At 41.6% G+C, this 60,948-nt stretch overlaps 1 long non-coding RNA gene across 1 annotated transcript; it reads right to left on the bottom strand.

Moving 5' to 3' along the window:
• Positions 1 to 4,606: 4,606 nt before the first annotated feature.
• On the bottom strand, positions 4,607 to 28,937 carry LOC136287631 (uncharacterized). The gene is made up of 4 exons (XR_010720218.1): positions 28,849 to 28,937; positions 19,150 to 19,308; positions 5,441 to 5,569; positions 4,607 to 4,719 (listed from the first exon to the last, which is right to left on the bottom strand). It is a non-coding gene; the product is annotated as an uncharacterized lncRNA (long non-coding RNA).
• Between the last annotated feature and the right edge of the window lie 32,011 nt (positions 28,938 to 60,948).

The following is a 60,948-nucleotide window of genomic DNA, read 5'->3' as shown; positions in this document are numbered from 1 at the left end:
GGCTTGGTTGATAGGAGCCAACATGTTTTATTATTGCACAGATAAGAGTCAGAAAATAGCCGCGCTTGGTCGGAGCGGTTGTGCAAGCCCACGGAGGGGCCGTCCCTGGAATGGTTACCAGCGAGCGGTGTGAGCTCAGCGCAATATTGTTTGCAGGCCAGACCGGGGGTGACCCGAGGCTAGCGGGCTCATGGAGCGGGGATCCGGCTTCTCCGAGGGGCCGTGCCTGCCAGGAGAGCGGAGTGTGGCCCTGGGGATGCTGCAGCCCCGTGGGGGAGGCTGAAGGCCCCGGCAGGGGCAGCGCGGAAAGAAGAGATCTTGCTTTGCCATGTACCTCGCGTGGTACTCGCAGCCCTGGGTGTTTGGAGGAGGTGCACATCTCCCCGAGGCGGGGCAGTGCCCGCTTTTCCTGCAGGTAGGGAGGCCGAGGGTCCGGAGCGGCACCGGGGTTCTCCCGTGAGCATCCCCGGGCGCCCCGGAGGTTGCGCGCCCGCGGAGGTTGCGCGCCCACCGTGTTTGCGCAGTTTACAGGAACACAACCGGACTGCAAAACAGATGCTCCGCAACAGCGGGCCACCTGTTTTTCACATCATGCTCCATCTCAAAGCCAGTTTTCTTCATTATATCCATCCCGACAGATACCATGAAATACATCACTCATTTAGATATGGGAGCCGGCCTCTGGAGGACGACTTGCGCGGAGCACTTTGATGTTGAGAGACAGATTTCAAAAGATAGAAAGCGCCTTCGATGTTTCTAATTACCCCGCGCCCGGGGCCTGCCACTGATTACGGCGGCGGTGCCGAGGCAACGCCGAGGCGGGCGGCATCGGGGGCACGGCCCGGTTCGGCCCGGCTGCGCGGGGAGGGCCGATCCGCCTCCTCCATCCGCCGGCCGGGGAGAACGACACGGGTGCATCAGCAGAGCTCCCCTAAAGCCAGCAGAGAGCCGCGGCCATCAGCCCATGCTGGCGTGAGAAGAGGGCAGACGCCTTTGCCGCAGTCCCAGCGCCTCCCCGCCGCGGGAGGAGGTTTGGGAGCCGGCGAGATCTGCTCCCGCAGCCAAGGCCCTTTTGCGAGAGGCTGCGCTGAAAGCATTACAGCCCTTGCTAACACTTCTGCTCACATGCGAGCCTTTTATCTCGGCAGCGCTGTTGGAAAAGCTGAATCACCGCGGAGAAAGTGAGGGCTGAGGGGTATTTTTCATAAGCAACAAGCTGCTCTTTATTTAATCCTCACAGCCCCTATTTCTATCAATATTCCTAAAACTGAGAGATCAAACACGGAAAAATTAAAACCGTCCTACCACACTAAATAAGATTAAGATCGTGGCAATACATTGGCTGCTCCTTGGGGAAATAATTCTGTTGCTGCAGGAGCCATGGCCATCCTGGAGGTAAAGCTTGTGTTTTAGGAATGGCTGATGGGAAAGACAATTGGGAGTTGGCCCCCAAACCCAACCGGGAGCCACCTCAAATGCCCATGCTCCCTGTGCCCTTCTGCACCCAGCCCAACTGCCTGTGCATCACTGCTCTATGGAGTCGATGAAATTTGCTACCCTGAGCTCCATTGTGCCTGTTTTACTCTCACCAGCAGGCATCTTCAAGTAAGTCCCACTGTTGGTCTCAAGGGATTTTGACTCCAGGCCCCAAAAAAGAAATCCCACACTTTTAAGCATAGATAGAGTCAAGATCTCACTTAAAAATCCACAAATGGAAGCTTGCAGCTGGAATAATTCAGAGTTTCTGCTGAGGAAGTTTGTTTTTCCAGAACTGTCCTCTGCTCACATGATTCCCCTTTGACACTTAAGGAATTAATTTTATTTTAAATTTTAGATTACATCATAACCTTTTGAATTCCTGGCAACCTGTTCTGGCTGCTTATGTGGAAGAAGGGCTTTCTTGGAAAGTCCATCCTCAGACATGAGGTCAGAAGTCTCTTGAAAAAAAATCTATGGACTGCATGCCTTTTCACTGAGGGGTCTTCCATGGCCAACCTCTCTGTCATTCCCTGCTTTGCCAAGGACTTGTCTGCTTTCAGGACAGGGTGGAAAGCCTCTCTTTCCTCAAGGATGTGGGGCCAGCAGTGGACCCTTCTACGTGTACATTTTGTAGCCTTTTTTAAGTCTTCTTACAATCACCGCAGTGTTTTTTACTTTGAACAGGATCTCTTTTTCCGATGTTCTTTCTTTTCTCTGAGGAAACCCACTCCCTTGTATATTTGAAGCAAGCTGAGATGCAGGCAATTGTATTAGTTCTGGCTGGAGCAAAAATGCCTAATGAAATACTGGATGTGTGGTATGAGTCCAAAATAAATGGTCACTAGCAGAGCCAGCAAAACCCTACAAACTCAGACAGCCTGCAAAAAAGAAAACTTGGATTTTACCTGCAGTGGTCTGCATTTTTCTAAAGGGAAAAATGAACTTTGGAGTTTAGAGAGCTTGGGAAGAGACGCTGGGGCACTGAGCCTCTTTCATTACATTTGTGAATTGTGATGATTCTTGCGTTTTTCGTGAATACAGCATCTGTAAGTGGGAGAAAGTGTTTTATCTCCTAACCTGTTATTCTCAAAGCACAGCAGTTTGGGTTTTATGTGCCAGATGTCAGTTTGTCCTGATTCTTCAGGCAGCTGGGATTAAAGCTTCCCTGTATCAGAGAGGTGTTATAAGGATAACTCCGTTAATGTATGTGGAAATCTGGTACTGCAGCGATAAAGACCCTGTAAATATTTACACAGACAGACGAGCTCATGGAAATTTTACATTATTAGCTTAACTTCATCACAAGGAAGTAGTTGAGAAAGTCAGCAGTATATTACCTTCACTTTTTTTTTTTAATTAAACATTGACAACACATCTGGTGCTGCTTCAAGCCACTAGATCCAGAGGGTCACTCTTTTAAATATTTTATAATCTGCAGGGAAATATCAAGTCTCAGGCAAAAGAAAAAAAGAAACATAGCTGCTATAAGAATAAATCTTGCCAGTCAGACCTTTTACACTTTTAAGAGTTAATAAAATAGTGAATAAAGAACAACCAGAGAAAATAATTTATTTGGACATTCAAAAGCCTTTTGATAAACACCCATACAAGAAACCGTTAAAGAAACTTGGTAACCACAAAGTGAGAGGTAAAGTCCTGTCATGGATTAAAATCTGGTTATAAATGGGTGTGGAATAAATGGCCAATTCTAGTTGGGAAAGGGATTAATAATGAGGTGCCCTAGAGAGCGAGACTCAGACCAATATTGTTTAATGCTTTATTAATAACTTGGGGGTGAATACTGAAGTGGCAAAAATGGATGTAAATAGAAAAATACTTAGCTAAGGTCAGGAGCAACTCCAGAAGAATTTAATAAAATGGCAGGACCATATGTAGAAGTATGAGGGCAGCTTGGGAAGTCCCTTCAAAACCTACAGCAGCTCTCTTGCTCCTTCTGGCGCATGGGCGTGTCTCAAAAAAGTTGGGGGTAGGTAGTCAGAGGACAAGGAGACATTTCCAAGCATCTCAACTACTTTTTGACTCTTCCCAGTTGCTGTTCAGCTCCCCTAGTTAGTTATCCCAGGAGGAAAGAGTGAGCTCCCACATGGCCCCTCTACCAGTCTCTGAGTAGTACCTCCACGAGCTCCTCCAGTAATTGTTTTAAAAAAAAAAACATTGTGAGTTTCCATGGCTGATCATTCCCTAAGGACATGCCAACAACTCCAGAGGTCACCTCTCACAGATATTTTTAAAATTATGGGTTTGGTCTGACAAGCATGACATGGTAACAAACCTTAAGTTCACTTAGTCTGAGGATGTAAGCTCCTGAGTGGTGCCTGGCACAGGGAAAAACAAAACCTGCCAGCAGAGCTGGGGTGCAAATATCTATGTGAACAGAGCGGTCACATTATCGAGTGCATAAAATAAGGGGTAAAGGCACAAGCCTGGACAACTGGGTGAGTTGCTTGGAGGAGTTCTTTACTCTGTGGTCTCTTCGTCCCACTGATTTCACTTTTGCTGTGTGGCTGTGTCTTAACTGAGCTGTGCTGACGTGAACTGTAGCACCCTGAGCTGGCACAGGCCTGGGCTTTACACTGTGTTCGAGCCTGGCACACAGACCCATGTACTCACCAGCACTCTGCAGACCATCCATGGCACCTCCTGTAATTCCAGTGCTGCCTGTCCTCAGTCCCAACTGCTCTGTCTCCACAGTGCCACCCAAACACAGCACAGGCTTTTGAAGGTAATGACATTCATGGAAATTCAAATGGCTGGTTTTCACAGAGATTTAGTATTGCTTTGTTTTTACCCAGTGGGTCATTTCCACGGATACTATTCTGGAAAAGAAAGCAACTCATAAAGGAAGATTTTTAAAAATCCTCTTGATATGGCTTACAAAGTATTTTGAAGTACCACCGACAAAAGAAATTGTTTTGAAATCTCCTCTTTCATTTGATGATTTATTTTACATTTGAAATGCCCTGTGTCCCCAGCATTGGAACCCCAGAGGAGTAGGTGAGGCTCTATACCCAAGGGGAACTGGAAGGCACCACACCCCAGTGGTGCACGCGGGAAGTGACTTACCTCTGATGCTGTAGCAGCCAGGAGACAGCCTAAGGCTCTCCCCTCTCAGTGAATCACACTGCCTTGCCTTATCCCCGCATTTGTGGCTCAATCCAAGCTCTCCATGTCTTGTAGGCACTCTTGGGATTCTTACCTTTACTTCTTTTGTTTCATAGTCTGAAATGGAAAACCACACACACATGCACACAACATCTGGTCAGCCTAATAAAGAATAACCTAATACTATAATGCAGGGGGTGGGCTCCTAGTGTGAGTGGGCTTCATTTGTGGAGCTTTATGCATTAACATCAAAGGAGGACCTGCTCAGAGGTGAAGAAGCATCTTCAGAAGTGCTGGTCTAATCACTCAGCATGTGGAACCAGGGGTTCTGCTGAGGATCACACTGGAAAGGAGCGATTTTACAGGCCAGGCATGGGTGCTGTCTGTGCTCCTAGGCCTCTGGCTCCTAAGCCACAATTCTCTGTGGCCATGGCTCACACATTTGTTATGGGAGACAAAATGTTCAGGCAGCATCGTAGTTATATTTGCAGTATTTATGATACTACACAAGTATAGTGTGCAGTCATGCAAACATGAAGGTCACTAAATGTCTTGGGATTTATGGGTTAAATTTGGTACATTTCACGATTAGCACCACCACTTTTCTTCATGCAAAGATAAGATCTGGGAGCTTGTTCTGGGAATCGGGATAGGCCAGAGTCTAGGGCAACCTGTGGACCTGGGCAGCTGCAGAATTAAAGCAAGAAAGACTAAAATTCAAGTGTGTGACTTCAGACCACTGAGGCAGAGCCCTAGCATTCCTTGGAAGTGGCTGCCCTCTGCCTGCCTTGCTGCCCCGATGTAGGGGGAGGCATGGCTGCCTCCACTGTGTCTTTACCTCTCATCTTTTCAGGCTTTGCTTGAGGTCTTCTTGTCTTTTCCATCTTCACCTCTGAGCCTGCTTCTCCCAGCACACCCCCTTTTTCCTTCTTGGAGCCCCTCCAGCCATCCCTTCTGATTCTTCCTCCTGTCAACAGAGAAAATGGCAATTTCTCAGCCTTCTCCTCCTGTGCCCTTTGGCAGACTGCAATGACTGCATGCGGTGACTGAGCCACTTCTAGCAGGGCAGTGCTGGTTCTTCTCCTCCTTACTCCCAGAACAATAAGCAAAGGCTGGAATTTTGTTAATCCAGCTATAATTAATCACCACCAATGTTTTTATTTTAATTCATCTGTTTACGTATCATTGAAGAGGTTTAGGAGTTGTCAGCCTTTATGCATGAATATAGAAGATACAGATATTTTGCCAGGCCATAAAATCCTCTGCAGCAGTAGTAGTTTTTTAGGGGGCTTAAACAATTTTGGATTAAAATCAGCACAGAAATGGAAGGGTCAGACTGGAGAGGTACAGAAGGAGGCTGGCTGAATCTTAGTTGTTCCAGCAGCACAGAACAATGGTAAAGAAGCAGTAGCAGAGTATTTTGTACCCAGGAGATGATTTCTTGCTATTTACTAGTTCACAAAGTTATAGCAAAGAAGAAGCCCTAGATCTCTAATTTATTTCTGTGCTTTGGTATCTACCTCCAAGGATGCTGGTAGGCGGGATAATGGCAGTAGTGGTTTCTAGAGATGGGAGCGCAGTACTTTCTATGAGAGAAAAGGAAAGATGTCAGGTCCCTTTACAGCCTTTCCTTTGAATAGACAAGATGTTTGAATTGTTTCTCAGAGTCACTTAAAAAAAAGGCATGTGAAAATGTCAGAGAATTTCCTCTTTCCCTTTCCCACCCAAATACAAAATCAAATAAAAGCAAACACATGGGACACAAACACAAGAGCACCCCCTCTGCACGTATTCGCTGTGATACACAGGCTGTTTCCAGATGTATGGCTTAGATTTCATCCAACTACTGCTTAAAGCTCAGCCTGAGAGTACACATGGACCAAGTCAGAAACTTCTGGGGAAACTCACCTCACTCAGCAGTGAGGCTCCTGCCTTTGGATATGATATTGGTCACCGCATCTACTTTGTGACCCTTTTGCCACCTCTCCATCCTAATTAGACCATTTTCAAGCCTGCTAAAGTATGAAGTCCCCGGTGTGTATTTCAAAATAGGAAATAAGTTATTTGGGGTTTTTTTTGTCTTTTTCCTGAATATTTTTAAATTAACTATTGGCATAGTTTAAGGTTCTTACAGCCCTATTAGCATGAGCAGTGAAGTACGCTCAGATAAACACTGCATCATGTTAAACAAGCTCACAAACAGTTTGGGATTTCCATACATCATGTGGATGAATATCCCACAAAACTGCTTTTACAAATGGAATATTTGTGTGTGTGGTTGTACCCTGGATGGGAATTTCTCAGGCATAAGTATGCCTTCAGTAATAGTGAGTATATGGGTAAAAGGGATCACCTACGCACACCTGATGCCCGAGGCTGTAGTTATTGCTGCCTAACTTGCTGCTTAGTATTTTTGGACCTGATTCCAATCCTGCTGGTTAGGATTGTCCTGCAGTCCAGGAGACCTACATATCTGAAGCTCAGAGGGATCAGAGTTATCCCTTGTCTGTCATCTGGCAGGAGGCTACATGATAGATTTTCCTCCACCACGAATATTCATAATGGGCTGAGTATTACAAACTACTACAGAAATTATTCTGTACTGCAGTGCTTTTTATCAGCTGTTGCACAAAAGCATTCAGTCAGTCCCTGATTCAAATATGGATTAAAGAAACAGACACACAGCGTACACATTTCCAGAATCTGGGGCAGGTTTAACAATGCAGAAGGTGGATTTAAAGCCCATTTTGCTGGTGTCGACTTTAGGACAGTTAATGCACTGACTCACACATGGGGGAAGATGCCCAGTGGGTCTCTGTCAGGCCAGCCAATCCCTGAATTGACTGCAGAGTCAGGGTGCTCACATCTGCCTGGCTCAGGACATGTCCACAAGAGCGCCCTCCAACCTTGGCTGGTGGAGACAGACCTGCCAACAGGGACTGGGCACCCCTGGGTCAAGGGTTAAAGGGATTTCTGTGGATTCTTCAGGTTATAGGCTGTTATTCAGGAGAAAAATAAAACAACACCCCTCCCCCAAACTTTTAAAAATTGTTTTAATCCTCAAATCCAGGTGAATTCTGGAGCCATCTTTCAATCTAGTAAACCACACCAAACTCAACTGCTTTGACAGAAATGCCAAGAATTTTATATTTGTTGAGCACCCCAATGGGTTGAAAATATTCCTGAGAGATTATTGGCCTCTCAGCTACTACTCCAATTCACAGAAATTAAACCTTCCATCATCTGGTTTTTATATTTGGGAAAGTCAGCTATACTTCCTATCACATATTTTGTTGCTTCAATGCACTGAGCCTTCTGTGAATTTCAAAACACATAACTCAGCTCTCAAGCATTTCTTTTGTAAATATTGATAATGGTTTCAAGTTCTTTATTAAATAACTTTTTAATGAGTTTGAGGACAAAGAACTATTTTTTCACAGTCTCACAAAGATAAGAATCATAACATATCTTTCTGTACCATGGAACACATGGTTCTCAATACCTCATTGTACAGCATAGGCTTTCCTCACTTTAAAAAAGTTTACTTAACAAAAAAAGCCCCACAATTATGAGAAATAAAACCTAAGCAGGTCATACCAAAATGTCCAAAGTTACACGCAAATGCTATGTGACAGCTTTGCAGGAAAGTGTGTGCTGACATTGGAGCAGCCCTAGAAAGCTCTATTTAGTCCAACAGCAAGAAGAGCTAGAAAATGCCACCATCTTAATGCCACCACTGCTTAATAAGGTTCAATGTATAGACCTCTCCTTGCTCAGCATTATTTATTGCCTGTGCTTTTGCCAGAAAGGATCCCTGTGTACATGCTTAAGATCGAAGACAATAAAATATTATGATGAGGTTCACCAGGGGAAGTTTCCAGGGGGAGGTTTTTTATCAGTTTACAAGCATGGTCAAAGTCCTGCAGGAGAGCTCCTCTTTGGAGCTGGCTGTAAACAATTTACATGGGAAGGTAATAGGAAGCCTTTAGGGTGCCTTGGAAAATATTAAGTTATAGAAGTTCTGACCTCTGTCTTCTACACCTGGCCCAGAGGACCGATGTTCACTAGCAAGCATGTAACTCTCTAGGAAACTGCACACTGTCAGTGAAAGAAGGGTTATTTTTTAAAATACATTTCAATTAAAAGTTGGACTGGGTAGCAGTATACTAAATCAAATATGTTGTACAACTAATTTTCTCTATAAAAAGCCAAATGTTTACCTTTGAACTTAAAAATGTTGCCTTCAGGCAAATCGTGTTCCAGCCAGCTGTAGTTTAAATGCCTGCTGCAGGTTCTGTAGCTTGCTTCTTCATTCAACGCTCAAAATCATTCATGTTTGCTAAGTAGAATTAAAAGCCAGCTAAGAACAGATTACTGGTCCCCTGATATTAGCCTTTCTTCTCACACATTCCCTTGAAGACTTTTGGGTCTAATAATAACATTTTCCTGTGCCAGACCTATTGACAGCATGAAACCTTAATGACGATCCACTTCAAATCTAAGTACCTGGTTTTATTTACATGTTTATTCGAGGGAATTTGCTTGAATCACATGGCTGAGACTGAAAACAGAGGTTAAGAGACAAACAAGAAAGTTTAGGTGATTTTAGATGGTTCTTTAGCCCAGCCTGTTACTGGACATGTCAAAGTTCTGATTTCTCAATAGGCTAAGAGAAATATCTCAGGCTCTCCAATCTCCAGTCTCTGATCAACTGTTCTTGTTAAATTTAGATACAATGACATGGGTTGACACTGGTGGCTGGGGGTTTTGGGTTTCTTTTCTTTTCTTTTCTTTTCTTTTCTTTTCTTTTCTTTTCTTTTCTTTTCTTTTCTTTTCTTTTCTTTTCTTTTCTTTTCTTTTCTTTTCTTTTCTTTTCTTTTCTTTTCTTTTCTTTTCTTTTCTTTTCTTTTCTTTTCTTTTCTTTTCTTTTCTTTTCTTTTCTTCTTTTTTTTTTTTCCCTGCAGTCAGGATGAAAACAAAGCCATAGGGTATCTGTATTGAACATGAAACCAAACAATAAGGACTGGGAGAGGAGCTGTTGTTGATTACCAGCTAGCAGGTTCTTATTTGCATCTATTATTTTAATGATGTTGAGATGTGCCTTAAGCGTTTAGGATGTGTTAGGGCACCAAGAGCATTCCAAGGGTATCTTTTCAGCCGTTTCCAGTTAAGAAGTCTGTATTACTGAGTTGTGAATCAGAAGAACCATTCAATCTTCCATCTTTGTCATTGTGCCAACACACAGGAAATGACCTCTCCCTAAAAGCTGAGCACCTGCAACTCTCATTAAGGTCGGCCTAATGTCACCCATTGCTTTTCAGACTCCAAAAAGGGCCTCTTACAATCTACCTGTTTCAAATTCCCTGAGGATTTATTGGCTCAGAACATAGATTACTTGTCTTGGTATCAGGGATTTCCTTTCTTTTGAACAGGAACATAAAAACACAAAGAAAGCCTAAACTCAAGTAACGTGAAAATATTGTGTTTGATTCCAGCCCATATATTCAAAGTTACAGATGAATGCCTGACTTTAACTTGAAATGTGATGCTTTGAGTCTGCACATAATCTTGTGGCGTATAAAATGTTTGGAAGCCTTTGAAAAAACGGAAATATTCTTGGCTTTGGTTGCACTCTTATTATTATGCTTTCTTTAATGTCTTTATAGTTGGCTCAATAGATCTTTACATATATCAAGCTTGGGTAGCAAGTTTCAGGACTCATGAAATCTGCGTTGTTCCTGGTTGCAATGGCAGCACACAGTCGAGTCTGCTGTGGACTTTACACAGGTTGTGTCTTTAGGTGAGAGGGTCCCCACACATAAATGGTATAGTCCAAAAGCTTGATCCAAGTCTTCCTGAAATATACAGCATGGAAGTTTATTTCACTGATATGCAGGACTAAAAGTTTGAAACACTGAGGTCTCCTTTCTTAAGAAGTAAGCAGTAAATTACAAGCACCTGCAACTTTACACTGACCTGAAATTGCCCTACTTTTGCCTTTTTAAATTCAGACAAAGCAATAAAATTTAATGTATACATGCACTTACTGCATTAAAATTAATGGTTTCATTTCCAGACTGGTTACTGACCATGAGCTTAAATGAAATTAGTTCTCCTAAAAGATGACTAAGTACCCTTAGCAGTGAATACTGGTTTTTAGACATAGTTAAAATGCACCATAGAGGGCAATGAAAATTTCATGCTCAACATGCTCAAATGCCTTAGTGATCTCAGGTTTTTTTGATAGGTTCTGACAAGAAATAATCTCTGAGCTCCATTTAACAGCTCACTCAAGTCTGAGTTAAAAGGGAAAATACATCAGTCATCTTTGAAAGGTTTAAATGTAATCCCTTCTAATGAATATTTTTTCCATTGCTGTATGTTCACTTATAATCCTATCAGAAGTCTTCTGTAAGAACACCTGAGCAACTTCATACATGGCTTCTTTTAAGGAAGAGATTGTACATTCATCAGGTATGTTCAGCAATGTTCTCCCAGGGGTGACTTTCGTATTATGAGAGTAAAACTTTAAGCACATAATTAATCAGCACTCAGAGCTAGCTGACTGGGAATGGACATGAAGAACTTGCAATCAGAACAAATTAACAGTCACGTAGTTTGCAGTGCCTGCACACTTACAGCTCCATTCAGCCAGATGCTGCATGACTCCAGGAAGGATACAGTCCCTATCCCACAAGTACTGGAAGGAAACCCTTTGCCATTCTGTGAAGTGATCTTCAAGGACTTTAAGCAATCCAAAAGCTGATGTTGTTACCTGTACAAAGATTGATCAGTGGTTCACTCTTCAATCAGTTGGCTTGAAAGGCATTGAATTGCCCAAAGGCTAGAATATGAATGAAAAGGAATTAGTGTGTTCTCAGGTAATTGGTGGGAAATTGTCTCTGAACTAGGAGATGTCTGGAAAACATAGTGTTAAATAACTTTGGATTGTGATTTCTCTGGGACCTCATAAGCTCTGAAGCCAAGGCTGGTTCCATTGAATGCTGTGTGCTCTCATGAGTCCTATACAAAATCTGGCAAAGTATTATCTCCACAGCTGGTCATGATGGGCGGCTAAAGGATGATGGCAATGTTTTTGTGTGGGGACTGTTGTACTTGCAGCCCTTTTTAGTGCAGTAATCTTTTCTCAGTGTTGCATTCAGTACATGTGCTTTTAACAGAGGAGCAAAGTTGCAAAGTGTGTTGTGTATCCAGCTTTGGAGATATATTCTGAATACGGGGGCTCTACCTGAGTATCTTCTGTCTACCACGTTGACAGGCATACATAATACTTAGTAATCAACATCCAGCAGCTTTTGCAAGTTTAACTATCAACATCTGGAAAGCTGGCAGAACCAAGCTTGGGATTTTGATTACAGTTTTTTTCACAAGGTGTGCAATTGTCCTGGCAAGTAAAGCCCTTAAGCCCCATAAGGGGCTTTAGAGTATGTAATTACTTTAAAGGAAGACCATTTAAAGGACACTGAAAGCCTCACAGAGTTTTATAGCTTTTGTGGCAAGACCTTCTGACTCTCAACTGCCAAACTCAATCCAATGGTAACCATTTCCCTTTTGAGGGGAAAAATGCACTGGTGGGTGTTTCTAATCCTACACGTAGTTCAGCAGCTGGGGATCTATGGGTGGAATACTAAAGGTATTTCTTGGTTCCTTCTATTAGGTACCTGTAAGGGAAAAAAGATGAATTGTGTAGGTAACCCAACATTCCCCTTCTTTTCTCCCTGAATATGAGCTCTGCAGAACAGAAACATCTTTATATTATATTGCGACAATGGACCAAAGGACATATACCTGAATCTAATCACCTTCTGTGAGAAAGGCAGCCTGGTGTCTAGGGACCAGAAGGAAGAAGCCCTTTTCTAAGATGTTTTCTCATGGAAAAGATTTTTTTTAAATGCCATTGAGCAGCTAATGTCACATTTACTTCCCTGGTTTTTGTTTTAACACAGACTGTCTTACAGAAAAGAAGACTCCAACACGCTCACCCGGCACTTCTTGCCTGAGGCAGTGAACGTAGCAATTCCATCTATCAGTTACACCAAACCACAGCACGCTTTTCTAAGCTTAGCTTGTTATTGTCTCTCAGTCTGCAGAATAACTGAGGGCAATGGAACAGTTACTGGCACTGTAAATGTTTTCAGACTCTAAAGCTAGTAACATGCAACCTTATTTGAATTAAATTACCTCTTTTAGAGAGTCTGAAACCGGATGACTTCATATAATTCATTATGTTTAAGAAGGCAGTTTAGTGTGGCAAGTTAAAACCCATTAAATTGCTCTGTAGTTTTCTTGGCTGTGGTTGTTTTTCTTAAGTGAAAGTAATTAAACATAAATATTTACTAATATCCCAGGCTGTGAAACTCTATAGCAAGAGGAACAAGGAGAACCAACCCAGTGCTGGCTTCCTGCATTAATACCCCACACTGGCTGAAACATGCTTGCTGCCTTTTGCACAAACAGGGCTGGCTGATGTGGAGCTTGGATGGGGAAGTGGAAGCTGAGCAGTTGAATTCATTTAAAAAAGAGGAGGAAACCACTACTCTGATGTGATCAATTTTTATATGCAGGATTCATGCAATGGGCAGTAAGACATCACAAGTAAATTGGCATTTTCTCTACTGATCCTGGACCAAACCTGCTCCAAAAGTCTTCTGTCAGTGGAAAAAAACTCCACCAAGTTGGATCAAGGCAGCATGTTTGCAAATTCTGTGAATGAGCACAGGTGAGCCCAGTCACTGAGGCAGCAATTCCTTCCCCTGCCACAGTGAGCCTGCCTTACTGCTGCTCTCCCCGTCACCACAAGCACTTGGGGAGAACCAACACCAGCAAAAACCAGGGCTGGTGGCCCCAGCTTAGCCTAAAGTTTCTGTAAGTACGGAGCTCCCCCTTGCCAGGCTACTGAAAAGCTGGTGAGATGGCAAACATTAGTAGAGGCAACAAACTCTTGTTAGTTTGGATAAAATAAACTCCCAATGTGAATGTTCTTGGGGGGCCTGTCAGGACACCAACCAATGGACCCAGACTGGCCCAGTGTGCCCAGTGAACATCTCAGGGTTAATACTCCATCTGAGACCTCTTCAGATCTGAGTTTTCAGTGACAGGCATAGAGGATTTAGCCTTGAAATAGTACTCTGTATTCTCTCTTTATACCCCATCTGAAACTAAGGGGCCTCTTGCAACTTTTTAGAACTCCAAGGTAACACTATTAAGCAGACTTAAATTAGTTCCACTACTTATTGGAAGTTGGTCTATAGTCCGATTTTTGCCCTTTCTGCACAGACGGGGTCCACTTCATGCTTATATTATGACCTCTCTTCGCCAGCATCTGATGAAATAATTCTCTTAAAAGCCCTCCTACATTGTCAGAGAAGTATGAACCTGCTTAGCTTGAAGAAGATATAATTGCTGACCCAGGGGCACTGCTGCCAAAGTGAGGTACCCTGCACTGGGAAAAAGAGCAACAAACCCCTAAAGTGGATGATGATTATTAGGGTCAGGCTATGCCCCGTCCTCCCCCCTCTCTGCCCGTGCTGCGTGGCGGGACGCAAGAGCAGTCGTTGCCCCGCAGCATCAGGCTGGGCCAGCAGAGCCTTTGCAGAGCAGGGGGGACAGGAGGCCTTCCCAGCCCTGAGGGTGGGTACTGACCCCTCTGGCCCCAACACACCACTTCCATCACACAATTTGTGCTGAGACACTCCTGGACCACAGAGGCACCCATTAACTGAAGGCCAGTCCAGCAACATTATTAAAGACAACATGGAGGCTTAAACCCAAGCAGCTCAGCTGAAACAGGTGTCAGGCAGAAGAAAGTTTGAATTACATGGCTGGGGAGGTTTATTAGCACACTCTTAGACCGAGCATTTACCCATAGATCTTGTTGCTTCATGTTTAATACTGCTGATGCGGCTATGCCTTTTAATGTGGGTGAGGATCATGGAGTTGTTGCATTCATGTTTGCCATCCACATCCACCCAGAAGGGACTGTGGAAGGTTTGCTTGGCAGGGTGTTCAGGGTGTTCCTCTTCTCAGGCAGCGAAGAGGATTAGACCGAGGATTATTAATTTGTGGAGTGACGTCTTTGTGTCCTGTGAAGTAACAGCCCTGTAAACTATCTCAAGCAAGCAGATGCCCCACGAGGAGTGAGGCAGCACTCTTTTACTTCTCCCTGCTGACCTCTCGGCAGACACACTATGAGGGTTCAGGTCACCCCAGAACCAGTGTTTCTTTACATCCCCTGCCAAGCAGGGTGGCAGTTCACACAAAGCCTGCTCTTAAGGCACATGATGTATTTCAGTCATGGTTAAGTCCAAAACCTTCTGCCAAGAACAAGCTTGTTAAAAGCTGCTTTAGTCAAAAAGATGAAACACTAAGCTGCCTGCCTTTACAAGACAATTGCTCATAGGAGTTGAAATTCAGACATTTTCCTTTGGAATAAGCTGGCTGGATCCTTTCAGTCTTTTGGGGGTATAATGCACAAAGAAACTGCCAAAACAATTTTAAAAAATGAGTTCTATACGTGGCTGGGAAGCAATCTGTATGTTCTGTTGGAAGAGGCTGCCCCACACATGCTGGGTGCCTGCAGATCCAAGCCTTCTTCCTCCTTGTGCTGGAGTGCTGTGGCCTTGGCTGCTGATGGGCAGAGCACCATTTAACACGGGGCTCCTGTGCTCCTTGGAAGCATTGTAGCAGTGGGCTGAATTTTCTGCCAATAAGGGCCAATGGTAAAATGGACTATCTCACATTTGCTAAAGCTGTTGGGTATACACGAAGAAAACCGGTTTAAACTGTATTTAGCGAAAAAACAAGCCCATACCTAATTTATAAATCAGTCAGCCAGAGCATCCTTCAGCCGTATTACCCCAGGCTGAATTTTTGTCAGATTTTTGTCACCAATTCAGTAGCATTTGATCAAATAGACACATGTAAGTTTGACATGCAAGTCAAACTGCACAAATAATTCAGGTCCAAAAGTGATAGTGTAGTAGATAGCACGTTTCTATCCAAGTTAACACAGCTAAATAAATATCAAGAGGAGGCTTAGTGCTTTTATTTGAAATCTGGAAGGCAGCTTACAATAGTCTGAGAACAGTCTTCTCCTTTTAGCCTTTGGCACACAAAGGACTCGTGGAGTCCAAGATGCTTCATGGAACCATGAATTTGTTAAGGTTAGAAGAAACTCTAAGACTGAGTCCAACCATTAATCCAGTACTGCTAAGTCCACCACTAAACCATGTCCCTAAGTGCAACATCTACAAATCTTTTACATCCCTCCAGAGATGGTGACTCCACCACTTCCCTGGGCAGCCTGTTCCAATCATTGAAAACCCATTTGGTGAAGAAAATTTCCCTAATATCCAGCTTAAACCTCCCTGGCACAACTTGAGGCCATTTCCTATTGTTCTATCGCTTGTTACCTGGGAGAGGAGTCTAACCCCTCCTCGCTACAGCAAAGTGTGACATTGCTGAGCCAGTCCTAGTTGGTTGCGTGCTGGTGGCTCTGAGAGCATTGCCATGGCAGTGCTGGACAGAACAGAGATAAAATCTCTGCTAGGTCTGGGAAAGCATTCATGCTTTTATGTCCCAGGCAAATCTGGTTCCCAGTGCAGCCTAACAGAGAGTGAACTGCTTTTTTTTTGCTCATTTTCTTCTTCAATGGGCCTAACAAACCCTCAGTAGATGTTGTAGCAAATCTGATGACAGCAAATGTGATAATTTCTTTACCTTCAGGGATTCTTCTACAAATTTATCCTTTTACTCTAAATTTATCCTTTTACTCTAATTGCTGTGGGTATTTCTGTCCCACAGTGCAATTCAACCGAGCAAATCAAGGAGAAAGCTGAAAAGGATAAAAGTTTCTTTCCATTGCATTTAATTGGGAGTTTCCCCACAACCTGTGTGGCAGTAATAGGCTTAGAGTCTTATTTGTACAGTAATGCTTGATTTACTTGTTTCTCCTCTTCTTTCTTTCTCTTCCCATGGTGCCACATTATTGTTTCAAACCACTGATCTTTGCTGTGGTCTCTTGTTTCCCACAACTTACATTGCTGGGATGTTTACTTCCTGGATTTAACTCTAATTTAGCTACTACACTAATCCTTAAATAAATCTTTTTCAGTTCAACTCTTTCCCTTAGCTCTATACATCAATGTTTACACTAATTTAAATAGGCAGGATATTAGATTAAAGTTAATTGAGGGAGTCAACACACTAATCCAGTTTCTACAGGTTTGCACCCCAGAAGAAAATATTAAGAGCAGCCATATAAATTTCCATTTCTCATAGAGCGAGGGAGAATATATTTGGAGGGTAACCCACTTTAGAAACCCAAGTCATTTGTATCATAAGTTTTGTCACATAGTCAAACATAATGTAAGACAACACAGGCAGTTAAGCTGAATTCTCTTGTTTTCCCATTCCAAGACTCAGGAAAGCTGTCTGAACATAGCTGGAGAAAGTACAGGTTTCCATGAGAGCAAAACACAACATATTATTCAAGTTTAACAATCCATACAGTACTTCCAAACAGTACAACTACAATTAAAAAAAGAAAATCATTCTCAGCAACTTAAATTAAATGTTTTGAATGCCATGTTTTTTAAGGAGACAAGACTGAATTTTTAAAACAGTTAATATAGTAGTTCGATTTCCAGCTCCCAAGTTATTTAGACTGTTGGTGTAAATTTTCACCTATGATCATGTACACAATTTAAAGTATATAAGCCTTTTTCTAAAAGCTGAGATAGTGATATCTAGGCAACAAAAACATCATCAGATTAATATATGGAAAAAAAAAAAACCAAAACAACAAAAAACACTACCACCAAACATTTGAAAAAATTATGTTCCACAGAGGCTTTTGTATGAAGATTATCTGTGCTCTGTGTGGGCTGCAAGTTCTAGCAATTTTCTTGCATCGTGAGGGCACAAAAGGCTGTGATAGGGACATAGATGCTGGTGGGTATTTTTTATGATGTGACACTGGCACTGAAATAGCAGCTTCCAGTAATAATTTCATTATGTTCAATATTGCACAGGTCCATAAGAATAACCTCAGCTGTGTATTTGATTTCTTTCTTTTAGAGTTACAAAAACCCCTAGCAATGGAGAGGGAACAGAACTACACGTAAAATACAAATCAATACCTGTGAAAATTCTCCATTTGAAAAATGAAAATCCATTTTTGATTAAGACAGCCTGGTGTTCTCAGGGCTGAAAGCCACATGGAATCACACCCCTCTCCTTTCAAAGTGCTACCACCCACCTTTCTTTCATGTCTCCCTGAAACGAGTTAGATGCTGACTTACACCAATTAATAATGTGACCCAGGCTGAAAGTCAGCAGTCAATGTCAGGAAACCAAATTCTGAACTCCTATCAATCGTTTGCCCGTAGCCCAGGCACATATTTATGTAATAAATCCACTCACTGTACTATGTCGAATCCTGTTAAAGCCCAAATGCTCTGGGGCAGGAGTTGTAGCCTTTCCCTGCCAGGTAGGTGTTTACGAGCCTGGTAGCACCAGAAGCGTTTCTGGAGCCCACAAACATAATTTAGCTGCAGTAATGTGAAATTACTGAGCCTGTCTCGTGCCGACATGTGTTACATGCAATTGTAAAAAGGGAAAAAAAAGTTTAACAGCTTAGCCACAAAGGAATGTTTATATCTGATTACACTAACTGCTAATTTAATGGTAGTTAATCAGTGGCATGTAATACAAGCCAAGCAGCCCAATGGATTTATTGATGAATGGCATTTAAAGTTGTTGCTGGAAAAGCAGTGCAGCAGTTGGGTTACACAAGCAGCACAGAGCCCTATCACGCAGCAGTGCCTTTGCTGAAGGCAAAGTTCTGCTTCAGCCTACAGTGCTTCAAATCCTGAGCTACCCCAAACTTCCCTGAACAATAGGGCAGCAAGGAGGCTCAGACCCATTCCTGCACAGCACAGAGGAGATCCCCTGGGGTGATTAGCAGTAAGTGCCACGCTGCTGAGATGAGCTCTAAATTTCAGGGAAAGGCAGGGACCCTCCACAAGTCTGTGCACTGCTCCTCCCTGCTTTCCACCACTGGAACAAACGTTACCAGGGCTACAATTTGAAGGTTAAATACTGGGATGGGATTTTTATTCTGTGGTCCACACAGCTATGGGGTCTATAAGCTACAAGGGGCATACCTCTTCCCAGTTGATGGCAGCAGGGGCTGAGAGAGGGATGCAGCCCAGCTAAACAACAGCATCAGCTCCCTGCCTATTCCTGGGGTGATGGGGTTCAGTTGGGGGCATGGTGAAGAACAGTACAGCTGCTTCATCCCCTCTGGCAAGTATTGATTAGCCTGGATGCACACTCTTCAGCCCTCCAAACCTGACCCACACAGCTGCCACACACCACGGAGCTCGTTTTCCTTTGTATAAAATATGAACAAAGAGGGTCTGTGAAGCAGCGCTGGAAGCAGATTCTCATGGAATGCATCTATGCCCAAGATTCAAAAATGGAGAAAAACTTCTAAAGGAGATCAGACTGAACGTTTTTACTCACAGAGGCTTCTTGGAGAGGCTGCTGCTCCCTGCTCTCCCCAGAGTGCTGCAGCATCCAGATATCCATCCTCAGCCTTCTCACCCTTTGGCCAGCTGAAATCATCATGAATTTTTACTCCTGACTTGGTTGGGATGAGGCCAGCTGCCAAGCGAAAAGCATCTGTAAAGGAGTAAAAAGTTGGAAATTATGTCAGTTATTTATTAATGGGAGGCAGTTTACTGAATGCTGCCAAAATTTAAGAGCTTCTGTTTCTTTGCAAGCTTCAGTTCCTTCTTGTGCAACTGTCAGGAATATGTCCAACATCGCCTATTTCATGAGCAACTTCCTTGTATCATTTAACTGAAAGATTTCAAAGACACAAGATGGTGAGTTTTCAGACTAGTAGCAATGGCCACAAGAACAGTAGGTAAAGAAGAACTATTTTACTTGGAGACATCTGCCAAATAAGGTGGCTTTCAACCCAGCACTACAGTGATAGGGCATTGAAGAAAGGCTCACTTGAAACACAAAACCTCATCACAACCTTGATGTTGTATTTAATTCATCCTGATGATATTATTGCAGGAAAACAGAAAAACCAGCATGGCAATAATTTCTTGATCAGAATTAAGTGTAAGCCAACCCTGAGAGGAGGCAGTCCATTAAATCATCTCTCAGTTCCAGGGGAGGCATGGGGAGCCCCAACAGGCTTCCAGTTCCTGATGGAAATAGTAGGTGACGCTAAACCAGCTGCACCCTTTTGGAACTATTCATTTATTTATTAATAAAACCTGGCATTAACATTATAACTCATGGAAATTGTGCATCCTCACAAAACTCAGTTGCTGCTACCCTGCTTGGTAGCCCTGGTGAGGCTGGTGCACGCAGGCGTATGTGCACTTGGAAAGGATTGGGAGAGGTGGGATGAGAATCCTCTTCCTTCTTAGGCACTGAGAAGCCAGATACCTAATCCATCTACACATCTAGGCTTCCTCTGTAATCAATAGCCCACAGATGAGGTGAGATGAAACCCTTGTCATGTGCTTTTTGCTCATTTCTGGATCTAATTGGAAGAATCACCCACGGGAAATTCTCTTCAACAGCTGTTAAGGGCCCAGTGCTGACTAGCAGGAGGTGAAACCATTCCCCTTTGGGTGGGTATCACTCAACCTTATGCCCCTTCTCATGGTGTTCTTGCTGAGGGCCACAGCTTGGAATGCACACAAGCAGCCACAGGCCCCAAACCTAAAGGAAGTCAAATTGCATTTTGAGTTAGATGTCAAATGTGAGCAAAACTGCTGAAGTGTACAAAAAAATCAAGCTTGCATTTCCCAGAAATAAAGAGGTGTTTCTGATCTTTCATGATCCACACACCCTCAGCAGAGAATTAAGGGCCCCAGCAGCATCTGGACAGTCAGCACCTCTCTTAACAGGTTTACTGGGATCAGCAACGTAAGTAAGTTAAAGATGGGCTTTCCCCCTTGTCTTCTCTCCAGCAGCACCCTTCCTGGGAAAGTGCAGAAACAGAGGAGCAATGTCATGGTGGTCTGTGGGGAGCTGGGGTTCAAGAAAGAGAAACACTGAGTAATTTAGGTTGGAAAAGACCTTTAAGATCTTCAAGTTCAACATCCTTAATCTTGTGTCAATCCCATAGAGATGGACCCTGGCAGCTCAAATCAGTGGAGCACTGCTGAAAGCAGCAGGACAGAAACCTACCTTGTCCCACAGCCTGACAGGACCCCACTGATCTGTAGACAAGATGCTTTTCCGTAGCATTGCAAACGTTTATCAATTACATGAAGGGTACAAACAGCATTGCTCACCCAGGACAGGAGAACCAACCTGTGCACACAGCTTTGTCAGAGCAGCCCATGAAGTCATTCAGAAGACAAACATTCTAATTAAACATAGGAGGCTTTGCATTTGTGGAGTTGGAACCAGCTACACTGTGAGCCAAGTGCACTGCAAACCTGTGCAACTGCACCAAGTGCTCACAAATGTGTGTTCTGTGACCCTGTAGATGGAGACAAACATCAACTGGGACTGTTCACTTTCTTCTTGGCTCTTCCCCATCATTTGCCATTCTTGTGCCGATCCTATTCTCAGCAGTAGATATTTTTGAAAAGAACACTAAACAGTGATGGTGCTGGTCACATCTGAGGCAAGAAATACTCCAGACATAGGAGGGTTTGTTGCTTGTTAATTTGCAGAGCCGAATTTTTTATTTCTTTCCAGCTCTGCACACACAAAAAGCAGCAGTGCTAGACACAGACCGTGCTGTGGAATTTGTTGCTGGTCCGGTATAAACAGCCTGTCCTGTGTATTGACCTAATGTAAACAGCCAGTAGCCTGTATAAACAACTAGCTGTTGAGCTCAAGCTAAATTAAACCCCAAAGTATGTTTGAGCAGCAAGAAATCAAATGTCAATACATATATTTCTAACTTGCAAGCTGTTGTTTTCTGCTTGCCGGAGAGAATGATATTTTTTGAAGATTTCTTGGACAATTGGCATTGTGTTGTTTGTTTCTCCAGAAAACAGGATTGCCAGGGGAACATTGCTGCTGTCCCACAGTCCTGTGCCCGTGGCTGATCTGCTCCCACAACAGGGCTGCCAGGGGATGAAGGAACACAAGCAGGATGAAGCAGCACCAAAGGAGCCTCAAAGGGAGCAGATGCAACCTCAAAACCCCAAAGGAAATTCCGCAAGTTTCAAAAAAATTAAGACAAAATTATTTTTTAGACCACATTTGTGTATATGAGCATCCATATAGTCATCTTGAAGAGCAGCACTCCCCTGAAAAATTGTCTTGTTTCTGAGAAAATTCCTCTTTCTTGAGGGTGGAAGTTTAGAAGAAAGCAGCATCCATTCCAGAATTATGGCCCTCCCCCCCTTTTTCTTTTTTACCTCATTTGAGAGGCAGCTTTCTTTGAAAATCCCAACCATTCTTACAGAAATGTAGGAAATACTCTAAAGTTCAGAGATTAAGTTTAACCTTTACTGTACATTTGACCACGTGGCTATTTTGCTGCTTTTCTCAGAGAGAAATATTGGACTGAGCTAAAATTAAATGGAAACAGCGAAAGAGAAGGGGGTGGGGTGTGAAAAGGGTAAACAGATAGAGAGGAAAGGAGGACCCTCATGTAGATATACTTAGTAACAGCAGGGAAAAAATAAATAGATGCAGTTATTTTGTGTGGCTGAGAGAAACTACAGAAAGAAAACAAGCCTTTTATCTTGAAATAATCCATCTGACTTCAGCCCACCTTGGCAGATAGCTGTTTGCTCTCCAAGGAGAAAGGAACCAGATGGTTCTCATATTTCTAATGGCTGCATATCCACATGACAAACACTATCTTGGAAGTTAGCAGTAACTGCTGGAAGCGTCATCGTTTTGTGTGAGGGGAGCAAATGATTAAGGGAACATCAGCGCTTTCTTGTCTTCATTTTTTCCATTCTGTATTTTTGAGTGGGGTTTTTTTACCTCCTACCCTAAACTAGTCCAGAATGGGAAACACCCTCCCAGCAAGGGCTGTACATCAAACACCCAGGCTGCACCTGCACCTTCGTGGAGTGGACAGTGTTTTGATTCTGGTTTGATGCCATTTAGCACTTTTTGACAAATGGAATCATTGCACATGTACGGAGATGGTCCAAAGATAAGCTGTCTACTACAACCATGTCTCTTGCAGGATGGTTGACTTTTTGCATCCGCACTAAGACTGAAAAATCAGGCAGAACTCAGCCTGAGGTGAACCCTGCTGGGCCATGATGCATTAGGTTTCTGTACTGCTGAACCATGTAATGAATCCCAGGGTTGGTGCTAACGCAAAACTAGTGGCGATGTGCTAAATGGTTTAACTGCTCATAAAATGGTGACTAGCCACCTGTCCAGCTTTTATTGGGCAGGGGAAGTTTAGCACTAGTAATAAAACCATACATATTAAGTTACAGTGGCTAGCTCTTAACAAAAGCAGAAAATAAAATTAGAAATTAATTAAAAGAATTATGTTACAAATCAGGTGTCAGAGTGACAAGCAGGTTGATGTCTTCCCCTCACTGTCCTGAAGGACACAGGTTCTCATTTAGAAGATTTCACAGCAAATATGACACCAAACTACTTTAAAGCTACCTTGAGCTCTGTTTAACTATTATGGGAATTAATTAGACAGAACATTAAGAGCACACTTACCCTGAAGTCCATCAGGGTAGCTGCACCATTCAACCTTGCTTGGTGTAATAGCTGTAATTTCATTACAAAAACAAGATTTTGCCTCAAATTGCTGTGATGTGTGAAATAAATGCTCTGTGTGGCTTTTGGGAATGGAAACCTATGTCCATGCTACTTTATTTACATTTTCACAAAATGGGAAAAAAAAGTACTCTAAAAATAAACTTACTTGAATATTAACAGGAGGGGGAAAAAAAGTCTTTGCAAGTATGATGTGCAGAATGATTACTGTCCAAACAAGACTTAGAAATAATAAACTAAATTGAAATCTTGTACCAACTAACCAGGGCATGACCATTTATCTGTAACCAGTAGTAAATCCCATCTCCTTGAAAACTCTTCAGGGGGTGTATAAGTTCATTTTTGTTAATTACAGTTATTTCCTATTTCCTCTACAGCAGTAAAGACAGCAAGCTACTGCCCAACAGTGATGATGAGGTTCGCCTCAGGAGAGGTGTGCTCCTAGTAGGCCACACTTGCAAAAAAATTTAGAAAAGCTCATCAAGGACATTGCTCTGAAGAGAATCTGAGTATCTGCATGATTTTCCAATAATAATATTATCTGGGGCATGTGTGTGTGTGTGTGTGTGTGTGTGTGTGTGTGTATGTGTGTGTGTGTGTGTGTGTGTTTATATGTATATACTTAGACTGTTCTTTCTCCATGCACAATTTGCATACTAACAAGCATGGCATTTGATCAGGACTTTGCCAAAGACCTCCCAAACTTGGGAGGGGAGCAAGCAAGCGATCGTATCTCACTATTCTCTTTTTACAGGTCACCGTGGCCACCATCAGCACTATGCTGCAGTTTTCCCCCCTCACAGGCAATAAGCCACTCTCTGCAGCTTCTGCAGGGATGGGCACTCCAGTGCCAGCCAGGTTGGCATCCTGCGGACTAACACCCCGAAGTGGCACTGCAAATAATTACTTGCAAGCACGACAGAACTGCTTAAAGCTGATTTTATCATCTTCTTTATGGCAAGGGATTTTTTTAACCCAGAATTTCCAAAGGGAGTTTTCAGCAGCATCTTGAATTTGAAATAAATGGATACCGAAGGGATACAGCTATTTTGAAAGAGATTACTGGTATTCTAATTATAATTTGTTTAAAGTATGAAGGTACCATCAAAGAGCTTTTCTGTTGTAGGAACACAGATTTCAGCCACGTGCTACAGAGTTTAAGGTTTTCTGTGGGTGAATTAAGTCCTTTTAAACGTCTCAGATGAGCAGAGTTACACATTTATATATGCTGTATCAAGCTAAATTGTGCAACTGAAAAACAGTAATCAGCCTGGAATGATTTACTTTTACTCCTCATGTTTTATAGAAAGTCAGCATGACACTGTTTCCAAGTTTTACACCAGGGGTAGCCTTTGGGGACTATTTCAACCTGTAGTGAAGCTTCGTAACACAGAGATGTCTTCCAAGAGAGCCCAAGGGCCCTAAGGTGCAGAGCCCCAAGATGCAGGAGCACTAGTTTGACCCCAAACCTCTTTGCAGCACAGGTGTGGCCCCAAACACACACAAGAAATTACTGTGAGTAAAGATAATCTTGCCACTGGCTTCTTGGGTTTGTACATGGCTTACTGAATCCCAGTGCTTACTCCAGGAGGATCAATGTTTTGGCATGACTGAACAGACACTAAGGCCAGTGTATCCAAGCTCTCTGCAGGCTGGGGTGCTGATACTTCTCAGGTGTCCTTGGGATCTGACAGCAGATGCACCACCCTAGTGCATGCACCCCCCATGCACTCCGGGTTCCAACAAATTTAAAAATTAAAAACATTGCAATGATTAAGGAATGCATTCCACTAGAAATGCAGGACTTTGAGGATTTTTCCTCTCCATCTTATGGAATCAGCTTAGGGGTTTTTTGCATTTGTCATTCCAACAGCTTTAGTGTGCTGGATGTGCAGCAGAATATAATGTAAAAGTAGAAGCTAAGTAACGTGAAATCAAGAATAACTGAAATTACAGCTTGACTAGAAAAGCAAAACTCTCATAATTAAGCTCATTTTGGTATGATCGATGTTTTTGATTTGCACAGACAGCTCTGTGAACATACATCTGGTAATACCAAACTACTGTCCAGAAAACATGTCAAATGCTTTAGATCAGGGATTATATTCTCAGTCTTTCCTTAGTTCCCTTGTTATACATACCATTTCAAGGCAATTGATTTGCCAGTTGCCATAAACCCTGTTTAAATATTCTCCACGTCTAACACTATTACCAAAGGGAAGCTGAGTACTGAAAACCACCCTGGCCCAGTGTGACCTTTTTTCCCTGGAGCGCCTGTAAAAAGCTGCTCTCTCAGCAGCAGCACCTGGCTCTGTAGTGGACTTTGCCAGAACAGTTGGATTTTTAACAACCCAAAGAGTTCAGATCTGGTCATGTACATATTGTTTTGGAGGTTTCAATGACAGATCCAAATCTTGAAACTCTATACTGAACATGATGCTTATCATATGGCAAAGGACTAGAGACTTGTTTATTATTAATAGCAGCCCATACAAACACGAGCCAAGTCCAGTCAGAGATGTTGCTCCTCACTCAGCATTGCTGCAGATTACATTTGCCTGCTGCTTTTTACATTATCATTATTCATAGTCCTTCATTTCTCTCAGTTGTGAATGATGGACAGCAACGGACAATGCACAAGGGTTTGGAGTGTGGATTTTAAAACATGTGGGAAGAATAGAAATGATATATCTATGGATACTCCCTCAGAGGTCTCAGCTCTAATACCACAAGGAGACACTTCAAGCAGTGTGTCCTTTCTGGCAAGGAGGCTGACGGAGGCAGAGATAGAGCTCCAGGCTTACACTCTTGGAGTCTCATAATGTTTTCACTTGGCAGACACTTGGGGCATCAGTACAAGTCTGGCCAATGTTACCTGGATGTGTCTTCTGCCTTCAGTGCATGGAAATAAAGGTATATTTTGATCTAAAGATACATACACATATGGTTTTATACATACATGTACATATGATAAATCCATGGGTTTCTTTCTGGATAAAATATTGGTTTTCAAGCCGAGGCTTGACCCTTTTTGCTAGGCCCTCTCCTTCATCCTCTGAGAGCCCAACAACTTCTCTGAAACATTTTTTCTCACAGGACAGAATCTGAACACGTAGATATTTATGTCTCTCAATATGTATAAATATAAGTCTCTCTGTGTCTCTCTCCATATAAATATATTTTAATGGTCTGAAACACTTACTGACAGCTCTTTGGCTTATGTGCACCACCAACAGAGACAGTGGAAGTAAATTCGTAGTATCTCATAAGGATCAGATCGTCATATATGTAGCTACAAATTCTCCTTACTGAATGTTATTTTATGGACCACCTATCCCCTAATGATGATATATCTGAATAGATATAAAGCTTTGAGATAGTAAGGTTAAGCTACCATCCTGAGGAATGCAGTATAAATCTAGATGGGCAGAAGAAACAGAATCAGATTAGTGATGTTTTACATCTTGTGGAAGACAGAAAAATATACAACAGTAACTTCTAAAAAAGCTGTACAAAGTTCCAGGTTCAAAAACTGGCACTCTTGCTCAATTGCCTGTCTTCTTTCAGCCTTTCTATTTATAAATGTTATTGTTGTGTTTGTCTTCATACTTTTGAGAATATCCTTTATCCAGTGTGTTCATAAGACATTAACATGGTGTGTTTAAAAATGATTTATATTCTGCTAGCCATAGGAATAAGTTGTTCTGATGGGTAATCATTTTGACTAAAGCAGGTAAATTAGAATTTGCAGAGCTGGCAAGATGCATAAAAGAATTGGATGTTTTAGGAGACGAGCTCAGTAATGATTTTTGTACCTTAAAATTCCTTTTATTTATAGCCTGTGATTTGATTACACTGTCGGATACCAATTATTCCAAAAGTTAATGAACCGTATAATATCCCATAAAACAACAATCTCATGCAAAATATGTTAGTAAAGGAAACTATAATTGGTGGGAAAAGTTTTTTTCCCCCTTTTTTCCCTAAAATAAATAAAAGGAAATTATTTCAAAGCACTTCTTTGAAATAATGCATGGTTAATAATTGACTATGCAAAACTGCTCAGCATGAGGTAGATTCTCTAAGGAATGGCAGAGTAAGGAGGAAAAAACTCTCAAAGCTGAACAGTGAATTACATGCAGCAAAAGTTGTGGCTGGGGCTCCAAGGACTCTCCCAGGAAGAGTGGGAAGTTGTGTAGAAATGCTTTCCCCTTTCTCCCATGACCTTTTAGGCAGCAGGTCTCTAACAGCTGCAGCTCCTTCCTTCCTCTGAAAAGGAGCTACCATGTTTCCTACACGACAGATTCAGACTAGAGTCCATCTGGCTGCTGCAAGACATGCTTTTGTCATGCCCAAGGTGAAATGAAGTGCATCTGGGATTCCATTTCCCTGGCTTTCCTCCTGCCATGGGTGGCTCTGCACCTGCTGCCTGGCACTGGGGAGTAAATCTTGTGGGCAGTGCCTGCACCCCAGCCCAGCAGCACTGGAAACAGGCTGCTCAACCTTTGTTTGGAACACCTTGCTCTGTATCTGGACATTTTTAAGGTAGTGAATTTTACCCATCATGGCTGCAGAGAAAAACCACCAGCTTTCTTCTCCAGATAGCTTATGGGAAAAAGCTCGAGCTGAAGATGCTCAGATGAACAGAATGCCCAAACTAAAGAAAAGATAGGTTTTCCCCATTCAAAAGGCACAGGCCAAAATATTCTCTCAAACACCTAATTATTCTTATTAACGTAACATTTTGATTTGAAACATCTGCAGGTTCTTGAGACCTGACTGAACCTGACATTCTCAACCTTTGGCACCTGTGTTACGCCTGGCATGCGTTTGTGCATACGTGTGCCTTGGGGGAGAGGCAGGGAAGGGCTGAGTGAATCCTGGTACAGTGGCGTCCCTCTCCAAACTCCTCCTGGGTCTAAAGCACCCACAACATCCCAGTCCCGATGTCTGGGACAGTCCTGAGACAGTCCTGATGTCCACACAGAGCAGGACTCGCCTCATGAGTTTGAAGAACCCATGTTATACCAAATCCAAAAGGATTTCCACAGAGATAATTTCTGCCCTTTTACCCAAAAGACATTAGCCACCTCCTTTTACCTCTGCTAGGTGACAAATCCAGCCTGAAACCCATCTGGCTGCTGCAAAACCAGATTCCTGCATTTCCTTCCAGAACAAGGCAGGTATCTTATCTACCAGCATTCTCCTTTTCCAAGGTCATGAAGATTTTCATGACAATCAAAAGAAACCAACCAAACAAACAGAAACAGACATGAAAAAAAAAACCCACAACCTCCCCCCACAAAAAACCCAACACCAACAAAAACAGTTAAACAACCAAAACAAAAAACCCAAATCCTATAAATTAACAGAAAAAAATTCTAACACAATGATAATTGAAAGCTCTACAAAGTAAAGGCATTTCTGAATAACTGGCTAGATTCTTCTCTGGTTAGCATAAAGACATACCTTTACCTATGGCTAGGTCTTTATACTGAAATCCTCGAGGAGGAAAAGATATATTCTCAACAAAACAAAATGTTGTCAGCTCTTTAAGCTTTAGTGGGAACTGAAAATGTCAAGCTTATACCTGTTAGGCATTATTTAAATTGAAATATGGACCTTTCTCTGTCTTCAAAGTACTGCACTTCAGGTGATAATGATGGATTAATGTTGAGAGAAAACGACCTAGCAGCCTGTTAGTTACTTTTTTCAATTGAGTGGGAGCACACCAAATTTTTCATCGATCTGCCAATTGGAGACAGCTGAGAAATGACGACTGTGCTCTACTGCAGGGTTTGTACATAAATATTCACTGATGAGCACATTAAAATGTGGGAAAGCAGAGGAATAGTTTTTTTTGAATTCTGCTGCATTTAGTCTTGTGTTCAAGCAGCTATATATTTCTAAGCAGTGAGGGTTTACAAGTTCAAAGAGCTGCCCCCTTCACAGTCAAGTTTCTTATAAGTTTCTTATAACATCACACACATGCATTTTACAAGGCAGCTCTGTTACTCCAAGATTAATTCAGTGCCCTTTAAACTGTAGGAGTTGTATTCAAATGTGGTTTAGATTAAAGTGATTTAGCATTATTCCAACATCCAGCAACATGAATGTATGTTTTCAATGGATGAATCTAAAATCAGCTGTTCTGCATTGTTAAGCCTCTTACAACAAGCTGTTTGGATTGCTGGCTGCTCAGCACCCCAAAGGGACAGATTAATCTCTGAACTCTGTGGCTGACTCGTATTTAGAGTTCTCAAGCGTCTGCTGCTCATCTGGGCAGCCCTCAGATAAATAAGACAATTTTCAGGAATCAATAACAAGCAATTCCAGACACTGGTGGATTGGTGATAACTCTTGCTCTAGGCACACACAGAGACCATAGCTGCACCTTTTGCTTTCCAAGACGCACCCTTGAGGCTGTGGCAGTCATCCCCCCCCGAGCAGGGAGGAGTCATCTGGAGTACCAAGGACACACACTCTCACCAAGGAACAAGGGTTTTGCCTGAAACATGACATGTGCCGTGTAGTCCAACGAGATGCCAGAAAGAGCACATTTACTGGGAGTGTAGAAAAGAGCCCATGGATGTATCCTGTGAGACACCCCAGCAGCAGCAGGAGCAGCAAGAACAGAGGTACAACAGCAAACCCTTCATAACGTCGTCGTTAGTCATAAGTAATAAAATAGGAACAAAAGTCCCCTTTCATTCTGGAGGGAACAGTTAGCTTTTCCACTTCAGAGACCAGAGAGAGATGACTTTTGTTACCTGGAGCACTGAAATGTGCAGGAAATGGGGCCCTGTGGATCACTCAGGCATTAAGCCTGTGAACCTGAGATCTTTTCCAGAGAGACAAGTAAAAAGCATGAGAAAATAAATGTAATTCAATAATTCTCCAAAAGAGAAAAGCTTTGCCTCTGCTCGTCAGTGAAACGCAACAGTAATAGCAGGTGCATGAAAAGCAAATTCACCGCATGAATAAGGGAAAAGCAAGGACACTTTACTGACATATTTGGGTCAAAATGTGAGAGGGAGTACTTTAGATAATTCGTAAACAAATTAACCAGCCTGTTGATAAAGAAATAGTTTGAATTCAAGGAAGTTGTTGTTTCAGATCATATTTTTTACCTACTATCATTGTCTGCTTAGATGAATTCATGTTTACTAGTGAGAATGTTCATTACACAGGTGCTTACTGCGGTCCCTGTGAGTCGGGACACACATCAGTTTGAAAATTCCAGAAAAAACATCTTTCCTGGAGGTGAAAGTAAGGGGTTTCCCCTGGGTAAGTCAGAAATTGCACTGCTCTTCTTCTGAACCTGATGCCTTACAAAGGTTTGCTTACTGCAGACATGGGAGATGGGACAAGGCTGGTGCAGTCACACAAATGTGCTGGTGGCTCTGATGCAGTCTGCAATGAAATTCAGAGGCAAAACATCTGATCTGTCAAAGCAGGTGGAGATCTATTCCAGTATCCAATGCAAGGATTCCTTCCGTAGTCCTAGTTCAGCCTTTTAATGATCCAGTTAATAATGAATGGCAAACAATTTATAATTAATAATAAAAAATCAGTAGAAAATAAAAGGAGCAATGAATGTGACTTATCAGATAGAGGGGTAAATTTGGTACCCTGTCCTTTACTGTTATTTTTCCCAAATGATATTTTTTTTTTCACGCAGAATGAGTGATTTCAAATCAAGCCAAGGGAAAAAATACCCAAGCCATAGGCAAGACTCAGAATCTCTTTTTGGTTTCTTACAAGTGCTCCTTGAAACAGACTTTTAAATTCTAGTAACCCACTGTTTGTAGGAGAAGCAGGATAAGGAGTGGGCAGGAATATTTGCGGGTTATGGAATTTCTTTGGGATGGTGGAAGTTGTACCTCACATCCCTGAATATCTGCATAGGATATCCTAATCATTAGTCCTTTAAGCTGTCAAGTACCCATGCTGAGATTCCTGTTACATCAGGTTACAGAAAAGAGATCCTAGGACTTGTGTTCTCCATGCTCAAGGACATCACAGCCTGATATTTCATGGTTCCAGAGAAGACATGGAGATGGGAGAGGTAAGAGTATAAGGCCACCAAGTCGAATATGGACTTTTACCAGGCAGAAATGGAGGCTCTTTAAGATAAATCACCCTATGCATGTCAGCACACTGCCTCAGGACCTCTCTGTGACCTCCCAAGGGTCAAGTAAAGAAATAAGTCAAGCCCCATCTGTGACCAAAACATTAGTTTCTCTAAGAATAGCAATGGGAAACAAGAACAGAGTTCTTTTCTCGTATCAAGAACTTTCCTCAGATTTGATACAGTAACCTAACTCTGATTACCTAACCTAACTCTGCTCTCACATTTCCACCACAGTCACCAGGAGAGACCTTCTGGGGCTGATCAATGTTGAACTTTCAGAGTAGATCTCTCCAGAACAGTGTAGGATGGTCATTTTGAGAAAGGTCACAATCTCAGTCACTGATGAACTTGCCTCAGTGGCTGGGCCTGTGTTTGCATTTTTGTTCTGATTTCCTACCATGACTTCCCCTCACCCCTCCCGCCCCCGGGTCACTCCTCCAGCAGTTGCAACACTAGGAGCATTTTTGTAGACCACCAAACTTCACAGCTGGTGCCTTATCACATGGATGCTTTCCCCACTTTTCCCACTTTTTGCTATATTTAATGCAGCTAAAGTACAGAACTGCATTCTTAAGTACAGAATCTGCAATGTACTCTGCTCTGACAAGTTTTGTAGCTCCCATGTTTTTAACTGTCTGAGTTCTTTATGACATTACCACTTTTAAAAACCTTTGATTTCAAAATAAATGTGAAATATGGCTGGCATAAACACTACCCTGAAACAATAAATACAATCTGTGCAGCAGTGACAGTTTTGTTCCTCCCAGCTGCGTGGATATTCCTGTGGGGAGCTGAGCAGGCATGAGTTAGAATAGCCTTAAGGCAACTCTAATATGCACCTAGGACATTGATGGGTCGCATGACTGGCATAGGAACAGAAGAATTTCAGGATTACCATAGTTACTGTTTACTCACCATCCCTGGCTCTATACAAAGCACAAATCATGAGGAACTATGGGTGAAAGCCAGAAACTTTAATATAGAATTAAATTATGGCTAGCAAGAAACAAGAATCAGAGGTTTGGCAATTAGTTAATCTTACATAATCTCCTCAAAGTCCAGCTGCTTAGCAGAATTATCCAAAGGAAAGTGCTCTCAGTATTCCTTCTTCTTCTTGAAAAAAAAAGAATTCTTTTTAAAAATAACCAAAAATAATCCCTGTATACAGTCTTTGTTCCTAATTGGACTTGCCTGTTTATTTTCACCCAAATAAAACTCTGTTCAGTGAGAGGTTTGTCTTGGACACAGTTGTGAATTATGTACTTTTCTGTCATACATTTAAACTTATAACACTACGTCACTCATTTAAAAATAGGCATTTGCCTTGTGCCTGAGATGTAAGTCCTTGATGTAATAACCAAATCAATATATTCTATTGTGTAGAGGACATGCAAATAGGAAGGAAAAAGATTCTAACTAAATTATTTTTTTTTAAAGGAAAGTGTGGACAAAAGCAATGAGAAAAGTCTCAGACGCATTATTTCCACTGCCTTAAATTGGCTTAGATTGTATTACTCTAAGTCTTTGACTGACAAGAGGCTGGTGAACCTCAGAAGACCCAGGGCTTCTTTTAGCTTTGAATTTCAATTTGGAAGTGAAACCTGACACTGAGCAAGTTTCACCTGGTTTCGGGTTTCACTGGAAAAGCGGGACGCCGCTGAGGAAACGCAGGTAGCTGCCAGGAGACACTTAGAGCGAGAAAGGCGAGCCTGTGGGCAGCTCCCCATCGCAAACAGCAAAGCACTGACAGGTGAGGAGCATCCCCAGCACTGAGCACACACTGCTGCTGTGTCTAACGGGGACACGCAGCAACCGGGCTCAGCAAAGGCTCAACTGTGCTCTTTAGCCAAAATGTGTCTGTCTGTGACCTTTCTGAGTGGCAAGGAGACAAACCACTTCACCCTGTGTCAGAAGGCGCAGCCAGACTCTGCAGATTTTCCCACAAATATTGTCTGCCCTGAAGCCCCATTCAAAAAAAAGTTACAGGATGATGTAGTGCTTGTGCTCTAGTAAGATAAATGCACAACAGCTGGAATGTGAGACCTGGCACCAGAGGGCTTTTGCCAGCGGGCCAAGGAAAAGTGTGCAAAGCAAGTAGGAATGAAATTACATGCCTTGTCCGTCCACATTGTGTAGGGTGTACACAGAGTGTAGGGCCGACTAACTGGAGTGACAGATCAGCAATTTGTCATTGTAAGGGAAGCAGTTTACAAAGAGCATCAAAATCCTCGAAAGATGTGTAACACATTGATTGAATTCCCTGAATAATATTTTACCACTTTAAAAAAAAAAAAAAAACAACTGAGATTTAATTATACACCCCCTTCCTGCAAAAAACTCTTTAAGCATTACAGCTGCTTCATTCCACCCTTCCCAATTACTGATTGTTATCAGCAGATTAAAATGCTTCCAGCTGAAAGACTAATTAACTGATTTCATGTTTTCTGCCTGCCCTGATCACAGGGAAAGTCTAGAGTCAAGGGAAGCACAGCCATAAGTGATGGGGAAGGATTACTGGCAATGCTGTGTGATTCCCAATGAAAGAAAATGCAGTCAGGTCTCTGTTCCACTCTCTCACATCCATACACTCAAAAGCTGCAGTGCCTGTCCTCAAGCTGATAGTGCTCCTTTGTCACAAGCTCTCCCTTCTCCCTGTTAAATACTTTCTCTCTTCTCTCCATGTACATATCTTATTCTTAGAAGAATTCAATTGTTAACACAGAAAAGGTTGGGAACAAGACCTGCTTTTGCACGTATAAACACAAGGCAGTTTATGCTGCAGCTTTTCAGGAAACAAACTTGTGTTTATTACTGTAGCACTAAAGCACTGTAGGAAGAGAATTACATCCCAGAGTCTCTACACAACCAGCTACTATTAGTTTTATTTTACATTTTCCAACCATTTTCCATATTTGACCACGTGAAATTCTTAATCACTGAATCAGACTAAATGCAGAGATGATACAGGTAAATTTTTCCTATACTCTTCCCTACCCACTGTAAACTATCAATGTATTTATAAAAACTATCTAAAACTGTCTAATTGGATAAGAGTTCACAAATTCCCACATGAAAAAAACTCCTTTCTGGAAGACATAGCACTATGTATGTTTTGGACTAATATCTAGTTGTCTGCATGCTTTGTATGCATATATATATACATACGCACATATCAGTCCAAAACCTGCTCAGCCTGCATAAGAATATCATCCTGGTTTTAATTTTGAAGAATATGTTGTTTTATTTTTCCTCTGGTTTCCTTCTCCTTTTTTTTCCTTTTTTTCCCCCTTTGTTTTTGAAACTGTGGCATTTATAACAGAACATCATCTTTTATGAAAAACGGGAAAGCTCCACAAAGGAACACTCTGGACTGAGTAAAATAAGCTTTTGATTTGAATGAAGGTCTGGTGCTTTATATGCTTTATTTCATGTACCAGAAGGTCTGGTGAATGTGTGAAGGGAAGCAGATATTTTGGTAGTTTAATATTGGAAAAGCCAGATTCTTCATATATATATTACATAGCTTTCATTGAAACAAGACCAATATTGCACCAATTCAGAATGTGGTCCAAGTAATTATATACAACCTGTCCAGACATATATATATATATAAAAAACATATATAAAACATATATACATGCATTCTTATGCATGAATAAAATAGATACTGGAATAACATTGATATGCTTATTTGATGCATCTGTCATTTCTGAGTTTTTCAAAACATACTGTTCAAAGCAGACCCCCAACTGCACAAGCAAGAAAACACACCCTCTGACTTCAGGTATTAGTGGCACATTTTCAGTACAAGTACACATCCCTCCCAAAAATCCCCTGTTTCGCTTCAGTGCTTATCATGGGGCAGTGAGCATTCCATACACCCTGCTAGGGGATCAGACCGTGGTTTACTTTCACCAGTGTAGAAGTGTCCAGATCCAGGGCTTCTAAGACCTCCAGCCCAGACATCACAAGTGTGAGGACTGGGAGGGATGTAGTGGTTTCCACAAAAAGCCCTGATGTTCCCTGAGCAGAATTGAGGCACAGCAGCCTCACTGCTCTGCCACCAGTATTGTATAAACCAGGAAAACATTACTCCTGACATAGGTTAAATATAATCTAGAAAAAATCCTTAAAAAAAGAAACAGCACCAAAAAATTTGAACATTTAAAAGCCACTAGGTCTATATCTTGCCTGCAAAATGAATGTTATTTGCACTCCACTGCAAGATGTCATCATGACTGCGGCATGGTACATAATGACAGAGTAACTCCTAGCTGTCATCAGAGATGATCCAAAATAAGCAGCACACTGTAAATCCTCAAATAGAAAAATTAGGGCTTTCACTTACTTATTCTTTTTTCCCCAAGACCTAGCCTAAAACTGGGCTGAAATTATCTTTATCAGCATGGCTTTGAGTGACTTAAACAGGTCAGTGGGAGGGAGAGGAAAAAGCAAGTGTCTCTTACCATCCTTCACAGCCATCAGTCTGGGAAGCCAGCTATTTTCAGCATGTGAATGAAAACCAGGGAAAAGTTGAAGACCTTGAAACGCCACATCTATATCCTAATACTGCATGTTAGAGAGGCCACACCAGAGTTTCAAAGTTGGATTACAAGGCAGGTCCTTGCTTACTGTCAGCCTTGGACCCATCAGACTGACGAGGGTGTCATTGCCACACTGACCTTCACATCCCTCCTCCACTGCCAGGGGTCCCTGATGCCTCACAGGCACCAGATACATCCAAGCCACTTCTGGAAGCGGGATGAGAGAATTTCTGAATGCAAAATAACTCTTTTGCTTTTGCATCTATCTATGCCAAATGTTTCAAGTAGAAATGTTATGCTGAAGTGAGCATTTACAAGGACCTGAGGGCAAAATGTCAGGGGGAAATTTTTACAGTTTGGTACATGGCTGAATCCTGTTCATGATAAAGTATGGTCCCTACCCTTAACTCCCACAGACTTCATGAGGAATTGAGCAACACATGCTGGAAAAAGTGGCAGTGCCTTCTAATTAGATCCTAATGGGAGCTATTTTCTGGAAACTCCATTTAAATTCACCATAAATTAAGTTGTTGATAATACAAGGTATTTTCTTTTGTACATAGTAAAAGAGTGAAAGGTTACAAATTTGATGGTTTCCAGCCAAGCAGATCTTTTATACCTTTTCAACTTTAAGGCTCCAGCTCTGCAGAGGCAAAGCATATGTTTAGCTTTATTGCATAGACTCCAATGTGGTTACTTACCATATCTAAAACTTAATCATTTAAATAAGGCTTTGCCTGGTTGAGATTAATTCCCACATATGTATTGTCTGGGACACAAAGTATAGTTTATTTTATGAGAAATGATTGCTATCTTAATTTGATGATTTAATTTTTAAAAAATATTGACAGATGTGCTTTTCAGTAAATGCAAAAATGCATCACAAGAAATTATTCTTCAGTTTTGGATTTTAGCCCTGCTAACATCAGCCATGCTACTTACATTTCCTGGTATAAGACAGAGGAGGAATCAGATATAGTGTCTGAAAGCTTAATTTAGTTTTAGGGAGACCATGTAACTGCCTGCAGTCATGGAGAAGTAAATACTAAAGATGAAACTTCAGTGGCGAGATCTTTCTTTACTTTATTGTTGCTTGTATTAAAAAAAGTATTCTTTTGCTTCCTGTGAATTTTTAACTCTTAATGATGAAGCTATACCTAGATGTTTGTGTTTCATTTTGATGTCATTTGGCTGTTTATTTTCCTCATCCACTTCACTAGACTATTTTACCCTCTAAAAAAAGGATGGTACGTCAGCAGTTTTTTTCCAACTGAAAAAGCAGTCAGAAGCCTGACAAAGGCAAAAAAAGATGCAAAGTACATCCAAGAGAGTTCCTCATCTGTCTGTCAGGTGTCATTCCTGGCACTGGTATAGCTGGGCCACGTACCTCCCAGAGGAAAGCCATATTACACAGTGACACCTCTGACAGGGACACTGTCACTGCCTCGGGGTGGCATTAACCTGCACTGACAATGGGAGGAGGAAAAGCAGTAAGTCAGATTTCAGAGGAAACACAACGTCTGGGAAGCTCCTGAAGGGTGACACAAGTTAAGGAAGGGGTTGCAGTAACTCTTAGAACTTTTTGGGCTCTTGTGCCTGGATGAGAAGAACATCTGGGAAACACAGGTTTCAAAAGCAAGAATCAGAATCCTAGAATCACACAATCATAGAATGTTAAGTAGTTGGAATGGACTTTAAAAATCATCTAGCCCCAACCCCCTCTTTTTCCTGACATGGGTAGGGACACCTCTCACTAGACTAGCTTGCTCAAGACCTTGTCCAACCTGGCCTTGAACCCTTGAGTGTTGGGACATCCACAACTTCCCTGGGCAATCTATGAAGCAAAGCAGGCTACAGTTCTCCTTGGGAATAGCAAGAAGTATTTAATGGCCTGTGCTGACTGGAGGCTCGATTAGAAGAGCATCCTCAAGCTCCAGATGGCATCTGAAAGCTAAAAGATTCCCAAAAGGGCACACAGAAGGGTTATGGTGTCCTGTGTTATCTCCTGCCAGCTCAGTGTGGGCATGAAATCCCCCTCCAGGGCATGGCCTTTTACCTGAGTCCACTACCATCAAACTATCTTCTCTTGGGGGATCAAAACCCCAAGGAATTCCAGGCCAACAGCAACTGGGCTTAGTCCTGGTATTTTAAAATCTGACATTCACAGGGAAGGGTGGTGTTTCTTTGTCCAAAACTTCAGTTTTAAACTCTTAACAGCCAAAGTGCCTACATTTTTAAACTTAGACTTTCAAAACACAACACAGACACGAACTCCTAGAAACTGTAGATTCTCACTGAGAATTTTAATATTTGTGAACAATAACAAAGGCTTATGAAGTAGTCCTGGGAAAAAAAAAAAATAAAAAAAAAAAAAAATAAAATAAAAAAAAAAAAAAAAAGATGCTTCCAGGAGAGAGAAGGAGGTTAGGAGAGTTGACAAGCAGAGAGAAAACAGCTCCCAAAATCTTTCAACAGAAATTAAAAAAGTAAACAATAGTCTTAGTTTTTTTATGGGATTTTGTAAAAAAAAATATTTAGAGGTTTTGTTTGGGCACAACAAAAAATCCCCAACAATCTCACAACATTTCCAGCTTTCACTTTTTTATTTCATGGAAACTTTTGAAAAAATTATGTGCATATACTTCTTATAAGAAAGAATTCAAGGGATAACTTTGTCCATATCTAGGGAGCATCCAGTAGATGTTACATGTCCTTATTGCAGAATGAAAAAGAATAAGTGCCAAATGTAATAAGAAAGCCCTGACTTTTGCAGGAAAAAAATTTTCTTGACAAGTTTCACACTGGAACCAACTGCAGCTCTCTCATATATTTTCTTCTTGGGAATTTTTACAAATTAAAAGAATAGTGTTTTCTTGCAAGTACCACCTGCTGGTTTTGTAGAAAACAGGAAAAACTCGAGTTTGACATATGACCTCCAAAAATTTTTCTTTTTATGAATTAAACAGAAAGCACTTCTCCAGCATCATCACATCCCAAGTCAATGTAATTCTCAAAAAATTAGAGCATTTTTCTTGTAACTGAAAACACTCTTGGGGCTGATTCCACAGAAGCCACATGCAAGTGTTTGACAACTTCTGTCTCATACTTTCAGACAAAAGTCAAGAAAGAAGTAGTACTTTTTCTTAATTATTTTATTGTGCTATAGGAATCAACGTTTAAAAAATCCAATGTAATTACTTTCTTTAAATACTTGTGCAACTAACCAGTTGTAATAGTTAGGTTTTTAAAAAAGATTAGCAGACTGCATAGGGTTTTTTCTTGATTGAAATGTATTGTGTTAAAGTTTGGTTTAAATCTAGTAAGTGCCTTCATTTCTGGCACTCTAAAGTGGCTGCCAGAGCTCACAGCTCCCTGTAAATTTTCCTACGTATGGACATTGGAAAGAAGAGCTACAGTGTTTCTGCCTAACATATTAATCACCTATGCTACTAGTAAATTATCTTTTCCAATGTCTACATAAAACAAATTAGTTGCAATAGCAACAAAAATAGCTATCAAGTATACAGCACTGTCCCACCCTGTGTTATTAAAGACTCATTTTAACAACAAGAGTGCAGATCCTGTTGGTCTCACCTGCTCAGCTATTAGTTCCAATTTGTCTCCCAGCGCTTGCCAACACGCTGGGGCGTGTGAGCAGTCCCAGAAGACCTCTTTGGAAAATCTCACTCCATTCCCACACCTGACAATATTTCACTATACCTCAGGGTAATGTTAAACAATCTTTGCATTGTCCTATGCCATCTGTTCAGCATTTCTAAGCATAACTGCTCCGCACTGGCTTCTCACGCGTTGTAACCAGTTTCTGTTATACCATACCATTCGTTTTTGTCATACTCTCTCCTTCCAATTCATTTCTTTTTCATCACTAGCCAGCACTGAGTATCACCAAATGCACTGCATGACGCAGCCAGAAACTGAAGCAGTGGAGGGAGTGTTGGAGGGATGCCCTTTATTATTGCCAGAAGCACAATACTCCCAGCTCCCTACGTCGCACAGCCAGCCAGCATCACTTCCAGAAGAGCCTGTGGGCACTGGGTGACAAATCCCACAGCTGACAACTGATTCAAATAGAGACACTGCTGCTGCCAGCTCAGCATGGACTGTCCCAGTCTGCTGATGTCTTGTGCCACAGAGAGGGAGCATGTCCAGCTGGGTGGCACTTCCACCCAGCAGTCACAAGGATAAAGCCCTGTGGGCTTTAAGCTGAGAGTCCCAGGGGCTTTGAGCACCCCACTACTGCCTTGGGCTTGGCACTGACAGGCGAGCACAGAGACTCTTAGTCCCTCTTGGCCCCATTAACAGCTGGCTCAGGGTCTTTAGCCCTGCCCTTAAGCACCAATAAATTACGTCAGCCTTCCTTGTTTGTAAAATGAGGATGCATATCCTTATTTGGGAAATAGTTTGGAGCTGGCAGTGAGGCTTTTATGCAAGTGCTAAAACTATTACTGTTACGCTTGCACAGCTCGAATTTGTCTCATAACTTAAATTCAAAATGTGTTTTATTTAAAACCTCCAAGCACTTAGACTTTTGTAAACAATAGTAGTGACTACTTTCCTTAATAATTCATACCTTCAAGTACTCAATTGTATCCAAATTGCATTTCCAGGACCTGATAAATAACAAGTTTTCATGCTAAGCTGAGATCAAAAGGCTTCTGGAAGAGATGGAAGTCTATCTGTAGTCATACTTGAATTCAAGAACGCCTTAATGTTTATTTTAAAAGCCTAGAGCAACTCTGGATATTTACATATTGTTTTTTCAGCTCTAGAACAAATTATAAATTAACTGAAAGGCCTGTAGAATTTGCCAATTCAACATACTGAACTGAGATTTTTGAAACCCTGGCAATATCCCAAACAAATAAGCTACATTTTTTTAGGGTTTGTTTTGTTTTGTTTTAATTTCTTTGCCTTCCCATACTGCTGCTCACTAACCTAAAGCCTGACCATCGCTCTTTTTCCAAATGAGCACATGTGGTGACATCCATCTCCCGTAACCATTGACCTCGGGAAGTTAAGAAAACAAACGGTTTCAAAACCACACTGTGAAATATGGCTGCTGAGATGGCCAGCACATTCTTCTCATTTTTCATTAGCCTCTCTTGTAGCTGTCGCAGGACAAATCATCCAGCAGGAAATGGCACCCAGCTCCCCATACAGCAAAGCCTGCTAAAGCTTAAATCAATGGAGAGTCGTTTTCCATAAAATCTCATGGTAGGAGTATAAGACAGTGTGTTTGTCTTGGGCACATCCCAATCCTGGCATTCAGAGGAAAGCGAGTAGATTTGGGGAAAAGGTTTCTGAAGGGTGTGTCACCATCATCCCCCTGAGATCCCAGAGCTACCCCCAGCATGAGGCTGGCACCCTGAGCTGCTTATGCCCACCCAGGAGCCCAGGAACCGTGTAGCCAGTACCACCCTCAGCTCCTTACACGTGTGTCACTTCCCTTGATTACCCCTAAGTGAAGTTTGATTTGACTTTTTTTCCTGTCTCCCAGGCCCTAGCTCAGCACATGCATTACCATAGCATCAAGTGTCACATCTAATACCTTTTCTTCCTTCCCAGCTTGGTACTGGACTCTAAAGTGTACAAATTCTTTCCCTTGCTGTGATGCTATCAAGCTCTCACTGTTTGAGCAGGCCAGTAAAGGCTGAAGCAACAGCCGCCCTCAACTTGCAGAGGGAGAAATGAGATCACCATCCCTGGAGTTACATAAAAAATATGTAGACATGGCACTTAGAGATATGGCTTAGTGATGGAATTGGCATTGATTGGATCTCAAGGGTCTTTTCCAGCCTGAATTATTCTCTAACACAGTGAGAGGGAAGGAGCAGTTTCCTGGCATTTCCCCAGGAACACGTGCTGCAGCCAGCAAGGTGCACCAGCAGCTCACACCCTGTCCAGGGGCCCAGGCAGGCAGCCAGGCATCACTGGGGGACAGATTTGGAGCCAGGCTAAATTACTCTGCAAGGAGATGAAGGAGCACTCTGCTTGCCTGCAACAGGAAGGACTGCCTGTCCCTTACTGTTGGAGAAATGCAAAGCAACCCCCACAAAGGTAGATAATTTCAGCCATAGGGATGCATGGGAGATACCTTGCCTTGCTCCAAATAACAAAGATAGCTTTGGTCTGGTGTGGCTCAGGGTACTTGTTAATTGAAGGCTTAACTGTGGCCTTAAGGTAAAAAGCCTTGTGTTTGGAGTTTCCTGTGGGGATGAATGTCCACAGGGAATCTAGTGAGGTTTATTGTTTACTTTTTTTAAAAAAAATCGAACAAAGAGCATCACTGTTATTAGGTGAGACCCGCATGGAATATAGAGACAGCAAGGAAGGATGGATCAGAGTCAGCCACCATGGAAAATAATGCACTTCATACCTAATGATTGTGAAGTTCACAGGCAGAATGGTTCCAGAAGCTGAACTTTTAATCCAGTCCATAACCTCAGCGTAAGTGGTAGAAGGTAGGCAGGTGTTCAGATCCATTTGAGGCCATCAGTTTATCCATAGTCAGAATTGTCTTTTGCCTTGCTCAGAGTCAGGGACTATATTCCCCTATTTGCCTGTGCTAATACTGGTGAGAGTCCCAGGTTATCAGAACTGCCACACAACTGTACCTGTTCACAAGAAAAAGTGCTGAGCACAACGCCATCAGTATTTTAAAATGTCTAACCTAAATAATGTTATTTCCACAACAAAATCCCATTTCCAAAAACCACTGCTACCTGTTGATTTGAATTGGAGAATTCATGTGACTGACATTAGGCTGCTCAGCACAATCAGGTATCTGCCTTTTTTATTTATACCCAGGCTTATGTGACACGAAATGCATAAATGTGAATAATTCTGTGCAAACCCTCTGGGAATAAAACACATGTATTAGTCAACAGCATGTTTTAATAATTAGAGGACAGCAGCCAAGGAATAGCATAGTGGTATTCAGAATGTATCACAACCACTCTTTCATTCCTTTTCTCCTAAATCTCTCTTCGTCTCTCATTTCTGTTGCTGTCATGCTGCCTTTTCATGACAGAAATGAAGCATTTCTAAGCCTCTAACATTAGGTGCCTGAGGAAAGCTCATCTCCAGCTTCCAAAATGTGCTTCACCCTCCCCAGCTGGGAATGAGGATTCCTATGAAATGCAGCAAAATCACATCAGAGAGAAAACATAACAGGCCCATTTCTGTGGGTTTGTGGGACTCCTCTTCCAGAGGCTTCTCAGAACCAGGGTAGAGAAAAGCCAAACGACTCAAAAAAAGTTGAATCAGTCTTAAAATATTCAGGACATTGGCCTAACTACTCCAATGTCTCTAAGAAACAAAGCAAAGCAACAACCTCTTCTAATTCTTTTATTTGCCCTCTGGTTTTTGGGCAATTTGTATTCACAGAACACATTTAAGCTCTCCTCCTTAAGGTCTAGATGTACTTAAAAATAAAACCAAGAATGAATAAAATAAATCCTAAGAGAGGTTCTCATGTAATTATACATATCCAGGGACCAAGATTTTAAAAAACAGGAGAACATATGGATAGCCTAATAAAATTGTGAGCTGGCAGTAACCAGCATATAATTGTGTGAAAAGAGAACGTAAGAATCATTTACTTTTTATGTGGACTTATGGACAGAATATTGGCATGTCAACAGGAGAAATCGGAGTTCTTCTTTCCCTTCTGTTGCAAAGCCAGAAGAAAATCATATAATCTCTGCATGACTCATAACGCCCTTTCATTTTTTTATTTATTTGCTTGTATTGCAAGCTTCCTTAGGGTATGAGCTACCTCACTATCTGCCTTTCCTATGTCAGCACACCAGGAAATCATTTGGGGTCAGATATATTGACGCTGCTTCGTATTGCAATACAAGTAACTCAGAATTTAAAAAAAAAAAAAAAAAAAAAAAAAAAAAAAAAAAAAAAACCAAGCAATAAAAACAAACAAACCTAATACAAGCCACACACACACAAAAACTCCCAACAACAACAAAAAACCCAACAAGAAAAAAAATCATAACCAAAATATGGTCCTCAACTACAAACACTCCTTTTCCTCAGATGCCTGGCTAGGAGAAGCTCAGCGATAAGGAGGCCTGAACCACAAACTGCAGAAAGTTCAAACAGCCAGAGCCTGATGCAAAGCCATATTTACTTCAGCTCTAATCTACTTCTAATCCACCTTGCTCTGAAGACCACTGCACAGCATAACACAGCCTTTAGATAACAAACAGTTACAAAAATCTATTGATTTTTTCAGAGCAACATAAGCTGCCAAAAATGCATTCAGCCCCCGTGGAAAAGACCTTCACCTCTGGACAGAGCCCATCAGTGCACACCCTGTTAGCAATTGCCAGCTCTCAGAAAATTACTTTCATCTGGCTGTAGAAAACGCAGATGTAGAAGCAAGCCTGGCAGCCCTTCTCAGAGTTTTATTCACTGCAGCTTAAATGAGATAACCATCCGTCATTCCACAGCACACAGCAGTCCCAGGTCTCGATCACACACAGCCTCTGCCATACATGAGAAGTGCTTGGAGTAGCCTACCCTTGCTGCTACCTTTTTATTAACTTTCAGGCAAATACTCATGCCTGGCATTTATTTACTCCTTGCCACAGTCTCCCTGATAACTGAGAGGGTTTTTTTCCTATTTCTTTTTCTTCTACAGAATGGCACACAGTGAATTGTCCTAGCTGTTACTCAGCTAGGCAATGTTTTCACTCACTAAAGATAAACCTCAAAGGATTGAAATACAGTTTGTAGCACATGGAAGTAAATATAATGAGAGTAGGGAAGAAAAGAATAAATTTTTGTTACAGCACTACTGTTCTGAATAATTGTTTAATGATATTTGCCCTTCATTTGCAGGGCACCTGGGCAGACCCTTGAAAGAGGTGCCTTCAGTGGGGCACTTGCCTCTTGTTCCTGAGCTGCCTCCAACTCTGTATCTCACTGCCAGCTCTAAATGGACATCAGTGTTTCTTCCTCAAACAATTAAAAAAATTGGCAGCTGTCTCTGATGCTTTCCTCAGGCTTTGCCCAGCATGGCTAGTAACAGAGTGCTCAGGGACAGAGCTGCAGAGCTTGCCCAACAAACCTTAGATTGCCTCTTGCTCACAGAAGTTGATGTCTTTTAGTCAATGCCAGGCCTTATTCTTGAAGCTGAGAGGGCTCAGAAAAGGCCAGAAAAATACAACTTTTCTGGTAGGCAGGTAGGTGATGACAGCAAGGAGAACTTGATCCAGTAGATTCAATTTTCTTCTTGACAAAGTCAATAACATGGTCTTTGCCAAGCAGCCTGAAAAACACCCTTTCATGCCATAAACAAGCAAAACTATACAATGCTACAACACTGGACTTCAAATTTCTGCATACTGTAATCAGTGGAACCCTGCATTTGCTCAATGAGGCAACTCTTTAACATAAGTAGAAGCAAGGAATGCTCAGCTACTGCTTGTCATTTTTTAACTTCCTAAGTCACCTGAAATGGAATGGCAAGATCAAATCACACAGAGGAAATGGTCAGAATAGCAGCAAGAAATCTCTGAGTTCTGAGAAACTATTCACACCAGTGAATTGAGCATTGACAGAGAAATTACTGAAACTTGTTTAAAACAGAACATGTTCCATAAACACTCAAATAAAATACTCCTGCAGGTGTCAGACCTTTATGCTCCTCCTCACTATCCTGATGCAGACAGAGGAGTTACTAGCCCATGACAGACACCAGAAGATATTTAGTCCAGCAAATACCTACCTTGCCACTATGAGCAGCTATTTTGAAGTATATCCTGATACCTATTGTTTTCCCCTCAGAACATCAAGGGATTGTCCATGGTCCTGTATCCCAAATTTTAGGGAAGCCACTCTGAAAGAATAGAAGGGTTTTTTTATTCATCTTAACATAATCTGCAGGTCACAAATAAATGCAGAGTAAAAACATATTCATAAGCTGCAAATACATATATTTTTGCTTCAACATTTGTAGAGGTAGATGAGCAGACACAAAAAGAATGCTATGGATGACTAAGAAGTATTTGAGTTTGTGTGTGTGTGCGTATATATATATATATGTTCTGTTTTTGTAAGATGATATTAACAGACATTTTTCATTTTGCTGTCCAGGGAGCTAGTTTTTGAGCAACCTAAGAAATTAATCTCTCTTAAATCACCCCCTATTCATGATTGACTATTAGGACTTAGACAAACATTCTTCATTATACTTGTCCTGGCCTGGAAGAATATTAATATTCATATCCTCCTTCCCACCATCCCATCCAAAAATTTCTTCACCTGTACTCTGTCAGGAAAGACATTTTTTATCTTCCATGCACTAATGCCTTGGTTGATATGTTCATTTGCTATAACCAAGTTCAATTTTCACCCATCCAGAGAATAAAGGGAGTCAAGGAATGAGCATTTGACCAAGCCATTTGGCAGTGAATCCGTGGAGGAACAGCCTGAGGTGGGTAATAGACTAATAATAAGGAGTGAGGTTTCTCTTCATGTTATGGACTTTACACCCCCTGCCATTTTCTACCTCCTTAATCATACTTAAATCATGCAATCAGACACAATGATAACTAATCCCTCTGGAGTGATAATAAATTTACAGCTCACTTTTAAAGATACTGTGATGGAAAAAGGACTAGGGACTCATCTTGAACATCCCATCTTGCATTAACAGGGAGAATGGTGAACCAGGGGCAGGTAGATTTCCAGTCTTTGTTCCTGTTGCTTTCACCGGGTAGTAACAACAATCATTACAAAGAAGACAGGACCCACTGAAGGTACATGAGAATTAAGTTCATCATGAATAGGGACTGAACGGTTCACATTCAAATTGAAACTAATGCAGGTTTTCAAGGCACAGCTATAGGTAAAGATCATAGAGAAATGGGATCAGTACACTTTAATATTGGCATGCAGCCTGAGCAAAGCTTTTACTTGACAGCAGGGTCTATGCATTACACAGCTTAATGCTTCACTGTGGACCAACACAGAAAGGGTCATGGACTTGCTTCCTCTCTTTAGGGTGTTGCCATAATTAATGGATTAGGACACCAAAAAGAAGTAAATAGAAAAAAAAAAAAGAAAAAAAGGAAAAAAAAAAAAAAAAAAAAAAAAAAAAAAAAAAAAAAAAGAGTTTTTCCTGGCAATGCTCAGATCCTTTAAAAATCATCCTTCCAAATTTCTCTTTGATCTTAATATGTTTTTGAAGGCACTCTGATGTGACAACGTGCTATTCTGCGCTTGCATCCAGCTACAGCTTTGCTAAGAAAAGATCTGTTCTCCTCCAATATTGGGAGATCTGTGATTGCTGGTCTACCCCATTATTCATCTCTGAATGAAGTTATCAGACCCTATTCTTTCCTGGCTTCCTCTGATGTGCATCAGGAATATTTCCAAAAATACAACACTCTAATATTGAACTAAGCAAAAGGAGTCCCAGACCTTGCATGCTTTCTTGAAGCTACTTCAAGATGAGGAAACTGGTTTTTCTTTGGTTTTGATTGTCCTTCTGCAATGAATCTAAAACAAAAAATTGTTTCCTAGGCAATTTTAGCTGGCATTCAGTTACTGCTCTACAGGGAGCTATGGAGTGGGTAGGCAAGGTATTGTGTCACCACTGCTGATAAAAGAGTAAGAACATAGTAATATTTTTTATGTTGTTGGCTCTAAGATTTTACCGGTCTTAACCGTACCAGTGATTCAAAATGTCTTACGTGCTGGCATTGCTCACTGTAATGCTCTCTAACTCATTCCTGTTGAACCATGCAAAGCAGATGACTGGAAGTGATTAAAGTCTTCATCTGCCCTCCAGCCCCAGTGGTGTTGTTCAGGCAAGAGTTTCTGAGCCCTTTCAAGCCCACCACACATTCCCCAAATTAGAGATTTTTTAGGAATAAACTCTCATTTTTAGCACAAAGCCACTGGATGCCAAGAACTGCCATTGTGCAAATGACATGGTCCAAGACTCATTTCGGTATTCAGATCCCAAATCCCCCATTTCCTGTTGACTCTCATTGCTTAAGCTAATATCATTCAGCCTACTCTTTCAACTGGTTAGAAGGGCTTAGTCAAAATTCTCTGCAGTCAGAGGAACACAGTGCACATGTGTAACAGTAGAAATTGTTGGCTCAGAGCATATTCATTTGTTGTGTGTAACGCAGTAATAAAAAACAAATGCAGAGACTTCATTTTATATATAATAAAAATACAGCAATATTTTATGTGTCTCATTTTAGCAGCCTGTTTTTAAATAACAACCTTATTTTTTTCCAATTGCAAATCCTCAAACAGAGGAGCAAAACATAAAAGTATTTTTAGTTTATGGGCTAAACGTCCAGCCCAGCAGTTTACTAGTAATATATGTGTACTGATAATAACCACAACTAGCAGGGGATGCAATGCAGCCTCAGTTATTTCTCTCTGCTTTGCAAGAACATACTCCTCTCATTAAGAATTTAGATGTCAGCCAGGATTGCTATCTGCATTGGTTCACACTTCCCTGAAGAGTAGCAAAATGGTAGATTGTTCTTTGAAATACCATAAAGCCTTTCTGAGCACACAGACTGTTCAGGGAACAGAGGCAGCAGCATTGAAAGTTTAAAAATAACTCCATGAAGAAAATAAATTAATCAAGAAGCAAGTTACTGTTGGAAATGCGTCATTTTGAAAAAGGTACAATTCTGCGCACATAGGATAGATAGTTGGTCTTTATCCAAAGAATGGCAGCGCTACCAAGGGGCCTCCTGAACTTGAAAAGACAACTGAGAGGGGACCTCATATATGTCTGTCAGTGTCTGAAGGTGGGGGTGCCAAAAGGATGGACACTGCTCAGTGGTGCCACGCAACAGGACAAGGACAGTGGGCACAAACTGACGCACAGGATGGTCCACCTGAACATGAAGAAGAATTTCTTTACAGTGCAGTGACCAAGCACTGGAACAGATTCTTCAGAGAGGCTGTGGAGTCTCCTTCACTGGTGATATTCAAGAATTATCTGCATGCAATCCTGTGTATTGTGCTCTGAGATGACCCTGCTTGACCAGAGAGGTTGGACCAGATGACCCACTGTGGTGCCTTCCAACCTTTCTAGGACATTTGTTTTTATCTCCCAAGAGTCCACTTGTCCCTGCAGAGTCCAGCATGGGTCTGACCCACAGCTGCCTGCTCCCAGCAGGAGTCTCTCCCAGCCTGCTCCAGGTAGAGCCAATACACAGGGTTCTTTGAGACGTGGGCAGGCATATCCAGCACTGCACATAGGCAGGTAAAATGTCTGTTTTGCTTTAAGTAAAATGTTGAGGGTGCTGTGCAATGAATGTACCATGAGTGAAGTGCCACTGGAGATGCTAGCCCTGAGATGCCAAAGACTCAAGACAATTTAGTGTTAAAGTGTGCAACATTTTTATACTTTCAAACTGAATTTTCAATTTTCACAGACACTGTCCAAATCATCTTGGTATCATTTTGGTAAAATCTGCACTGAAATACAGTATCTTTCCTGGAAGTGGATGAGCTTAACACCTTCAAAAATGAATTTTTCAGCAGGGCCAGACCCAAGCTCTCCCTAGCTTACTCCTGAATTGCTAAACTTGACATTACAATGCCTCTATTCCCCACCCCTGCCCTTATCTAGTTGCTGTATTTCAATTAGGATGCATTTTAGGATGCCATAAAAATGGGAAAGGAATTATCATCATCCTCAAAAAGAGATACAGCAGTTCCTAGAGAGGCTGAATTGGGAGAGTTGCCACGGGGCAGCCCTTTTGGTTTTCCCCAGAGGGTCTGGAGTGAGCAGGATGTATTGTTTCCCTCTGGTTTTTAGAGGTGAAGACAAATTAGCATTTGCTTCTGACAAATTGGCTTCTTGTTTTCAATAACAAAGTCTCCTAATTGAAAACGTAAACCCCAGTTTGAAAGTGGCTTGTTTTTTCACACTTTGCTTCTATCTTACTTGTGCGTCTTCATCATCTTTGAAAAGCATTTATGGAAGGAAAGTGAGACAGCCTCAAAGTCTCCTACTAAAATAATGATAATCACCACTGAGAGGCATGACTTTACAGGTGGTGACAGACAAATGTACTCAGAATAGCAGACAGAGAACAGTTTTTACCACCAGCCTGACTCTTTTCCCTATTGTGTATTTTTGGTAGCAATTAAGTTGTCCTGTTTATACAGAGGGGAGTGACCTGGAATAAAAGACCGGCTGGGCAAAGTGGGAAAACACTGGTGAATCTCTCACTAGGAAAAGTACCCATAGCATTCTTATTTTCCCTCACGTAAGTGTCAATCTCTCACTAGGAAAAGTACCCATAGCATTCTTATTTTCCCTCACGTAAGTGTCAAAACCAACAGAGCCATGCATTACACCGTGAGGCGTAGCAGCTGGGCAGCACTGCCAGGCTCAGCAGTCGCAGGGCTCACTGCCTTCTACCTGTCTCCCCAGCACAATGCCAGCTCCAAGCCAGCTCCCGACTTCCGATTGTTGTTTCAAGAAAAGGGTCTGAGAAGGCTCTACTGAAGTCTGGTTGGCCAATAAATGCCTGAGAAATCTTCCAAAAAGAGGAACAAGAGAAGTGTGTGCTCTCCTCACAGTGGTTTGCTTGGTGGGGAGATAGGGTGTTCTGAGAAAGGAACCACGGCACATCTTCTCTTCCTGTTTTCTTTGGGCCCTGGAAAGCTCTCTCTAATTAGGCAGTTGCACTGCCCCGAGAAACAATGAACAAACAAATTAGCCCCAATTCATTTCAAAGCTTGAAGTCCACCCACAGCAACACTTTTCAGAGCAAATTTCCTTGCTGGTGACTTTATTTTGTTACCATTTTTACTGCCATCTAATTGAAGCCACTGATGGCCAGTTGCTTCATTTATCATCAAGTTTACAGGCCACACACTGCAATACTAATTAGAGGCCAGACACTGTGCTTCAGACATTGTGCTTTCAATTTGAAATACTGCTGGCATTTACATGTAATTCCAATTCATTATGTTTCAAAGAAACTGAGAGAGCGGGAATGAGATTTCTCAAAACCAGTACTGAGATTAGGCAGGCCCAGATTGAGCTCTAACACAGCTTTTTAAAGTTTATTGGAAAAGGGGGTGGAGGATAATTAGCAGTTTCCCCTCCTCCCTCTAGTTTCTGACACTACCAAGCACAAACCCAAAACCCACATAATCAATCTTGTATAAACGCCAGTAGTGAGCCCTGCTCCATGTGCAGTTCTCACCCAGACTGATTTTCACAGGGAAGTGGTGAATTTTGCACTTGAGGTGAGAAATACTGCCCTAAGGATTTAAATCTGACAAGTGCCAAGGTCTTGTGAAGGTTCCTCTGTTTGGCGTGGAAAGAGGGGAAGGCAGACCTCAGCTTTCTCCATGCATTGGCTGAACAATAAATCACCAGAAGCCTGCAGACATTTGGCAGAGCTGCAACGAATTGTTGTTTTAACTGAAATCTGATAGATTTTCTACTTCTAAGACATTTTCAGATAAATACCTCCAATTTGGAGCCAGCTACACTCATCTTGCATGGGTTTCTCTACCAGCTTCACGGGGGCTACCCTGGACTGAGGTATGCAGGAGCCAGCTCTGGGCAAGAGAAAAAGCTTATTTTTTCTTGTTGTTTGATATTCTCATATTGCAACTATTCCCTTCCTTCCCCTTTTTAGGTCCCCTACATCCTGACAGGCTCATTTCTCCCTAAATAAACTTGAAGCACAGAAGCAAAATGCATTTGTTGCCTGGGAAACACACAATTCAGTATATGAGGTGGCCATCCTAAGAGAGTCATAGACCTCCAAGGAAGTTTTTACATCAATAAGTGTAACCAACCAGAAGTACCAGGTTAGTATAACATTCCCTGCTACTTGGTTGTTACTTTTTGAAATGTTTGACCAGTCCCTCATTATAGCCCATGATTTATTTTTGTTTTATGTGGAGCCTTGCTCTTCATTTCAGAGATGTTTTACTATAACAGTGAGAGAATTTGACAGAATTTCAGGAGGGAGCAGAAACACTGCCTAAGGATTACTGGTAAACTCCTCACTGTATCATCACTGTCTCATTAGCTCCACTTTTTCACTTTGATTCACCGTTTTCTGTAACACACTGCTCCTTTGAATCACTTATCTCCTCAGGCCTTCTAAATGCCAGTGAATATATTGCAAAAGCATATGAGATTCTGGCACTGACAGTAGGCTATAAACAACATACCCCCTTTCTCTCAGGAAAATATTCACACCTCTGTTTTCCTAGAACAGCTACAAGGAGGGGTGTTCTTCCTTGGGGAGACTGACTGAGCATGCTCCAAGAAACACTTCACATATGGGGTTATTTTCCACTTAATTTATGATGACTCCTAAAGATCCGAGCAATGATCATTTTTCTTCTTGGCAAACAAGGAAACTATTATTAGCAGGGCAATAACATTTTATATTTTTTCAGATACGAATCAGGGGGCATACATTAAATTCAGTCATATATCAGTCCACTGTAGCACAAACTCTGCAAGTATCTTGTATGATGCATCAGGAAAGCAAACTCTGTATCAATACATCATTTATCAAGGATTTCTTCCTGCTGGTTCATAGTGTTTGCTATAACAAAAGCAAAGCCAAAAAGGGACAACGTAAGCGGCAGTCACAGTATCTCAGACAACAGCACTAAAAACAAAAGAAAGTGCTGAGAGCCCTGTCCTTGTGGAAGAGAACCTTGAAATACTCAAAGTCAGAAGATAGGGTAGCTGTACCAAGAGCCTAGTCCCAAAATAAAGGTTACAATGGGTTTAGAAGCTGATCCAGATCTGTGGTTAAAGGATCTTATTTAAGGACTTGTCCTGGTTGAATGGAGCATTTTCTGAACTGGGAACAGGAGACCCTCAAGTGGTTTACTAGGCTGCCTCCAGCTTTCTTTATCAGTGAGCAGCTTTTCCTCTATCATTTCTTCAGCTAAGTGCCAACTCTAATACTTTTGGATATTTTTGTGTCTGTGTGTTAACATTATTGCCACAAGGCCTCAGAGAGAATCTGCCTCAGCTGAAAACAAGGCTGAGGTGACATCTACATATGGATTCCAGCAGAGCCAGGGAAAAAAGACATCTTTAATGCTGTGCAGCACTCACAGATATACTGGCCAGCACAGGCAACAAGACCTCTAAAACCCACAGCATTAAGCATCAATTTGTGATATAAAAGCGGTTTTTCGAAAAACCAATTGTCCCTTGATTTTTGGGACTATCTTTGCAACAGGGTTCACAAGGAAGTTTTAAAGGAAACAACTCATGGGCTTTATCAAGAGAGCAGAGACCTAGCCTTCCCCATTTCCTTGAGCCTGAACGAGGTTACTGCTTTAACATTCTTCCCCAGCATCCAAGCTCCATGCCGTAATTTGATCCCTCCAGTGACAATAAGAAAAGCAGCCTACGTTGCTGCAGAAGAAAAATAAACCAGAAAAATAAACCAGCAATTAGCAAGTTCCTATATGTTTCCTGTTTATATAATACAGCTCTTTTTCAGGGCAAGAGCCCGGAAGAAACTGATAGGTCTGGAAAAGATTTATAATAAAGGTTTTGAAATATTCACCAATGCAACTAGACTTGTTGTTTCCTCCATTTAGAATGTAAAAGGATGGATATAAGTGTGGAATTAAATAGCCAGGACTGGCTAGAGATGGCAGTAGTGAGGGCTGTCTATAGCTGTTACCTGTGGCAAAGCTATTTTGCACTACTAGGAACGAGCAAAGATATTTCCCATCACATCTACTTTATTTGAGAAACACTATGTGCAAAGTCTATACACTTCATTATGCATTAGGAATTACCATTTTTGAACATGGGAGCAGTGAAGGAAACTGTTGATTGGCTGTTGCTCATTTTTTAAATGAAAAATTTCCTCAATACCCTCCTCTGCTTGTCTTGCTATATCCCCAATATGAGAAGTTGTACTTAATCTTCAGCGAACACTACCACACATTTTGCCATTTGACTTCTGTGCTCGAGCACCTCATCAAACAAACTAAACTGTGCTTGTTCTTACACAGACCACTATGTTCCAAGGCTGTCAATGATACCCATTATTAGTTACAGGTCTCAGAGTTTGGGGCTTCTTCCCTGCTCTTTCTTATGGAGTCATAAGCAAACTACTAACCTATGTAGAGAAACTCAGTATTAGGTCCTTTCCTCTTTGTCCCAGACATGTCTCATAGTTTTAGTCCTCCCTCTGAGCAGAGTTTGAATTGAGAATGCAAGTTTTTATTTCAAACACGTACAAACCACAGGAGGAGCTGAGGCAGCTCCTGCCTCTTTAGGTGGGAGCAGCAGGTGCAGAGTGTGCAGGGGCAGACTGCAGTCTGGTACTCCGTACCAGTCAGGCACGGGTAACCAGCTAACTCACCATGGAAGTGTCAGCTTTAGCCTCACTCCTGTCATTAGTTTGCTGGATAACCTTCCCATCACACTGCATGGTGATTTCGCATTGAACAGGAGTTTAGCATCATCAGTCCTTTATGTAAAACACTCAAAAAAAAAAAAAAAAAAAAAAAAAAAAAAAGCCTGTAGAAGACTCAGGCACAATCTTTTTTGTTACAATTCTATTAGCAGGGGATATTAAAAGACCCTACTCTTGGAAATGTATTTAGTTCTGCTATTTCTGGCTTGTCTGAGTTTTAGTTCAGATACTTGTAGTAATGAATAAAGTTTTTCATTATTCCAGAACATCTAACTACATATCAGAAGATCTAAAAGGTTGGTTTGTGTTTTCCAATTTTTTTTTCCTGAACTATTAACTCAAGAGCCAAAAAGACATAAAACCACCCAAAGTTTGAAGAGCCACATAGTTTCATTCTGAGCCACGCCCAAAAAAAAAATTTTAAAAAAAAAAATTTGGGGCCAGTCAATTTATCTTTAAAACTTGAAAACCACACTGCTGGGACAAAATTTGAGGTGCAATATCAAGCAGGAGTACAGTGCAAGTTCTGGTCAAAAAGACCAAAGCCCATGCTTGAAAATGTACTTTAGACATTACTCCCTGCACCTGGCCAGAGAGAGAGAAATTTAAGCTAAACTGACAGTCTGTTTTGTTCAGATTTCATTGGGGATAGGATCAGAGGCCCTATGTACCCGAGGTTCCAGTTCCCCACAGCCCCCAGCTGTGGGGTCCTCCAGAGTTAGGACTGGCCAGGTGTGTTTGTTCCAGGATCATAGCTTCATGCATCTACATTAGACCCCCTTTTCATCCACTTAATCTTTAAGCTTCAGTTTTTCATTAAATTGTTAAGCTGTACTTTGTGGATGTGTATTCATGGACTTCCAGATCAAGACAAAGAAGCAGCAAGCCTGGGGACAGTTCTGAGTTCATCATCCAAATTTGCTGAAGAGATAAGTCCATGGTATTGCACAATAGTAAGCACTGACTTCAGCATCGTTTCTTATCTTTCCAAAGATCTTTTATTCCACTAGCTGTTTATTGCATTTACTGTACATTAAGCCAGCAGTTTCTCGTCTTGCAGTTTGCTTGGGACTATTATTAGCAAATGTTTAACATATACAGAGTTTCCTCAGATGTCCAAGCCAAGCCTGCAGACTGTGCACTAAGAAGCTTTCGAGTAAACTACTGGCAAGAACAGGCTAGATAAATTAAAAATGGGAAGAAACACTGACTTCCCATATTCTAGTTTAAAAAATGGTGGAATAGATTTCATTCACATTTCCCAGGACACTGCTGATGAGAATGGTTTCATGATTGCTTAACCTTAACTGTAGATTTATGATATGAATGAGCTATAATCATCAGATTAAAGGGGTAAAATTTAGGAAAAGTGTGGGTTGAACAACCCAAAGATATATGGTCAGTCCTGTGATGTGAAGTGGGATATGGAAAAAGAATAACATCATAATAACATACATTTTTAGTAGCTTTCATCCACAAGAATTTCAAAATGCTTCCCAGACCAAACATGAAAGTCCAGATTCTGATTTCTTCTCCCCTGGTGTAAATCCAAGGTGATTTGACTGAAGTTATTAGAGTCAACTCTTCATTTTCAAAATTGAATTTGAGATCAGACATTTGGCCCTATTGCAGACACACAGTAATGGCATTCATTTGTGCACTGGTCCCATTCAAGCAGTTATAATTTGAAGCAAATTCATTTTCCAGCATTGGGAAAAACAGAACTGATAAATCTGGCACTCAAATACGTACAGAAAGAAAGAAGAAAAAAAGCAGTAATGCACATTTTTAATGTTCATCCAGAGATGTAAAACAGGCAAACATTCCAGTGAGTATAAAATATTATTCCTTTAATTCAGATCAGGCAAAACTTCTCCAAGAAAACACTGAAGTAAAAGAGTAGGAGGAGGCAGAAAGAAGAATTATGTAGAAGCACATTAAGTTAAACTACATAGATACTATCTGTCCAATCCACTCAAGAAATGTTTCTTTACAGCAAAATAAGTTTTCTTTTGGTGTAGTATCTCTCATTTCTAGGCACGTCAGATCCTTTCTGAAATGCATGAGGATCTATTTTCCTTAGTTCTACAATCACTGACTATGTTCTCACTGTGCTGTGAGAACTATAAGCAAGAGATCCTTCATGATTATCAATATTTTCCAAGCTGACTTAGGAGGACAGTGCAACTGATCTGCAAGTTGTTGGGCTTGTTTTTTTGTTTGGTGGTTTTGTGTTTGGGGATTTTGTGTTCGATTGTTGGAGGGTTTTTTAAAAGCCTCAGCCATATCCTACATTTTTGCTTTCTGGAGCTATCTGATACTTGCTGAAGCTCACTCAGGTACTTTGGTAATTCCAGTGAAGCTTAGACCAAGGTCTTCTATGAGCACAGAACTGACGTGGGTTGCTTGAGGCTTCTTCACAAGAGAAAACCTGCTTGGCCATTTCTATGCACCCTGCAGAAATGCTCCCTCAACCCTTTTTCCAGGGCAAAGAACAAGGGTCAATTATCTTTCAGGGAAAGAAACATCTCTACTTTTTTATGCCTTTTCACAAAATTGTACCCCTCTTAATCCAATTGAATGTCAGCAAAAAACCTAAAACTTCCCAGGAGAGTATTTATCTGATCTCAGGTCAGTAAAAGTGGCTTTAGAACTTAAGCTGCTGGTATGTAAAGAGCAACAAACTCTGCTGTTTATTTGAGCAGTAGGGTCAGAAAGCAAGCCCAAACGTAGAGGAAAAAGTTATAAAAAGTTCTTTTTGAATGATGAACATTCAACTATCTTCTGTTATTTAAATAAATAGGGTTTGCACACGGCATTGATCAGGATTGGAAAAATCCTCTTGTCTTTCTGAGCTTCTGATTTCAGACAACCAAGGACCACCACCAATACAAGTCGTCATTTAGTGAGTGTGTTTGCCAGTCTTGGTCTTCTGCAATTCATTTCAAGAAGAAAAAGAAGATGCTGCAAATTAATTATACCACCAGTAGAAAGTTCAGTAGCCTAATATTAAAATTAGTTAGGGTCAAAAGGGAGAAAGGGATAATTGACACCAATCCTTTAAATATTTTTCACATTTACAAAAAAATCTTCATCTGATTAATATCCCAGGAGCCATTCTCCAGTTGCATTACTCTGCAACTAAGCCCTGGAAACAAAGACTGTGAATTTAAAGAAAATACTGTGATTTATATACAGGCTGTCATTGGGACTGCTAAAATTGAGATAAAAATTGTCCTTTGTGGTGATTTTGTAGTGACTAATGTTAATTGAGATGCAATTGCTTTGCACTGACTTAGGGAAGCCCATTATAGTCTGTGTATTAAATACGTGCTTGCCAACTAAAACCACACAGAAATACAGAGGAATGAGATTTTTAAGAAAGCCCTTCTCTGTCTGTCTCCTGAGCTCTTTCCTGTCTGGCCCAAATACAGAGTCTAAGGGTGTATTCTATTTGAAGAAATAAAATTCTTTAATAGTCTGTTGGGCAGTAACCTTGCCACATCTCTCAGCATAGCAATCATTTGCTGGAGCAGGGATCAGTGCCTGAACATCTCTAGTCCTCTGAGGAATGGACAGGGGACTGATTTTAACCCCTACCACTCTCTCACCAGGACTACACCCACCTGGACTCTGCCACAACAGGCACTGAGCAGCCCCAGGGAAGGAGCAGGGGGAGGCACAGCCAGGCTGTGACTCAGCCTCCTGGCTGCTGCCAGCTCACAGCTTGGCCCCCATCCTTCAGCCCTGAATAAGGCTAAAAGCAAGGTATCCTGCAAAAGAAGACTTTCATTGCTGAGAAAAAGAAAAAAAATCCATCCACTTCCACTTGCTTGCACGTGGAAACACAGGATTTCCCCTGTACTGCCCATAAAAATACAGGATTGCAACAAGGAGGAAAGTTTAAATTACACAGTTTGTGAGGTTTTACTTTTTTAATGAAACTGTGCTGGGATGGCCTAAATATTTCTCATATCAAGGGAAACAGTAGAGACAGGTATATTCTGATTTGCAAGATAAACATCTTGAGTTCCCACTAACTTCAATTAGAGTTTCAATTATCCACTCCTCTCTCACGTCAAACCTTCCTCTGATGTAGAGTTAGGAAGTGCTCTGAGCAATCCAGAGAATTTTCAGAATGTATAAAAAACCCCTTCTGCAAAAAACACACAAGCTGTGTTTTCGGTTAAACCATTTCTAAACATAGCAAAGGCTGTGAGACCTGAGTGTGAATGGTAATGTTACACTCTGACAGAATGGGATCTGGATAGAGATGCTTCCTCTCCTTTGCCTAAAAAGTACCTGCTTTCAGCACATCCAAAGGGATACATGTACCCCTTGCTTTTGTTTCTTTCCCTGGCTCAGGGCATCATCACAAGTAACAAAAGAAAAGAGACACCTAACCCCTGCCTCATGTTCAGGAAGGGAAGGGAAACATTCCCCAGTATCCCTGTGGTAAGAGTACTGAAAGATACCAAGGCGCCCTCATCGAAATTCCTCTATGCTTTTCTCAAGTGCAAAATGAACAAAAAAGTTCAGTTGTTATGCCCCCTACCTTTAACTGGGCATAGCAGCAACCTATGGATAAAAGAGGAATTTGATGCAAGCCCTTATCACCTTGAAGCAGGATTTGAACTTAAAGATGAAAAATGTGTAACAGTGAATTCAAGAGTGGTTGATAAATCCTATTTTAAGAGATATACGTGTATTTAACTGAGCTCAGACTCACTCTTCAAGAGATTTCTTCTACCAAGTTGCATGCAAACATTCATTTCAGCAGAACTACTTATTTAAGGTACCAGGCTTGCCTTTTTTTTTTTTTTTTTTTTTTTGCATTTATAGTCCCATATTTCAGAGTCTTCAGGGAAAAGAGTGAAGTTTCCTGTCTCATTTGCCCTTACTACCAGTACCTCCTGCCTGTTGCAAGTCCTAGTTCACATTTGAAAAGTGTTCAAGGCAGCTAGATGAAACAAATACTAGAACTACAAAAATAACTTAGTCAGTAGGGTATCAAACCAAACACTGAGCATTCTTTGGCCTAAAAAGCAGTGATACATTTTCCAGGAAATATACTAAAGAGCAGAAGCTGAAATCTAGCAAATCAAGTCAGGAAAATGGTCTTAAAGTGAGATGTGAGCTGCACTAAGCACAAGTTTTTACAACCACATGCATGGAAAAGAGGAGATGTACCCTATCACTGTGGAGATTTGCATTGTCCATTTATAAATATATTCCCTTTCTCATGCTACAGCCTCCTTCAAATGGGAATTTCCATTGCTTTTGTAGTGGTTGAGTGTTAATATTTAATTTTAAATTTGGGGGTGTGTGTCTTATGTGTTGATCTTCAAGAAGCAAGCAAAATTCTTGTGAGGAGAAAGAAAAGAACATGTTTCTCTGATAAGTTATTACAGAAGTGGTCAAGTTAACACCACCAATATGCCAGTTTTGCATCACTCAAGCAGCGTTTGGATATTGGAACAGTATCCAGCAATCTTGGTGTGCTTAACCCAGCACCACATATCATGTCCTGCACAAGGAATAGGAGCAGGTGGCACAGAAACCCAGGAAGCATCATTTGTCTCTGGCTGTTTCTGGAAGACAACCTGGAGAAGTTTTCTCATGCTGCACTGTCTTTGAAGGCACTACAATGGTGCTACCCATGTGCAAACAGTGCTGGTGTTTCCACACGACAAGTGGGGTTGGGTTTGCCAAATGCTACGGCTAAGGAGGTCTAAATATTTGCCCAGAGCTTTGTCTCGGTCTTTCCTCTTCTGCCAGGCTTGTTATTAATATTTTCTATATTTTAGAAACGACACAGTGAAGGAAGAGTGCCACTCCATACCTCAAGCCTGCTGGTGACTAAAACATTCCTCACATCATTGGCAAAGGAGCCATCAGTGCTTTCTTCCTCAACATCAATCTTGCACTGTGCAAGCCTACTGGTCCCCACCACCTTCTCTGCCCTCTGCTTTTCTGCTGACAAAACCAGTGACATGACAGTTCTTAAATAAATCAGCCCTGGGTTGTGTTTTATGATGTCACGGTGAGCACAGGCCTGACCCTCAGTAATCAGCATCTCAGCACACCGGGAAGCTTCCTGCTCTAACCGCTCTAGCAGCCAAGCAAACCTGCCTACGCTGCAGAAATTATGGGAATTACCTCACCTCTGTGTATCGTAATAACCCTTACCACACATTATGCCAAATGTTCAGCACTGAGCTGCAAGGAGTCAAAATGCAGACAAACCCCCAGTAATATCTAAAACAGAGTTCAAGTGAAGCTGGGTCCATGCCAGGCTGCGGAGATCATTCTTCATGTCAGCCTCAGATCTGACTCTTGTGCATGTGAACTAACGAAAGGGCAGGGAATAAAATAGCATTTGAGTTATTCTCACAGAGCAGGTACTTAATAATATCCACATTTCAAGCATTTG

Source organism: Chamaea fasciata, unplaced genomic scaffold (genome assembly GCF_029207755.1).
Source record: "Chamaea fasciata isolate MVZ Bird 193981 ecotype frontalis unplaced genomic scaffold, bChaFas1.0.hap1 SCAF_3, whole genome shotgun sequence".
Lineage (NCBI taxonomy): Eukaryota > Metazoa > Chordata > Aves > Passeriformes > Sylviidae > Chamaea > Chamaea fasciata.
Note: the sequence above shows the minus strand (reverse complement) of the source record. Positions and strands in the feature narration are given on the sequence as shown.